This window comes from Helianthus annuus, chromosome 5, assembly GCF_002127325.2.
Source record: "Helianthus annuus cultivar XRQ/B chromosome 5, HanXRQr2.0-SUNRISE, whole genome shotgun sequence".
Classification (NCBI taxonomy): Eukaryota; Viridiplantae; Streptophyta; class Magnoliopsida; order Asterales; family Asteraceae; genus Helianthus; species Helianthus annuus.
Genome location: NC_035437.2, coordinates 148,535,139 through 148,607,227, shown reverse-complemented (window position 1 = coordinate 148,607,227; position 72,089 = coordinate 148,535,139). Strand labels below are relative to the sequence as shown.

At 36.8% G+C, this 72,089-nt stretch overlaps 2 protein-coding genes and 1 long non-coding RNA gene across 4 annotated transcripts; 1 reads left to right on the top strand and 2 right to left on the bottom strand.

Annotated features, from left to right (window-relative positions):
- Positions 1-42,740: 42,740 nt before the first annotated feature.
- Positions 42,741-43,571, bottom strand: LOC110939332. Its single transcript, XM_022181020.2, has 3 exons — positions 43,472-43,571; positions 43,108-43,383; positions 42,741-43,024 (listed from the first exon to the last, which is right to left on the bottom strand). The coding sequence occupies exons 1-3, from the start codon at positions 43,535-43,537 to the stop codon at positions 42,923-42,925; spliced, it is 444 nt and encodes a 147-aa protein (XP_022036712.1). The 5' UTR covers positions 43,538-43,571; the 3' UTR covers positions 42,741-42,922.
- Positions 43,572-43,589: 18 nt separating this feature from the next.
- Positions 43,590-51,713, bottom strand: LOC110943858. The gene is made up of 9 exons (XM_035990011.1): positions 51,664-51,713; positions 50,618-50,707; positions 48,719-48,963; positions 47,053-47,251; positions 46,841-46,975; positions 44,154-44,389; positions 43,850-44,074; positions 43,658-43,750; positions 43,590-43,616 (listed from the first exon to the last, which is right to left on the bottom strand). Exons 2-9 carry the CDS (start codon positions 50,700-50,702, stop codon positions 43,590-43,592), a joined length of 1,245 nt encoding a protein of 414 aa, XP_035845904.1. The 5' UTR covers positions 50,703-50,707; positions 51,664-51,713.
- A 3,068-nt stretch (positions 51,714-54,781) lies between these two features.
- Positions 54,782-59,847, top strand: LOC110941697. Of its 2 annotated transcripts, XR_002594357.1 has the most exons (7): positions 54,782-55,052; positions 55,140-55,245; positions 55,329-56,147; positions 56,254-56,377; positions 56,576-56,723; positions 57,404-57,498; positions 59,528-59,847. It is a non-coding gene; the product is annotated as an uncharacterized LOC110941697 (long non-coding RNA). The 2 variants fall into 2 exon arrangements; XR_004894559.1 differs by having other exon boundaries at positions 55,329-56,377.
- Positions 59,848-72,089: the final 12,242 nt, after the last annotated feature.

Below are 72,089 nucleotides of genomic sequence, written 5' to 3'. Positions count from 1 at the left end.
TGGTCTTCTGTAATCTTATTCAAATTTTAATGACTTGTAGTGAATTTTTATACAAAAGGCCAAAAACGCCAAAAAATTAACCAGAAAACGCTATAATGCCAAAAAGTTATATATGTGACACAAAACAATTAATTCAACGCCAAAAAGTTTAAAAAATACAATTAACGCCAAAAAAACTTAGACGCCATAAAATTTCATACCGCGTAGGGAAAATAAAAGAAGAATGAAAAGACAAAAAAGCCCCTCCGCCCTTCTCTATGCCGCGGGACACGTGTTGGGCCAGGATGCGTTCTCACATACTTTTGAGTGTTTTCTCCTGATCCCCTTTATATATATATATATATATATATATATATATATATATATTGCAATGCGTATATTATCCATATTATGGTCCTAGAGTATTTTTGTACATGCTATAATGAAATATAGCAGGAACATTTAGAATTTTATGAGAGTTCTATTAACATATGACATTTGGAATTTTATGAGAGTTTAGATGAATATGTAATAAACTAAATGTTGGGGTTGTAAATGAAAGAAATACAAAAGCATATCTTTTTTTTTTTTACCATAGCCTCCTGATCAAAACCATATACAATCTCTCTCCAACCCTAGCCCAAGCCTAAAACACCACCACCACCACAACACCTCCACTGGCTCCAATCGGCAATCGCAACCACCACAGCACCATCACGTAACCTTCTCCGTCACTCTTGCTCTTACACTCTCTCCCATCTCCCTCACCCCTCTATCTCTCCCTGTCTCTCTCTTCGAAACCACTAGCGACTTCTAACGGCCTCCTGTCATCTTTGTCGGAACCGCCGCTTGAAGCAAGAAGCAAGAACTGAAGAAGATCCAAAGTTGGTCTTCCCACCGATCATCAGATCTGGCTGCATTCCAGTAACCGGTGACAAGGACGGTTCCGGTCACATGTAGTGACAGATCTAGTGTTCCGGGCTTCCGGCATGTAATATACTCACCTCTTTTCGACTTAACTTTTTTTTTCCTAATAAATCGACGACTGATGATGTGTATGGGGCCTAGGTTTACCGCCGCCAGAGTTCCTCTTTCTTTTACTGTTTGCAACATAGTGGTGAAAAAAAGCTGAAACAAAGGAAAAATTTGTAATTTCTGACGTTCTGTAGCTAAGGTTACCACAACTGTACTGTCGTCTTAGGGATTGTGTTAGCCTTGGTGAAGTGGGTCTAACGGTTGCAACGCATTCCGACGACAATTTTGGCAGTGGCATAAGGTGATGGTGGTGGTGGTCTGGTGGACCAGTGCATGTACCCTGTGCCTCTATGTTTGTTCCTTGATTAAAAAAAGTTTTAAAAAGGACAAAGTGGCAATATTGTATGTTTTCATGTAGGGCACTTTCGTAAATTCCATATACAGCGCAAGTTAGCTCTAACTCATTGTTCCTAAGACCTACGACAATTGTTATTATATATATATATATATATATATATATATAATAATCTTATAAACAACAAAAAGAGTAAAATGATTTTTTTTCATTTTTATAGTTAATAATACACTAGTATTTTTTTAAATTTCGTGTATTTACATGTTAAGGTATCAGTTTCATATATGCATCATATACATACAATTCTAAATTTTATAAATACACAAATAGATTTTAACTTTATTATAACTACATACGAAAAAAAGAGATTTTATTTTGTAAAAGAAAGTAATACGTTGAGGTTGGATCTTCTACAAGACAATAATTTTATACGAAGTGTACGTTAGAATTAAAGGACAAATGTCACGGCAGGAATGGTATTCTTGTAATTTCACAAGTGAACAACTTTCCCCCTTGATTTTCAAACGGCTATAACTTTTTCATACGTTGATATTTAAAAAAATACATTGTATTAACGAGCATTTCATTCTCTTTAACTCGAGCAGCCTATTGCTATAGTTTTCTTAAAAAAATTACATGATTTTGAATACCCAATAGTCCATTACGTGATTACGTGATTTTAGATACTCAGCACATATGACTACGTGATTTTGAATACCCATTGCATGATTACACATTCAACATAAACCGTTACATGATTATACATTCAATATAAATCGATTACTTGATTACACATTCAATATGATTTGTTATAACTAATGTGATTACAATTATGCTTATCATGTAATCACTCGGTGTGGTTTCAGATAAAATAAACTATAATGAAATAACGTAATCACCAAATGGGTATTCAAAATCACATAGTCACGTAATAATACATAGTCAACTATTGTTACGTAATTATGTAATCACTTAATGATGAATGAAATTTATGGTTTATTACAATTATATACGAAAAAATGAGATTTTATTTTGTAAAGAAAGTAATATGTTGAGGTTGGATCTTCTACAAGACAGCAATTTAATACGAAGTGTACGTAAGAATTAGAGAAGGACAAGTGTCACTGGCAGGAAGGGTATTCTTGTCATTTCCCAAGTGAAAAGTTTCCCTTTTGATTTTCAAACGGCTATAACTTTTTATACGTTAATATTTAAAAAAAAATTACACCGTATTAACGAGCATTTCATTCTCTTTAATTCGAGTAGCCTATTGCTATAGTTTTCTTAAAAAAAATTACATGATTCTTTTGAATACCCAATAGTCCATTACGCGATTACGTGATTTTAAATACCCAACACATGACTACGTGATTTTGAATACCCATTACGTGATTAGACATTCAACATAAACCGTTATGTGATTACACATTAAATATAAATCCATTACTTGATTACACATTCAATATGATTTGTTATAACTAATGTTATTACAATTATGCTTATCATGTAATCACTCAGTGTGATTTCACATAAAATATACTATAATGAAATCACGTAATCACCAACCAAATGGGTATTCAAAATCATGTAGTCACATAATAATATATAGTCAACTATTATTACGTAATTATGTAATCACAATGAAATTTATGGTTTATGAACTATATGCCGATTGCCGAAGAGTAAACCCAGTATATTAGACCTCAGGGTTTAGGACATTTCAAAAACTTATATTTTATAATGAAAGTAAGAAAACTAATTTAAGGATTAAGATTTTTTAGTTTATTTTTGTTAAAAGGTGGTTTCAGTAAATGTTCCTCCCCTATTTTAGTAAGTTATTTTGTTTATTAAAATCCTAGGGGGTCATCGTTGTAGTTAGTTTACTAAAATCCTAGGAGGTCATCGTTGTGGTTAGGTTACTAAAATCCTAGGAGGTCATCGTTGTGGTTAAGTGGCGTACTCATCTTGTTTTTGGAAGAAAGAGCTCTCGTTAATTTTTTTAATAAGGGTGAGCATATAGAAATAACCAGACTGAGCCGGACAAGAGCTACCTAACCCCAACCCCAAAACCGAATTTGGGTACCAAAGAGGAACTAGGGACCAAACCAAGGACTGCATCCGGTTGTCGAGTACTTTTAGTGTAGACTTTTACATAAAAAGAGATCAAAATCAACGTTGAAGTTTCAGTCTCCCAATTGGTCCAGCAGGAAAATAATGATTTGAGCCTCAAAACTACGTGGAAATCCAAATTCATGTACCTTACAAGTATAAATGAGCAACATCTTTTACTGTTTCACCATGTGCATATATGCATTATACATGCATCTTTTATGTACTGCAGAGTCAGTTTGCAAAATCATCTTTACTTCTTATGTAAAGTCGCCGTTAAAAAATAGTACATACTTCATTTTTTATTAGTTTCTATCGGTCCATGATGGTGTATGACGAGACAGAACGCGTTACATTAAAAAATAGAACCAATGACATAACACACGCGTGTACACACGTGGTTCGGTACGCGGTGTATTGTTTAGGGTCGGTGTGTCTGTCCTATCGGTTAGACCACCCGTAGTGGAGTTTTTTGGCGTTTTTTCCTAAAAAAAAAAAAAAAAAAAAAAAAAAACACGCCCAAACATGCCCTTCAACCGCCCCCATGGGCGTTTTTCTTGAAAAAATTGGTTTGGACATTCCAAATAAAACGCCGGGTCAAGATATATTGGGCCAATCAGATGGTTTCAAATCAAATATCATTAGTTATTAATTAAAAAAACAAAAAATAAAAATTGGGTAATCATTGATGGGGGCATTATCCCACTACACTCATTTATGAAAAACGCCCCAACATGTCTCATTACTGACTGGACTGCCACATGGCGCAAAACGCCTAAGGACGGGGGCATTATTTGAGTCTTCCACTACAAAAAGTCTTACAAACAGTTTGTAAGACCCTTTGTAGTGGAAGACTCAAATAATGACCCCACCCTTGAGCGTTTTCTTCTATGTGGCGGTCCAGTCAGCATGTGTGCATTATGTGGCATTACCTTAAATGGGCGTAGTGGTATAATTCCTCATAATGCCCCAACCAATGATTATCCAATTATTATTTTTTTCAAATTAAAAGTAATAATATTTCATTAAACAAAAAAAATTTCATTGCCAAAAAATTTTAAAAAACCCTGAAAAATGCAAGAAAAAAACATAAAATCTAAGGTCCGTATTGTCACGGAAAACTTCTTAGAACTAATGACATTTCTGATTTCTATCAGTCCATTTGCTAGATATCGAATTTGTGTCTAGATACTAATCTTTACCCATCGCTTTAAAAAAGTTTGACGAATTTTATTCCAAAAAATTGGTGAAGTTTGATAGTTTGCTACAAAAAATATAAAAAATATAGTGCTATAAGTATTTTAGTGTTATGTAGTCTGTTTAAAGTGTAATAATTACATAAAGGGTTATAGTGTGTTATAAAGTGTTATATAGTGTGTCATAGTGTTATAGTGTTATAAAGTGTTATAGTGAATATAATGTGTTATAAAGTGTTATAGTGTTATAGTGTCTTATATTGTTATAAAGTGTTATAGTGTGTTATAAAGTGTGATAAGTACAACGACATACCAATATCCCGGCATTGCAAAACAGCCTCGCGGGGGTTCCCGGTGTCCTTAATCGCTCCTCGTAGTTAAGCACGGCAGACCAAGCTATTATAACCTCTGCATCTAAGCACATTTTCGGGAAGATTGACTCAAATGCCCCTCTCATGATTGAAACGCCCGGTGGGCACTCGAATAAGGTATCCCTATGTAGGCGCCAAAATATAATGAATAATCGGTAACCAGATTCGTTTAATTATGCAAATTTGGAGTGTTGTTGATACTTACCATTTGTTTGCTATTGCGCTGAATATACAGCTTGCCAAGGCATCCTCAACCTCATCCTTCTTTATCATTAAAGACACTACACGCTGCACGTATGGTGACCTCAGGGCATCCGGAAGATTTATGCTTCTCTTAGGCCTCGGGGTTTTATACTGCAAACATGCGTTTCCTGCGTCTTCTTTTTCATGAACAGTTGACGTTGTTGCGGCTACGTTTTCCAGTTGACTTTCTAAGTTTACTAGTTGTCTGCCGATAGTTTTTGACCGCGTTCCTGGTGTATCGTCGCAGTGACCTGCCGAAATCAGATCTTCTACTTCCGCATAAAACGACGAAGTCATGGGCAAGAAAGGAGTTAGATTACTTGGCGACAATACTCCACTGTCCTTGACAGGTGCGGGTGTTTTTTCCTTGACAACATCTATATCAGCAACCTCCACAACATTCTTCAGATGTTTGCGAACTATTCCAACCCATTCCATTTTCTTCTTGTTTATCAGGTCACTCTTGGGGTGCACCTTTAAAGCTTCCGATATGTTGTTTTTTACCTTCTCAATGCATTCTTCAAACTCTTTAAATGCAATATCCATATTTTGCGCATGAACCTGTTAAAACAATTATAATCACATATCAAATCCCGATTCAGATGTATATAATTCTAAAAAAATACGATATTAGAATAGAAGAACAAAAATTTATCCCATTCTGTACCTTTTCATTCCTTTCTACTTCCTCATATGAGAGGGGCGGTGTCCCATACTGTGATACCACTGAGACCCGAAACTCACCATCTGTCCTAACAAATACCGCTATCTCTTGTGTGCTAGTATGCGACAACAGATAATCCTTGCAATGTTTAAAACATTCGAGGTGGTCGTTGTCGCCCTCCACATTTTCTGCCACATGTTTTTCAGTTGTGGTATCTTCATTCTCTCGAACGACGGTGGCTGTTTTTTTTCTCATCAAGCTTCTTCTTAACCTTTTCTGGGTTTGGCTCGATTAGGTTTAGGTATCATCGGGACGTTATGATCTAGGTGTTGTTGGAAAAGTGGGTCATCAAGCTTTCCGAGCAGTTCATCCAACATGGCATCATCTATAACCTCAATCGTTCGTGATCCCTTTTTTTCACAGTTAACATCCTTGTGATCGTATGCATATGCAGCCTGCACATATAAGCAGTGTTATATTTGGTTATCGATAAACACAGTGCTGTAGTGTTATTCAAAGTGATGTAGTGTTTTAAACAGTGTTGTAGTAGTGTTTTATATAGTGTTGTAGTGCTATACATAGTGCTGTAGTATTATAAAAGGATTACATGGTGTTATATATAGTGTTGCAGTGTTATATAAGTGCTGTAGTGTTATATATATTGTTGTAGTGTTATAAAAGGAAATTCAAAGTAAAGTCGCATACCGCCAGTAACACAATCGGCCCTCTAAAACCATCATCCCTCTTCCGGTTCCACGCGATTGTTGTCCATTTTAAACATGTTATCGTGTAGGTGCACCAATCAAAGCTCGTGATATCAATATTTGGGTCGACGCATCCCAAGAATCGTTGACTAACTGTGTTATTATCGCTTGTTTCCCCCACCACACTATTAAACAATACTAACCAATCCAACTCGAATAACCGGTTACTTGAAGTGTCGTTAACCATCATGTCCTTCAGTCTAACTGGCGACACCTTAGTACAATCTTTGAATTGTGACCTCCATTCTTTTACAACAGGATTGCTGTCTCTCGCTCTGAGTTTTTCTACAATCTATATATCCCTAATTGGAATTCCGAATATCTTAAGTCCAACTCCGCTGTGATCCGTATACGGTGTTCGCCAACGTTCAACACCCCAGCGTCGTCGTCATAGTTGCTTGCCAACCAATATGCAAGCTGTGTCGGTACATGTCGTATATTGAATTTAAGTAATGAATCAAACCCCATTTCCACCACCTTCTTTTTTGCGCTGCATTTAGATTGTTAACCAATATCACCAGGTTATCCGCAGATGTCTTTAGTTTAATTTTTGGGCCAGTGAGCGGCTCATATCGTTTTGAAGGCAACAAAATCGGTGGCCTTGTCGATTTCCTCCTAGCTGCTGTTGATTTACGTCTTTTACCCTCTTATTGTTCGGGTACAATGTCAACATCCCCGCCAACGGGGTGTGATGAGGCAGCTGAAACTCGTATATACACGTTTGTTAGACTATAATCACAATTAAATGAAAAAACTGATATTTCATTCGAATTTTTGAATTCTTACCTGCTGGTTTTGTAATTGGTAGTGGGGACACGAAGTTGTCATCATCGTTGGCAGGGTGTGATGCTGCAGCTGGACACGGAATATATTTTGTTAATATAAAACAACATAATTTAATATTTTTAAGATACTTACCAGATGGTTTTGTCGTAATCGGTTGCGACACGAAGTCATCATCATCGGTAGGGTGTGTTATGGTAGCTGAAATCCCATATATACATGTTTGTTAGACTATAATCTTAATTAAATGAAAACACTGATATTTCATTCGAATTTTTAAATTGTTACCTGCTGGTTTTGTAATTGGCAGTGGGGACACGAAGTCGTCATCATTGTCGGCAGGGTGTGATGCTGCAGATGGACACGGAACATATATTGTTAATATAAAACAACATAATTTTATATTTTTTATCATATGCATTCCGACGAAAGGGGTATTCCATAACAGAACAATATTTCATCCATTTATTTTACTTTTATAGTTTTTACTTTATCTATACCTTCTTCCCCTATGTTTTAATTATCCGAATCACTCAACGGGATGCTTTGCTGAATCGCATTATGAAAGCCCTTTCCCATTTTGTAATTTGGTATTCGGCCGCTTCTCCTAACTAAAATTAGATGCTTTCACAATTAGTAAAAAAACTAGCGTTGAATAATTCCAAGCAATATTACACTATTCGTGATCAAACAGTTAAATTCATCTTAAAACTATACAAGACAATATATAAAACTATAATTTATTGTAAAACACTCTAGCAATTTATCAAGCAGTTATATTCATCTTAAAACTATACAAGACAGTATATAACACTATAATTTATGCAAAACACTAGAGCAAGTTATCTATAAAAGTGTAGGATCGTGCGACTGACCCAAATGAGTCGTTCAGAGGAGTTTTACTCTGTTTCAGGTGCGAAAACAAGAAACAAAGGTAGAAACAGCTTACAATTCACTAAACTCACTGATTGTATTGATTTGACAGCGATTACATTCAAACCTCACACCGGCAGCACTTCGGCATGGAATACAAGGCTCTGTTACCTGATTTCGCTCCTGAGGACCTATTTATAGGGTCCTGATTCCGCTCGTAATGACATACATACATTTGGAGCGGAATCACCATCTTACAATTCCGGGCGGAATTAGCCACTTGTGATTCCGGGCGGAATCACCTATATGTGTAGCTAGGAGCGAAATTAGCTTCTAATACCCTAAACTTTCCTATTTTCTCGTAAAACGTGCCTTGATCTATACAATCTAATCTAAGACTCGATACAAGACAAAGTCGACAGATGTATGCACCAACAGACTCCCCCTCAGATGTTGACGAGTCTGACTGTGTCGAGTCTTCACAAACTTCAGCCTTGATCAGCCTCTGGGCTTCACTCTCTCTTCTCATCTTCACATGTCTACAGACTCCCCTTTGCGATATGCTGGCATTCCTTTAGTTCTTCAGCATCATCTGTTTCAGGATCGTTGTCTGGCTTTCACAAGTACATGATCGTTAGCCTGGCTCTAACTTTGTCCACAGAAACAAAACCTGGCACATGCTCTATCTACAGAGATCTTCAGGAGTCGAAACTTGGCTCTTATAAGCTTCTCACAATCGAATGACCTGGCTCTTCAGAAGATTGTTTCAAGATGAAAACTTGACTCTAGTTCTGCTCAGGATTGATAACCTAGTTCAAACTTAAACCTGCATAAACTCTTCCTCACAGTAAATTTCTCATGATTCAACTATAGAGATATGCACCAACACTGACTGTCCCTCAGATCAAACAAAGATTTTAATGAACCAATTGAAAGATTATATTTTGAAAACATTTAGTTTCAAAGTACACAACCCCCTCACAACAATGTCATCATGTTTTTGAGACTTTGAAAATCAGCTTTCCAACATCAGTTGTCGAAAAATCTTTTTGAGTTTCTCAAAAGTTTATGCTAAAACACACCGAAAATCTTTTTGGATTTTGAAAAGTAAAGAAAATAAAGACATCAACTGTAGAAATAACAAAATGCAGAAATGAAATATTTACTAACAATATTTTTTGTGAGTTTGGGTAAGAGGATCATATCAGTTTTTGAGACAAGTCACTAATACCGTTAAGCTTGATTACATTTTAAGTTCTAAACAATTCACCTAGATTGTCAGTATATTTGTCAACTTAAATTTTCACACAAAGTTCAACTGTTCCGAGATACAATATTAATATCTTAATGACTTAAACTTATCCGTGTGTCCCACTACTTGAATATACTCCCGTATCCAGATCCTAATATTCAGTCTTACAGGTGAGTATACCACAGATGATATCTGTTCAGGGGTTAATTGCGAGGGCTATGAGAGCTCAGGTCGATACTTCCGTATACGCAAAGAGATAACGGCTTTGACTTTTGGTGTGTCCCCTTTAGAGGATCTTTTTGTTACAACAGCAGTGACTATCAATTTTATTGTTTCATCAAATTGCTGAGGGCGAACTTATATTTCAAAGCATTTGCAGAAAGTATTATCCGGGGCCTAGGTCAGTATTTCCATACAGCAGAAGTCCTTGGATAATACCCCAGATATCACTGAGCATAAAGACCTAGTATCTCAGAATAAGGGACCTTTCAAACAAGATTTCAGGGGTTACCTATATATCCAAGAAGTTGTTACCCACAGAATAAGCAAGTTTGAATTTTTAGGTTTATATCTCGTCACAATCTACTAAATGTGCAAAAACCTACTGGCATATCCATAGTGAGATTGTTTATCACATTTTTACATTTCAATTCTTTAGCATGTTGTGACAGTCTAATTGATGCACAATCATTTCCTCTTTTTCTCAACAAAACTCAATTTTTTATTTTATAATATTTTTTTCTTTTTCAAATTTTCTAATGTTTTTGGCTTTTTCAAATTTTCTAATGTTTTTGGCTTTTTCAAATTTTCTAATGTTTTTGGCTTTTTCAAATTTTCTAATGTTTTTGGATTTTCTGAAATTTTCTACTCCCCCTAAAATGCAAACACATTTAAAAGGAAATTTGAAACCTATCTAAGCTCTTGACCCAATAACAGAGAATTCAAAACAAACTGTACAATCAAAGTGGCAACCGATATCGAATCGCATCAAATCGCCATCCACTAGGCATAAACAATCAGAACTCCCCCTTTCAACAAACTATTTTCTCAATTAGATTTCAAAACACTTAAGTTTGTTTTAATCAAAATGATTTTTCCGAAAAATAAGTTTGTTTTTATCAATTGTAGAATCATCATTAATAAATTCAGGGATAAGGTTCATCATCTCGTTTATCAAACACTTGTAGTAAATCAAGTACAAATTAATGTCCCTGATTTACCATATGCAAGTATGCACCCTTTGTACCAATTGTAAAAACAATCACCATTGACCAGTATAGGAATAGAACATCTACACTAGATCATTTACCAATGGAAGATGCCGATTCCTGCTTCGCACTTACTAACCTGGAAGCTTCGGCGTAGTCCTTTAACCTGTAAAAATTTCAACAATTTTTCAAATCTATCACAAAAACATTTTACAAGAAGGATGCCGATTTCCTGATCCACGATTACAAACTTGGGATCTCCGGCATAGTCAGATGTTTCAAGGGAAAAGAATTTCCACCCAAGTCTGACCAACCTTGGGTGTTGTTAGCTCTTTCAGCTCTTGTTCAGTAGGGTTAAACGTTGCCTTTTTAGTTGCATAAAAATCTTTAACCCATTTTGCTTTCCCATCAAGCATTTTCCCAAAAATTTTCTTAACGTTTCCATTAAAAACTTTCTCGACATCAAACTCATTTTTCTCGGAGTAAAACTGATCCGAGATCTCAACCTTACCAACTTTCTGTTTAATATCTTCAAATGTCAGTGATGGAAATTCATCATCACTTACTGAAAACACAGAATTTTCCTCTTTTACCTCACCTTGTGGCTCCTCTGGCTTTGTGGAACCAGAATCATCGCCGATATTCTTACTAACCTTTTTCACAACCCACATTTGGTTGTCTTTTCCTTTCTTTTTGTAAAGATTTTTCTTAGAACATTCACCAACTTCATGAATGGAATTTTCAAAAATTTTGACTTGTTCAGTTGATTTTTCTTCTTTTTCAACAACTTTTTCTTTTAGCTTTTCAGAAACTCCCTGTTTTGTCTTGGCACTTTTCGGGCAGTTCCATGCAATGTGACCAGCTTCATTGCATTTGAAACAGGTTCGAGTCTCTCTTGGATGAAACACTCCAGTTCCATTCCTTTTCTTTTCAGCAAGAAACTCCTGGTTTGATTGTCTCCAGAATGGTTTCTTCTGTTCATCCTCAGCACTTCCACCTGAAACAAATTCTGTTTTTGTTTTAGAAATTTTGTCATTTTTAGGGTTTTCTGGTGGAATAAAACCTAAACCTTTCTTTTTGTAGCTACGATTTTGGTTTGGTTTCTTTTGAAACCAGGACCAGAATTGTAACCCTTTTTCTTGTTTAAACGTTGTTGAACTCTTGAAGTGTATTTTTTAGGTTTTTCAAGATTTTTCAAAACTTTCTATTCTGGAATATTAATTTCTATTAGTTTGAAAGTCTTGTTAACCAATTTCGTTTTAACACTTATTATAGGAAACTCTTTGTTATAATATAATTTGTCAGAATCATTCAAAGTATAAACTACTTCGAATGTTTCATCATTCAAATTCGATTTGGATATCAAAAACTCTTTACTATAAGCCTTTTTTATCAACGAATTTGGACCATTGACTGACGAACTTGACCCTCCAGATTTAGACTTTGACTCAGACTCCTCATCAGTATCTAACACCTGATCGACCACCTTTTTTATTAACTCAGACTCATGATCAGTGTCAGACGAGGTGAACGTGACATCAATATTTTCTGGTAATTCATCAGTTCTGTTGGTTTTTAGCTTTATATTGACTGCTTTTTCAAGTTGCTCCTCGTTTGGTTTTCTAGGAGAATACCCTTCCCAGATTGGAGGCGGACACCTGTTATAGCTAACAGTCGGTTTCTTACCAGTATCCTTCTTCTTTGTCTTTTCATCCTGAAATGCTTCGAAACCTGCAACAGTCGGATAAATTCGATCAATAAGATAATCAGAACTAGAATAACTCTGCAATAAACGTCTGATTCTCTCATTTTCAATCTTTTCAGTTTCCAACTCTTACTTCCACTTAGCACTTTCTTCGATGTAGAAGTTGATACCTTTCTGCTTCGACATCATCACATCATTCATCATTGTCAAAGCATCTTCTCTCTCTGAGTTTGTCTTTTGAAGACCAGTTACTGTTCCGTTCAAAACATCATAGGATTCCTTTACGTAATTGAGATTGAACAACAACTGCTCCTTCTTCTTTTCATGCTCAGCTATCATCTCATCTTTTGCTGCACATTCCTTGCATGGTTCAAAAACATTTTGTACAAGGTTTGATGACTTTAATAATCTTTTCAACTTCTATTATCTTCTCAACTTCAACAACTTTCTCTACTTCGGACACCTTTTCTTCTTCACCCTTTTGCTCAGTATCAGCAACTTTCTCAGCAACACTTTCAACTTTCTCATTTTGAACAACATCTTCAGATTTCGTTTGTTGTTGTTCTTTTGCAGCTCGTTTCTCTTTCAGTTTTTCCAAACGATCTGCAAAATAGAAATGAAAACTTTCAGGAGAGAGATGAGATTTTGCAATATTAATATGTTTTTCTTCTTCATCATCACTGCTGTCATCTGAAGGGGACTGATCAAACTCTACAGATTTTTCAAAACTATCATCCGATGAACCAGTATCAGATGGAGTTTTATCAAAGATAATTTCCTTTTCTGAACTATCATCACTTTGTACACTCTCATCTGAACTCTGTGAACTTTCATCAGCACTTTCTGAGCTTTCATCAGATGCAACAGACTCTTTCTCTACATTCTTCATAGTCTTACCAATAGACTTCATCCATGTGGCAAACATATCTGGTTCTTAAACAATCTTAGCAATGAATGCTTTGAACTCTCCTTTTTCATCAACAAACATATCCCAGCTGAAGCCTTCAGGTAATCTTTCATCATCCTGATTGACTAATCAGACTTTGCTTTCTGGTGATATGTAGTTGTTCCAGTTAAAATCCACCAAACACGCTCTCTTAGAATCCTCGATTTTTCTACCATGAGCCACCTGTGGTTCTTGTAGTTGTTGCTGACCCACTTGCTGATAAATGGCTTTCCAATAGTAATCGTCTTTTCCGAATGGATTCTGAGCTCCACTAGCTTCCCTATTCTTGCGCTCCCTCTTGAAATGACCTTTCTCCCTGCATCGAAAACAAGTAACTTTAGATTATCAAAACCTAAAGTAGAAACATGTGCATCAAGAAAATCATTTCTCCCAGTAATAAGCTTGAATTTTTCAGCTCGTCTAAGAACACTGGCTAGACACCATTTGATATCCACTAGTTCCATCTCTTCGGCGTCTATCTGATCGTAATCCTCCTTTGTGAGCATAGGATTCCCGATTCGACCTGCAACTAGACCTTCATAAGAGAGTAACACAGAACCAAGTAAAGCCATGTGGTCTTTAGCAGTTTCTTCAGAAAAACTTTGACCCTCTGGAAGATTCAAAGCGATATTGCACTGGATCACATAACCATTTCCAGTCTTTATGCTCTGAGAATGGAAACTTGTAGTTGACTCTTTTGGATTGACATTTGGAAATGAAGAGAAACCACTACTGCTTTTAGTTTCATTAAGTTCCTAACTCTTTCTGCGGTAACGCATCAACCAACTTGTCTACCCACTCTTCACGATCTTTTGTAATACTCAGCATCGACATGGATCGCACTAAGTGATAGTACCGCTCAATCAGCTTCTTCGTATCTTCTCCCGGTAAACTGCTAAACAGATGAAACTCTTTCTTGAGCAGTGCCTTCTTGCTTTTAATCATATTCTCACTACCCTCAAACTTCATACGAAGAGCATCCCATATTGATTTTGAAGTCTTGTCATGCTGAAGCAGAATGAAGATGTCTTCTTTAATGGCTTGTTGAAGCAGACTGATCATCATCTTCTCGGCTTTGTACATATTCCGTTCTTGATCAGTAAACTCTGATAGCTCTTTGATAACCTGCAAATCTGTGCATGGTAACACATACTTCTTCAGAATACATTCCCAAGACCTAAGATAATTTGCCTGGACCCAATTTTCGAATATGTCCTTCCACCCATAGTACTCTCCGGTACTCATCAGTTTCGGGGGCTTTTGTAACGTTCCAGTTTCGTTTCCCAAGTTCATATTCTGAGCTATGGATGCCGGAGTAGTCGGGGATGAAGCAAACGCGTTGTAGAACTCTTCACTCATGATGACGTATCACATTTTTCAAAACAGTTACTTTGGAGCGGAATTAACCCAGAGACAGTTTTCGAGCGAAATCCCAAAATAGCCTTTGGAGCGAAATCACTAAATGATGTTTGGAGCGAAATCACCACAAACAGTCTGGAGCGAAATCAGCAGTTTGTTGATTGGAGCGAAATCAAGACAAACTTTGGAGCGAAACCTCTGATTAGTTACATAGGAGCGGAATCAACGAAGAATTTTGGAGCGGAATCAAAAAACTTGTATCCCTGGAGCGAAATCAGACTGACCCTTTGGAGCGGAATCACACTAGTTCGAGCGAAATCATCAATAGTCCATTCGAGCGGAATCAGCTCGGAGTCCATTTTGATCCATTTTTAGTCCGAATTTTAATGTGAAACTTTCAAGGGTTTGTCTATATCCAATTTTAAACAGTCTGTGAAAATTTGATCCGATTTTAACCATTAAAACTTCCTGAAATGATGAAAGAAGGTGTAGAAGCTAGAAATTATCAATGAAATTCGGCTGTAAACTGCAGAACTCCTCCAACTGGCTCTGATACCAATTGTAGGATCATGCGACTGACCCAAATGAGTCGTTCAGAGGAGTTTTATTCTGTTTCAGGTGCGGAAAACAAGAAACAAAGGTAGAAACAGCTTACAATTCACTAAACTCACTGATTGTATTGATTTGACAGCGATTACATTCAAACCTCACACCGGCAGCACTTCGGCATGGAATACAAGGCTCTGTTACCTGATTTCGCTCCTGAGGACCTATTTCTAGGGTCCTGATTCCGCCCGTAATGACATACATACATTTGGAGCGGAATCACCATCTTACAATTTTGGGCGGAATTAGCCACTTGTGATTCCGGGCGAAATCACCTATATGTGTAGCTAGGAGAGAAATAAGCTTCTAATACCCTAAACTTTCCTATTTTCTCGTAAAACGTGCCCTGATCTATACAATCTAATCTAAGACTCGATACAAGACGAAGTCCACAGATGTATGCACCAACAAAAAGTTAAATTCATCTTGAATCTATACAAGACAATATATAACACTAAAAATCTTTATAAAACACTCCAACTTGATATATGTAGTTACAACCACCATCCAACAGTTCGTATCACTGAGATAGGTATATATCATTACAAAACATGATAAAACACTACAAATGACTATAAAACACTATGAATAACACTACAGGATTATATATAACACTACACCACCATTATGGTTCACACTGTAAAACACTTTATCCAGTATGTACCACTAACATCAGGCCACAACACAAAACCCTATAGCTATTACCCCATTTTTTAGAATAATACAAGCAACAACATACACCATAGATCACCATAAATTGACTTAAAATCAAAACCCTATTAAATACCAACCTAGTTTCGATATAGTTGTTTTTCGCTTCCTTTTCACACCCAAAATCTTTCTTGAAGTTTTCTATGAATCCATTAAACACTCTTTGTTGCTCGATTTTGATATTTTCCCTAAAAAAGAAGAACGCAGATGAATGTTATAGAAACCCTAGAAATTAAAGGAATATAGACGATGAACAATGTTTGTGAATTACGTTTATAACACTTCAAGGTTTTTAGATTTTGATTATCTTCCATTTTTTGCGGATTTGTAGAATGAGTATGAATCGCTGGATTTTAGGAGAATAATGGGGGGTTTTAGTTTGTGTAGGATATGGTTACCTTATTTGAAACATATAAAAAGACACTATTACCTCTACAATTTTCAAATCAGCCCAAACAATTAAAATACAATTTACAATTTGGTCCCCACTGATCTCAACCACTAGATCAAAGATCTGATGGTTTAAAACACTTCTTACACTTATCACACTTTAGGCCCTATTTACATTGTCCTTACCCTATAGATATATAGATATAGATATATACATCTACGTCGATGGCTACAGTAATTCATCCAGACGGTTTATTTTTTGATCTACGATGTAGACTTCCTCTCATAGTCTCATTCTCTTTCTTTATCTCCTGCTCTTTGTGTCGTCTTCTGTTTTTTTGGGTGGATCGCACAGGTCTGCGGCAGAGTTCAGGTGAATTAGATTGACTTTGAAGAAGATGAGCGACGAGTTGACGATGATTAGTGGTACAACAGCGGAATCAAGTGACGACGGTGGTTTTAATGCTTTATCGGGTCTTGATGTCTTTTTTCTGGCCGGCATGAAGGTTTCCTTCTCTTTTGGTAACTTATTGAACGTTGATTGACATTTACTTGTCCTCCGTCTCGTCTCTGTCTCCCTCTTCCGCCCGTGGCGAGTTTGCCCCTTCTGGAATTCGGCCTTCTCCTTCATCTCTACCACTTTAATTAGTGAAATCGACCAGATTCTCAACTCAGATGGTGCAATCTATTTCGATAGTTGAGCTGTCAAACGCCTTCGATCCAGGTTTGAACTTTTATTCGGTTATTGTTTTCTATTTTTAGTGTTTTCTCTTCTTAAAGTCATTGTGGAAATATGAATAAGAACAAGGGTTTATAGAATCATCATTGATGAAATATATACGCAAATTTTAATGGGTTTTTTTTCTGTCGTCATTGTTGAAATTGTATCTTATGCTTAATAAATTGTTAGAACATGGTACCATATGTGTTTTGTAAAGAACTAGGTGAGACACCCGCGCTTCGCAGCGGGGTGTCTCGTAAGTAGGTAGTAAGCGCTTTTTTTACTAAACTATCACACATACGACATAAAACAAAGAACCTACATTGTTTGTTTTATTTCTAATGAAAAATGTTATAACTCGAATACAATTCCGAGTTCAATAAACTTTATATCTGAGCGTTGAGAAAAAAAAATAAACTCGTAGATTTTTTTAATAGAAAGAAAATGAATACAAACTTTCCAAAGTTCCCATAATGCACTTAGTTGTAATTTGAGTTTTTTTTTCTTATCGAATAATAATTTTGATACTATTTAAATAAGAACATGGCAAGAATAATACTAAATTAACGAATAACTGTTATGTTGGATTATTGGTGCAAATGTCATTCGGTCAGAATCGATGCGGTATGTCAGGGTATCGGCACGGTCCCACCACTCGACAAAATACTCTATTTTTAATACAAGTCCATTGTTAACAAAATTTATACCAAACTAAACACACTACGTATTATTTTCTTTTAAATTAACTAATGCAACCTACAAAAAGAAAATCTAATTAAATGAACTAAAAATGTATATTATTTATAATATAAAGAGTAAATAAAGTAATTAGTAATATAACAGTTTGTTAAAACATATATAACAGATATAAACTTTTACTAAATATTTGAAAAGTGTAGAAATGAAACTACCAAAATTCTATTACACAAGTTTACAAGGCGACAATGAAAAAATTGTATAATAAAAAATGGATAAAAAGAAACATTCATTGAAACCGTTATGTAAGGTTTTGGGTTTGAGTGTATACGTGATAACCAATTGAGCTCCTGTATGTCTTTTAAATAGTTAAAATATGTTATTTGTCCAAATGTAATAATTAAAATATAACATTATTCATGTCCCTTGAAATGTAAACGAAAATCTATTCAAAAGGAATTATAATAACAAAAAATTACAATGATTATATTAAAAATAATTATAAAAATAAAAACGTTTGATGTACTCCATTTTAACAATTTATGAAAAAATTAATTAAAAAAGCAAAACTAAAAGCTAAATTATGTTATTTGTCTACATATGCAGTGTTAAACTCCTTTGAAAATGTATTTTAACAATTTATAAAAAAATTAGTTAAAAAAGCAAAACTAAAAGTTAAATTATGTTATTTGTCTAAATATAATAATTAAATTATAGCACTGTTCAACTCCTTTGAAAATGTAAGATATAAGAATCGTTTCCAGAAACATACTTGATTGTAAAAGGTGTATCGATGTGTGTTGTGTTTTTTTCTACAAAAGCTTAAGTACCATCTCTTTTTTATGTTTTCATTAACTTTTGAGTTAATTACACAAACGGGTCATGTGGTTTATACCTAATTTCGCCTTTGGGTACTAACTTTTTATTTTAACATATTTAGGTTCTATGGTTTCAATTTTGTAACATCTTTGGGTACTAACATCAAAATTAGTTAATTAATGACTAAAATACCCTTGCATTTTTTTAAGTTTATCAATGTAACACATTTGGGTACTAACACCTAATTTTATTTAAGCTTAAACCAATTTTACAAAATCTATTTATTTTTTTTATTTTCATCTTTTTATTATATCTCTTAATTAACATAAAGTCTATTTATTTTTTTATTTTCATATTTTTATTAAATTTCTTATTTATCATAAAATCTACTTGTTACACCAGTATTTTTTTAAATAGATTTTTTTAAATAAAATATACTAGCTATATAGTTTTATGTAAAGTAAATTTCTTACTAGTTTTAAATAATGTAAACCTTACTCGTTTTGAATTTTGGATATATATGATTGTTAATAATAATAATAATAATAATAATAATAATAATAATAATAATAATAATAATAATAATAATAATAATAAATATCTTTCATGTAAAAAAAATTAAGCCATTTTAACTCTTTTTTTGTTCATTTACATTTTACTATTTTAGAAAGATATTTAATTTACATAAAATCTACTAGTTGCACCAGTAAAATCTACTAGCTATATAGTTTTATGTAAATTAAAAATCTATTTTACAAAAAAAAACGAGCTAAAAAAAGGCTTAAATTTTTTAGTTTTATCTAAAATACCTAGCTATATAGTTTTATCTAAACTACCTAGCTATATAGTCTTATGTAAATTAAATATCTTTCTAAAATAGTAAAATGTAAATGAATAAAAAAACGAGTTAAAAAAAGGTTTAAATTTTTTTACATGAAAGATATTTATTATTATCAATCATTTCAATCCAAAATTGAAAACGAAAATTTAATTTACATAAAACTATATAGCTAGTAGATTTTATTTAAAAAATTTATTTAAAAAAATACTGGTGTAACAAGTAGATTTTATGTTAAATAACAAATTTAATAAAAATATGAAAATAAAAAAATAAATAGAATTTATGTTAGTTAAGAGATATAATAAAATAATGAAAATAAAAAAATAAATAGATTTAGTAAAATTGATTTAAACTTAAATAAAATTAGGTGTTAGTACCCAAATGTGTTACATTGATAAACTTAAAAAAATGCAAGGGTATTTTAGTCATTAATTAACTAATTTTGGTGTTAGTACCCAAATGTGTTACAAAATTGAAACCATAGAACCTAAACCTGTTAAAAAAAGAAGTTAGTACCCAAAGACGAAATTATGTATAAATCACAGAACCCATTTGTGTAATTAACTCTTAACTTTTTAATTTACTTTGTTGCTTACTTCCACACTCAACCTTGGATAATTACTTCTGGTACAGTACCAATTAACTTAGGTATATAATAAAGTCGGCACTCAAGACAATGAGTGGAGTGACCATTTACTCTCAGGCTGGAGTGTGGTTTAAAGCCCCTAGAGGCTTTATAGTGCTACGTTAGAGTCATATCAGCGCCATGTCACACAGGGGGTTTTAAAGCTCTTGCCTTTTAACTTACATGTAATGGTTTAAAGCCCTTTAAAGCCCCCTATTAAACAAAATAAAAAAAAACCAAAAAATAAAGAGAAAAAAATTTATTGGCTGAAAAGAATGGGTCCCACCAGCCCCTCCCTTTAGCGCTCGTTACTGGGCTGACGGAGGATCGATGGCGCCCCCCCCTTTGGCGAGCAGAGGATGGCTAGGGGCGCTAACGACACTTAGGTGGCTAGGGACGGTATACCATACCCGCTGGCCTCATAGCTATTTCGAATGGAAGAAGGTTTCTTTTTATTCCAACAGTATATTCTTAGTTTTGTAGGACTTTATAGATTATGAGTTGTACTATACATCATGGCAATTTTTGAAAATCAGACATGTTTTCTACATAGAATTTTATCCCAAATGAACAGAGCTAGGTAACAAAATACTTTAACATAAACCGCCCTATAAGCCCTGCATATTAATTTCACAAAAAAACGAGCATGGTTTCCTATAGAAGTTGAATAAAGAAGAAACACATTTGACACACGACTAAAGAAACAAAAAGGGAAGACAAAATAAGAAACAAAAAGCAGGTCCTTTATGTATCACATACATGAGAGAAAATCCTGATACAAATTTACGCCCAGATAATATGTACTTTCCATTTCCAGATATCATATAGAAGCAATTGACATAATAAGATGACCCAAAACAATCATAATTATTGTATAATTGACCCATACTTATTGACGACGCTGTTCAGTGCACCTTCGTTTTGATGGTCACAACATATGTACATTTCAAATAAATTATCCATATTACCAACAATAATATGAACTTGAAAGCACCAACAAATTATATACATATCTTAAGTATCAGTTCCACAATAACCACAACTAAAAGAGCCTTATTAGAAATAACATTTATTGATTATTTAGAATTTTTATCAAATAAATATAAAATTAACTAATAAACTAATTGTTATTAAAAAATAGTTAGCTCAAGTGGCCGGTGTCATAGAGTCGCGCAAAGAAACAAAATAACATGTACACCATTCAATAAAGTCTGTACCCTCTACTTATTGGAACTATATGTATATTGATATATGTATATATACTTGATCATGTGGTTTTTAATTGCTAGTTATAGAGGGTGAGCTCTGTTGGTTTAATCGGTTGTTTTACCGGTCACGGGTCGGCACGTTATCGGGTCACAGGTCCAACATACGGGTCACGGGTGTAATTGGTTATGGATCATCCTGCTTAGTCTTGGTTGTCCAAAAGAGTAGGAGCTATTGGTTGTGTTTTGACTTATTCATAAGCATATACGTTAGATCATGGATGGGTTCAAGTATATGTTGGGCAAAAGAATAGGTTAAGGTTTACCGGTTCTTTAGGTGGGCTAGAGAAAGTGAGTGATGAGCTGCTGGAAATAAGGAGAACCACACGTGTTATTTTCTCTTTTCATGTATTTGTCTTTAGTTATAAATAGGATAGAACTATGTTATTTTTGTAACCCCTTTCATTTTTATCGAATACACAGAAGTTTTCATTCTCTGCAAGTTTTCATGCGTGATTTGTGTGTATTTTGGGACCTGGTATCCAACAAGTTCTTGAGAACTTTGTTAGACGCAACAAATATAGCTACTTGATCATGTTGTTTATAGGGACAATTGCATATTTTCACTTAAAAAACTGCTTAATTGCTTATTTACCCAACTTAAAATTAAAATTGCATATATCCCCTTCCTTAACTATTAAAATTGCATATATATCCCATTACTTAACTAATATAATTGCAAATTTACCCATTTTGATTTATTTTACTAAAAACAAGGTATATAATGACTTTTTTTACCCTTGTTTTTACTAAAACTTAAAAAAAAACACAAATTTATTCATTTTTACTAGTCTTTGTGGATTTTTCACAATTCTTTAAAAAAAGTACATATTTATTCATTTTTACTATTTTCACTAAAACTTCAACACTAAAATAAACCGCTAAAGTAGTAAAAATCTACAAAAACTAGTAAAAATGAATAAATATGTATTTTTTAAGTTTTAGTAAAAATAAGGGTAAAAAAGTCATTATATAACTTGTTTTTAATGAAATAAATCAAAATGGGTAAATTTGCAATTTTATTAGTTAAGGAAGGTGATATATGCAATTTTAATTTTAAGTTGAGTAAATACGCAATTAAGCAGTTTTTTAAGGGAAAATATGCAATTGTTCCTTGTTTATAATTGCTAATTATATGTATCTACCTTTTTGAATACACAAATTGCACACACGTAGGTATATTGATATCTGAATACGTATTATGTGTTATTTATACGTACTTGATACGCGCAACTTATATATTTTGCATATCTAAATAAATATATGTATAATAAAAAACAACCGCCATTTCCTAATAATGTCGGAGAGAAGGTTTGCTTAAGGTAGTTTAAATACAAATTAGGACCAACAAGTCGAGTCCAAGGGCTGGACGGCATCACAAAGTGGTAAATAGCATTCCAGTGAGATACAGCAGGTAAATTAAATCCAAGAGTAAACTTTCGTTTTGCGTTTGGTCACTTTAACGGTTTTACCTAAAACCTTTAAAAATAGTCATTTTCCTCCAATAGTTTGCTATGCTTTTTCCATTTTGCTCCCTACAGAGAGCAAAAATAGAAAAACACACAATTTGGATGGAGTTAGAGGCGGGGAGCAAAATGGAAAAACCATAACAAACTATTGGAGGAAAATGGTTATTTTTAAAGGTTTGGGGCAAAACCGTTAAAGTAACGAGACCACAGGGAGCAAAACGAAAGTTTACTCTAAATCTAATTTACATTATTTCAAGCTGTGGAACCCTATATTCTTATGTCTGAAATTTATGATCTTTTGGGTGCAAAACATATGCCACTTGACCTATATGCAGCTTGATAATTAGAACTAATTGATCATGTGAGAACTTCTTGGACTTTTCAAACATTGCTACTGTAAATCTTCTAAATCATTCTCAAGGAAATCATTTCCAGGTATTACATGAGGCTACAAAATATCAAAAAGTGGTTAAGTGATAAGGAGGCTGCGCATTCCATTTTGGACCTTAGAAAGTATCAAAAACTCATCACACATGTATGCTATTTTATTATTTTTCAAGGGACAGCTCTTTGTCCTTTATTTTGTTACCTTCTTCGACTTACTAAAAAGGTTGTTGGAAGGATTTTTGTATTAAGGAAAATGACTAACTCAAGATGATCAAAGAGAAAATCAAGTCCATCACATTAATCAGTCAAAAACATTTGAGTGATTGTCTCCCACATTATAGCCTTGCATATATTTGTAATTAAATGTATTCCTTAGAATTAGCTTTCTCTTCTTGTATTTATATGTCATATTGTAATAGACAAAGCATGGTTGATCAATTTCGTATATGGTATCAGAGCACTTCTCCACCGAGAAGCTCTTGATCCTGCAACCATCATTTCTTTAGCCAACACTCCTAAACAAGTCTACCATTAGCAATGACTTCTCCTCCATTCCCACTTCAACATCCCGACCCTTCTCTTCTTCCGTAGATTTCAAAATCTCCTTTCTTCTTTCTATATTCAAGTAATATCTCTTACAATCACAATATTACTCCTCTCCACCACACACGACCATAACCATCAGAATAGAATACCTAACGCTACCTTCACTCTCGTTATTGCCATAACTATCTGTTCTCCTTAAACTCCACCACCCTCTGTCACCTACAATCCATTTTCCATCCATATGTTTCTCCAAAAAAAAAAAAAAAACAAAAACAAAACAAAAACAAAAAAAAGGTTAAAAAAAACCATCGACCTACATCACCATTACACATGGTTACATCTTCAAACACAACTTCTCCGTCAATATCAGTTAGTTAGGTTTTGCAAAACCTATAATCCTATCACTGCCGCAACCATCATTCTATCTTCTATCTTTTATTGCATTCATCATATAAAAAAACCACAAAATATATCTTCTTTTACTTTATCTACTTCATCTCCGTTTACATCTTCAACTTCATCAACTTCTTCTCTTTTTTAAATACCACACTCATCCACTGTTAACCAAGATTGGACTTATCCTACGGTCGTCCATCTTGTGGGAGCATATTAAGGAAAATGACTAATTCAAGATGATCAAAGAGAAAATCAAGTTCATCACATTAATCAGTCAAAACCGTTTGAGTGATTGTCTCCCACATTATAGACTTGCATATATTTGTAATTAAATGTATTGCTTAGAATTAGCTTTCTCTTTTGTATTCATATGTCTTATTGTAATAGACAAAGCATGATTGATCAATTTCTTATATCTTTAGTGGATGCTTGCATCGAGGCTGGTGGCTTTTTGGCTGTAAGAAGGAAGGAATGAAGGATGATCTATAAGGCAGTCTTCAAGCATGACATGAATGAATTTAAGCCAATTTGCTATTGTAACATATACGCCATTTGCTTGCCATATATCTCAATGTACATGTAGTCGATTGTTAACAGATTAATAAACCGGGAATTCAAAGTGCCAATGAACAGCGGATGATAATTTTTAGGTTTTTATTTTTTAGTTGTATTTGTAGGTCCCTTTTTGTCGGATGACGAACCTCAAACCTTGTTATACTAACCCACTAGCGAGTGCGGAATCCAAGCTAGTGAGCAAACCGGGATTAAGCAAGTATAAACACAAACACACACGGGTTCACCGATTAACACAACTTGTATTAATGCAAATGAAGGTTTCGGTTACAAGCACAATGTTTACAAATCTAACATGTAAACTCTCAAAGTGTGTGTGTGAGTTCCGGACAGAAAGCTCTCAAGAAGTCTCTCTCTCTTTCGGTGTGTGCACCTATGTGAACTCTCAGAACTAACTAACACAACACACTGCATGGGTATAAATACCCATACATAGCAGGTCATGTCCGAAGGATCCGATAGATGGTCCGAAGGATCATCTATCGAAGACAAAGTATTCGAAGGATAAGCAGGGACCTCGAAAGATCATCTTTCGAGGTCTAATCATTCGAAGCATATCTTTCGAGCACCTCGAAGGATCAACAGTATCCTTCGAGGCTATCCTTCGATTCAGACAAACATATCAAATATATTCCAACTGTTGGCCAAGTCAATCCGGAGGATGGTTGACTTGGTCAACTTACAGACTACCAAGGACATCGTTTACATACAGACCGAATACAGACAAAGTACAGACACAAGTGCACCAACAAACTCCCCCTTGGCTGTAGCTTTGTCTTTATCTTCTATAGTTGTAGACTCGTCTCGAACTTCGACGGTCTTTGGTCTTCGAGTTCTCAAAACTCTGATGTCCTTTCAAGTCTTCATTGTCGGAGGATCTTCAAAGTTTTCACGTCTTGAAAGCAGAGAGTGTATCGACAAACTACCCGTATCATGTAGGAAGTGTGTTGACAAACTCCCCCTTAACATAAGCTCCCCCTTGAGTTATGCTCGTGAAAAGACTTTATCTTTATGAAGTGAGATCCTTGTGGTGTTGATGATGGCCAGCGGCAACTCGATCATCTTCATCAGTTGAGTGCCTTCACGTCGTGTCTTCATTCCAATGCTTGTCATCGACCATGTTCTCCTAGCCTTTAGAATCTGCACATGCAAGAAATCTAAACGCATAATGAGAACAACTGCTTGGAATAGTATAAACAAATGACACACGAATGACCATGTCACAATCAAACACCGTCCGACAGTTTGAAAGTTTAATAAATTTATCAATTTTAAATTCTAACTTTCAAAATCTGCAAATTTTGACCGTTTATGAAGATTTAGTCAGTTCGGTTTTCAGTCAGGTTTCAGGTAACGAAGACTCGAGCTCCAACATCGTACGATCGAAAATAAAGCAGAAATAAAATCTTTTTGGCTTTTATAAAGTTTATATTAAAACACGGATTTTAGGCGTGTTTTTGAAATTAAAAAAAACAATAATTTAAAATCCTTTGAGTGTTATCAAACGACATCACCGCTAATGTCGTGCTGATATGCACCAAACGACGAAACTTGTTTAAAAGAAAAACAATAAAAGTTAAGCAGTAAATAAATATATACAGACATTCTTTTTGCGAGTTTCGAGGGTAAGAGAATCATATCAGTGTACGGTCATGCCAAAACACTCTTGTTGTTCAGTTAGTTATCATTAAGATAAGCATCCTGTAACAATTATCGGTATTGTTGTCCACTTAAGCTCAACTTATCAGATGTAATCATGGCGAGGGGATACGTTAAGGTATGATTTATACTTACCGACCGGTGTTCATCCACATCACGACACATTCCCGTATCAAGGTATGCACGAGAGTTCATCTTACCGGTGAGTATACCGATTATCATCTGTTTGACCGTATAAATTGTGAGATACTCACTTATTTTGATTTGAAAACAAGTCCTATGTGATATAATCACTTATTGATGAGGAACTTGATTTTCATATGCATGAGGGCACAGGTGCAAGTCCGTGAACAGGTCAGTACTTCCGTACAGCAGAGAGACGAACTTGACACCCGGATAAATGTGATATTTTATCACTTATTTGATTTGGACATGTGATTGTTTATCACTTATTGAGGTCGAATGCAGTATGCAGTATATACACGTATGTATAGTATCATGGAAGATCTAGACTTGCGTCCCCGTTATTTTTCGGTAAAAGATACAACCATGATACCCAGATGATAAGCAGCATAAAGACCAAATATCTCAGAACCTCGGCAATCTATCAAACGAAATTTCGGTACTAAGACCATATGCCAATGAATGGTTCCCACCTGGTCTTCAGCGATTTAAGATTTATATCACCCTGCACACTTTAAAATGATTGTGAGCCTACCGATACATCTTATATAGAGCTGCTTATCGTTTTTCATTTAAGGTTTAAAGAGGTTTGGATAGACCACTGATGTACTATCATTTTCTCTTTTGCTCGCCAGGAAACTCATTTTTGATTTTCTATTGTTTTTGTGTTTTGGAAATTTTTCGATGTTTTTGGATTTTCTGATTTTTGGATTTACTCCCCCTAAAATCAATAAACTAAGACAAATTTAAAACACACAAAGATATTTTCAAAAATGATTTTCCGATGTTGGTTTACTCTTGTGCTTGACCTTAATGCCGTTTACCAAAATTAAGTTTTATCAGAAAAGATTTAACAGATTTTGGAAAAATGAGTTGGCATGTCGGTAAGCGGTGCGGACCATGACAACATTGATGAGTTTCATATAGAAACAATCACGTGTGAGGTGATATTCGAGATCAATGTGTCAGGTCAAAGAGTGCTGTGCGAGATAATAACAATTCACAAAGCAGCTAAAATATCGACAAGTATAGGAGAGATTAAGAATTTAAAGGCGTATCCTGCAACTGTTCCGTGCATTGCAAGGAATCTAAGCACTCTCCCAACTGGATATCCACCCGGTGTGGACTTCAAGGTCGAATTTGTAACTACTGAAAAGTCTCTTGACAGCAATAAAATCATAAACCTCCGGGTCCGGCTGGTCTTCCACATTGTACCAGCGAAGGTCTTGACTTTCTCTTTCAGAAATGGTGTGCGGATGTTCAATCCATGCAAAGGCATCGGCACACATTTCACTTCATTCGTTCCTGAGGACCCGATCAAAAACCATAATGACCAAATTTTGACACGTTCTTCATTTGGTCGAATTTTGCAACTTCATTCATCCAAATTTTCTTTTTCTTTTCTCTCTCTCCATCTAAGGCAACAATTTCTTCTGTCGCCTATCTTGTGCAAGGACATTCCACTATCAACAATCCTAAGACTATCAATAGTTCCTCCTGGAACTTCCTGCACACTCATTCAGAGATTAGTTGGAGAGAGGGACCCAAGCCTTCACAGACTTGGGTCGTCCGTCATCATCGAGAATTGTAACATCCATTTCCCGATGATTCGGAATTGATGTAGCTCCCCCTGAAACAGTTACCGGTTTTGGTATCCAAATCTCTTTCTGTTTTTCATGTTTAACATCCAATTTAACAGATTTTGTTTGGATAATCTCCGGTTTTAAAATCTTTTCAACTTCTTTTCTTTGTTTCTTTTTCTGTTTCTTTGCTCGCTGTTTAACAAGACGAGGGTCCTGTTTTGATGAAACAGATCTTTTATGGTAATTGTTACCATGGGGGACATCAATTTTTGTCTTTCTCTTGGTGAGATATGGACAATTCTTAATGATGTGCCCATACTCACAGCATTCAAAGCATGATCTCCGCTCAACAAACCTCGGAGTATCATAACTGCAATAGCCGGATGACGAACTTCGTGATCTTGAGGTACTTGGTCCTACATCACAACCGTTTGTGTGTTGTGTATAGTTGTTTTGACTGTTTCTTTTCAAAATTTTACTTTGTTTAACAAAATCCTTATTGGATTTATTTTTGAAAGTATCAATTTTATCAGTTCCTCTTGATTTCACGAGGTTTATCTTCCGAACCTTTTTCTTGTTTTCGCCCTGTTTGCCTTTACTATTCTCTTGGGCGGCATGATTTTGTTCACGGGGATCATCAACCTTTGCTTTCAACTTATGAAGATATGGACAATTTCGAATGATATGTCCAATTGTTCCACACTCAAAACAATATCTTCGTTCAACAATCCCCGAAGCATCATGTGCTCGTCTTGACGATGATGATGAACTTTGTGATCCCGAGGTACTAGGTTTTGAACAGTTTGGATCATTTCTTTTCAAAACTGTTGCTTGTTTAACAAAATCTAAGTTAGATTTGTTCTCATAAGTTTCGATTTTGTCCGTTCCCTTAGATTTCACAAAGTTCACATTCTTGTTTTTCTTTTGGGTCTGTTTCTTCTGACCCTGAGTCGGTGCCTTTCCTTTAGGTTTGGCATGATTTTGCTGTTTTTGTACTGTTGGTAATTTCTTATTCCCAAATTGTTTTCGAATTTCAGCCTTTGGAATAGGAGGACACTGTGTAACTGTAACACGTGGTCCTGTCTTTCCCAAAAACTTACTTGTCGAATCTTCAAAGACTTTACTTATTAAAGATTGATTAACATTTTTAATAGGAAAATCTTTGTCAGAGTAGATTTTATCATCACCAACGAGAGTGTACAGCAAGTTCACACCCTCTGACTCTTTTGCAGACGAGGACTCGATTGCAACAGCCTTAGCGGGTTTTGCAGGAGGATCACATAGAATGTAATTCTCGAGAGGTATGTCCCCATCTTTGACTTCCGCATCAGACTTTGCTGGGATGGTATCATCAGATTCATCATCAGAAGAATCAGCATCCTCAATGATGACTGGAGGATCCTGATTCAGTTCAGCAGAAGACACACATGCATCCGCTGAAGTATCTGAGTCTGGTGATACATCTTTCTTGTATCCGAGTCCTGCTGCAAACTCCTTTACATCTAGAGGAACAGATGGTTCAAAGAACACTCTATCCTCCTCGTCAGGCATCGCATCATAATTGTGTCTCACAGGTGGTGGACATTTCTTATATCCTATGCATGTGACATCCCGTTTTTCTTTCTGAACGTCAATGATGTGATCCAACACATAGCTAGAACTCAAATAGCTATCTAGCTTGAGTTGGATTGCCTCACTTTCCGTTTTTACACAGACCATTTCTTTTTGCATTGTCTCAAGACGTGAGATATACAAATTAATGTCCGTTTGTTTTCTGGAAACCATTTTAGTCAATTCAGTTTTATCTTTCTTTAATGTCTCAATCATTGACTTAAATTCTTTTTCATGGTTTTCATAAAACATATTGGCTTCTGTGCATTTTGAAAGATCCACGGTCAACTTCTGGTTGTGGATAAATGTCACATCATATTTCTCTTGCAAAGCTTCGTGTTTGCTTTGCAATTCACACCACTTGGCATTCAATGAAACATGTTTGTCTTGCAAGTCAAACAAACTAGCTTGTAAAGCATCATGTTTGCCTTGCAACTCAGACATGTTTGCCTTTAATCTAGCACAATTATCACAATCTACAGCAGTTGGTTCATCAACACATACCTGACTGGAATTACTCTCAGGTGTTGGCCTTTCTGCATCAGAATCAACACCAGATCCATCCTCACTTGAACTTGAAGTTGTATCACCCTCCACTGAAGTTGAAACATCTTCACCTGAACTTCTAACATGTTCAGAACTGTCATCATTCCCCGAGGATCCACCATTGCTGACATCTTTGACAATTTCAGCATACAACGCCGTTTTTGTCTGACTACTGTTCTTGGGATTAAGAAATGACGATTCTACAGTAGAATAATGGTGTTGTACGGCAACTGGGGGTAATGGATTTCCATACATGTCTGTGGTGGGAGGCGGCTTTACAGGAACTTGTATTGGATTGCCAAAACAATCTGTTGTTGTTATTTTCGGTTCACTTTGCCTTTGATTGGTAACTGATGCCCACATTTCTGCAGTAATTCGAGGTGGTGTGGGAGGTTCGGCCCATGATGGAGATGACCTTGTATTCGTGTATTTTCCATCGTCTGGAGCCGGTGTACCCCACCATGAGGGAGTGACACCTGATCTTGTATATTCACCACTATCTTGAGCAGGATTCCACCAACTCGGATTCATGATTGGTGAGCAAAATAAATGCTAAGTGAATATTCCGAAAGATCACACAGCCGAAGAATCCTGATCGAAAGATCTGAGATCACAGAAACTTGTTAACAATAAACTGACCACAATCGAAAGACCAACTATTGTTCGAAGGATCAACAGTACTCGAAAGATTACTGTTGAATCTCGAACAATGATGTCGAAAGATTCAAGAACTCGAAGGATTCTCCTTTGAAAGATCCTTATCTTTCGAGTTAAATATCCTTATCTTTCGTATAGCTGACTTTCGAAAGATCACCCTTGTTCGAATGATCAACAGTGTTCGAAAGATCACTGTTGACTTTCGAGCAAAGGCTTCGAAAGATTCAAAATCTCGAAAGATTCACACTTGAAAGATCCTTATCTTTCGAGATAAATCCTTATCTTTCGAACAACTATCTTTCGAACAACTATCTTTCGAAAAGATTCCCTTATCGAAAGATATGTTTCGGACTCAGGAGGACTACTCGAAAGATATTTATCTATCGAGCTGTCTCTGAACGAAGGATGGTCTTTCGATGTTGAAAGATATCTTTCGATGTCGAAGGATATCTTTCGAATGCTCACTGACACACTGACACAGATGTGACGGGTAGGTGAAAAGGTGATGGGTTGGTAAGTCAACTTTCGGCAAAAGGGTATGGCAGACTGTACTATCTTACCAACCACGATTTTCAAACAAGAACTTACCCAAAATGGTAAAGTTAACCCAGAAACCGGTGACCGGAACCTTAACCGGAATATTGCCGGAATTCACCAAATCACTCAAAAACAAGTTTTCAAGTTACCCAACCCACTTTTGAACACTCCCGGTAAGTTTAAAACACGTTTTCCAGTTTAAAAGTGAAGAAAAACCAACAAAAACGGGTGTTAAACTAAGTGTTCAAACACACACCAAGAACTTGAAAAACCCGGTTTTAAACAAGGTAAAGAGCCAAGCTCTGATACCACTTGTAGGTCCCTTTTTGTCGGATGACGAACCTCAAACCTTGTTATACTAACCCACTAGCGAGTGCGGAATCCAAGCTAGTGAGCAAACCGGGATTAAGCAAGTATAAACACAAACACACACGGGTTCACCGATTAACACAACTTGTATTAATGCAAATGAAGGTTTCGGTTACAAGCACAATGTTTACAAATCTAACATGTAAACTCTCAAAGTGTGTGTGTGAGTTCCGGACAGAAAGCTCTCAAGAAGTCTCTCTCTCTTTCGGTGTGTGCACCTATGTGAACTCTCAGAACTAACTAACACAACACACTGCATGGGTATAAATACCCATACACAGCAGGTCATGTCCGAAGGATCCGATAGATGGTCCGAAGGATCATCTATCGAAGACAAAGTATTCGAAGGATAAGCAGGGACCTCGAAAGATCATCTTTCGAGGTCTAATCATTCGAAGCATATCTTTCGAGCACCTCGAAGGATCAACAGTATCCTTCGAGGCTATCCTTCGATTCAGACAAACATATCAAATATATTCCAACTGTTGGCCAAGTCAATCCGGAGGATGGTTGACTTGGTCAACTTACAGACTACCAAGGACATCGTTTACATACAGACCGAATACAGACAAAGTACAGACACAAGTGCACCAACAGTATTTTAATTATTATTCTTTTTGTAAGTATTTTTTAACTAGTGATTTTCTCCTGCACTTTGCGGAGGGAATTCGGTTGGTATTTGTTGGCTTTGTTACGGTATCGACACTCGCTATAGTAATCAAAAGAGAAAACCCTTCATCGAAAACAATAAAAACGAATATCGATATCGGTACCGATGTTCAGTTGATATCGATTTGGTTGGTTCGCGTTCTATGTTTATTTTTTTCAACATTGACATACAAACTTTATTGAAAACGGCCATTGTGTCACTATCATACAAAATCGAAATGTAACCGACCGAACATCTCTATCTGTACATGTATTTTTTATTGTTTTCGCTTTCGATAAGCTAAGATCATATTGCCACCATCTCGTACCGAACCAAACAACATCGGTGTTGGTATTTATTCATTTTTATAGTTTCTTATTTGATAACAGATATCGTGCCGCTACCGTAGTGAACCGAACCAAAACCGAATGAACAACATTGGTTCGCAACTGGTATTTATTTTTATTGTTTTTTTTCTTTCAATAAAATGACATCGTATCGTTAGCTACCATACTAAAAAAACATTTGTACCCATGCTTGTATTCGTTTTTATGGTTTCCTATTTTAAAAGTTTTTCATTTATATAATTGTCTATGACGATAAATGAATCTGTATCGGTACCAGTACCGTGAAAATTTGAACCGATTGATACCGTTTGTACAACATCGGTATCGGTACCGGTGTTCGTTTTATCTTTTTTGGTCGATGTAAAACACGTGTTTATTGATATACCAAGTGCATCAATCATACCTGTAATGAAACGAACCAAAGTGGTACGGATCCAACGCCCACAATAACGTACCATCACAACCCGCATGAATCGTACACATACTTTAATGAACCAAACCGCTACCGATCCAATGCCCGCAATAATGTACCATCAAATAAGAAAATAAATATAGACGCAGATTTTGAAACTTTTTTTAAGTTAATAAACGTATGTTATTACCAAAACTCCAAATGACCAATCTGAACGGTAAAAAATACTACTAATAAAAATATAAATACCTAAGAATTATCAATTACTATTATTACTAAAAAACAAAAACAATAATAAATAAAATATTAACAAAAGAATAAAAAACCAAATACTTTAAAATTATGCTTATTATGGTTACTGTTCATCACCACTTTATATTCATATAGATAATAGTAAATAGCAACTTATAGTTTTTTTAGCATTTGTTTTTTTTTTCTTTTTGTTATTAGCAATATTTTATCTATCATTCAATTTGATTTTAAATTCTAAATTCGTAATTATTTTTATTTCTTATTTTAACATTCCAAGTTATTTGCAAGTGTGTTGTGACGGTACGTTACTATATACATTGAATCGGTATCGATTTAGTTCGTTACAATACTCGTACCATACATGCATTCGGTATATAAATCAATACGTGTTTTATATCGATCGGAAAAAAGATATAAATGGACACCGGTACCGACACCAATGTTGTTCGAACAATATTTGTGGTTCAGATTTACATGGTAATTGTACCGATATTCATTCATTGTCACAAACAAAGTTGTATTAATGAAAAACTTTCAAAACCGACCCATGTTGATTGGTACGATACGGTAGCAATATGGTGTCGGCTTATCGAAGAAAAAACAACAAAAATAAATAGTGGTATCACAACTAATGTTGTTCATTTGGTTTCGGTTCGGTTCACAGCACCAGCGGCACAATATCTGTTATCAAACAAGAAACCATAAAAAATACATCACTAATTTTGTCAAATTTTGAAATTATGAATGTTGAAGGACTAAAGGTGTCAACATGCCAATTAATGGCCTCTAAGTGACCCTTTACGGATGGTAAGCCTTTGTGCTTAAGGACCGCAAGCATATATTATTTTTTTATTCTAAGTAGCGGATACGGACCGCAAATCTTTATAGCTTACGATCTGTAAGGGGTATGAAACCTGTGTGCGCCTACAAGCTTACGAACCGTAAGCCAAAAGTTCATACGGTCCGTAAGCGACTGCTAGTGGCAGTTTTGTTTGGAGGCCAAGTTTCTCTACAACATTGCCACCTATCTCGCACATTTCCACCCTTCCTCAATTTTTGCCATGACCATGGACACTAGGGGTGATCCTAGATCACTTCTAACAGGTGCCATGATCTCCATTTAAGCTCCTCAACTATAAATAGGCGCCTTTAACACTTGAACAACTTGTTCATTTCTTTCAAACTACTCCTCTACTCTAATATGGAAGTTCCTAATCTTAAAGGAGCATCCACTAAGTTCTATTTTCTCTAAGGATCACAAGAAAGTGCTCCTTTCCGGTTCTTTTCATTTTTTATAGGCTTTTATTAGCCGAAAGTCAAGCAAATTGGCTTTTGCTTTGACTTTCGGTTTAGAGCATTATGGTCGAGCCATTGTTCGAATCAAACATGGCTACGTGATCGTAACAAGGTAGGTGCTAATCCCTTAAAAGGGCACCTCCTAGAAATCATGTTAAGTTGGTCAAATGACGGGTCAAAGTTATGTTTAATAAAAAGTCAAACGACAGATTTTTGAAAAACTTATAAAATGAAGTTGTAATGGTTTTAACTCATGTTTTTAACATCATATCAGTTGGTAACTAATATTAGAACATGTATAAACATCTTCAACCCGTCATTTCCAATTTACATGTCAGTTCGCAACCGAAAGTCAAGCAGTTTGACTTCTTCTTTGACTTTCGATTCTGACCCGATTTAGCAACTTTAGCTACTGATTATTAGTTGCATTATGATCATATTATAGTGTAGAATAACTCTATGTGGTTATACTACTTGATCATAATCAGATTCTGAGTTTTTATACAAGTTTTTATAATATGCCTATTAATGACCAAAATGCCCTAATGGTGCATAAATTGGTTTTAAACCATAATGATCAAACAAAGTTTATAACCTACTGACGTTATAACATAATTAAAGTATTTTGGCATATTGAACTTGTTTACAGTGTAACACCCTTATTATTATTTAACGGTTTTCTATTAATTATAGACTTAAAATGTGCATTTACGATTACACATTCATAAGACTATACGGGTTTATTAAAATCTTGTACAACTTAGAAATAAAAACTTCATAATAAGATTAAATACATCGTTTAGAAATAAAGACGAAACAACGTGCGGAAGCTTGTATTTTGATCGTGTTCGGTTTCTCGATGAGCTTGATCGTCATCCGGTATCCAAGGATATACCTACATTTCATAAACCGTGAAATAAGTTAATCATTCGCAGTTTATAAGTGTTCAAATCAAGTCCAGATATTAAAACGAACAAGAAAAACAATTTTGTAGCTTTTAAGGTCTCTCACGGGGCGCGACCGAGAGCCCCTCATCTTTCGCGGGCCTCGACCATCTGTCGCGTGTCGCGACGGGATACAAGACATCTGTCGCGTGGTTCCAGCGAGTTCAGCTCTGAATCTGCATTTTTTTTTTCAGCCAAACAAGTTTTTACGAAAACTTGCATATCTTTCAAACTACACATCCGTTTTACACGTTTCTTTTTCCTTCGTGATCGTAATTTGATTCTCCATCAGATGGAGTCAAAATCCAACATCTAGAGTTACAATTTTATAGGTTTTAGGCCCTCGGCTAACTTTTAAGTATTAAACTTTTAACAAAGCTTTTGACCCGTTCATACAATCATCAGACCAACTTGTTTATTTCACCCTAATTCTCGTAGATATCATATTTTAAAGTGTTCCTATCACACGAGGTTCAAATCACGGGATATTATATGTCATTAACCCGTTTATGCTCATGCGCTTATTTTGACCCGTTAAGGGTATTTAAGCGCTTTTGACCATAAACTTCGCTCATTCATCTCATCTCTAGCATTATATTTTAACATTTCTTGTCAAATGGACTTCCACCACAATTATTCTTGTGCTGGTTTAATGGATATTAATTAATTATTCCGAGTTTACCCCTTTCGGTCATTAATTTATGACAAAGAACCATTTTGAGGCATTTGATCCCACAATGCTTTATGCCTATGCTTTAACACTTAACTAAACTTTACTTTTTCATAATACTTATTTCTAAGCTATCATGAAGACCGTTACCCGATTTAGCGTTCATGGGCATTTTGGCCAACTTTAGCCTCTTCATTTGCAACGAAGGACTATTAACAATACATTTGACCGACATCATGCCTTTTAACCAAAATCTTACTTATACGTACCTGGCTCGGGTCATAGTATCGACCCATTTAAATACCTTGCTTTAATAAATCACTACTTAATAGCGACGCAAATTTCCATACACTATTCATCCCTGTGAGCATAGAACTCGACAAACGATTGTTAGTCATTATTTTCAAATGGTGTTAACTTCACCATTTGACCCGTTTGGCCTAAATGACCAAACATATCATAATTACAAGAAAATGATATTTATTTACCATTTCACTCGATTGACCCTTCTCGGATTATCACCGTAGGGGCATATTTCTTTAAAACTTTTTCTTACATACTTAACCCATCTTGCCTTACGCCATAAGATATCTTTTGAACTTAAGCTTACATTTGTCAATCCGTGACTAATTTACCGTCCATTAAGGTTTCATCATTTTCACTTATCCTTTTCATAACCTTTGTAACCATTAAGCATTCTATTAAATAGGTGTAAGATTTACTTACCTTGCATCTGTTTTTGCTCTTCTCCGCACATTTGATCCGTTTGACCCGCTTCCTTTCCAAGCTTCCACCTAGCTTGTCAAGCATCAAACTATCATATAATTTCCACAAGGTGGTTAGATTAGTCATTGAAGATTATGACCTTCACACCTTATGAATCTTTTTACTACTTTTCTTATTGAACTCTATCATAGGTCTGTTTGACTTCTTAAAAGTCAAATCGCCAATTGACATATACAATTGAACTAACAAGTTCACAAGACTCACTTAGGCACATTATCAAATACCTTATTCATTAGACAACATCTACGAGTTTTCATCTATAAATGAAACCTCTTTTTATCATTTTATTAGGCATTCCTACGAATACCTAATCGAATCAAGTTCTACTTACAACCGAGTAGATGCACGATTTCACTTAGGCATTTTAACAAACACTTAGTGGGCATAATTTTTTTACACATTTACAAACTAGTTCTCAACTAGTTATTTCTACCAAGTTGAACGTCATCTTCAATTTAGTGTCTAATTACACTTCAATATCAAAACTAACTTCATAGAATTCTAATAACACTAGTTTGATACTCATGATTCTAATGTTCATGTTTCTACAAAACCCATTAAACACACAAATGGATGATTATGATTTCATAACTTTGAACACTAATTTACCAAATCATTGACTATGGTTTACTCCTAGACATGATTTCATCCCTAATTTCATTCAAACATTAGTCACGCAAAGCCTAATTTTTGATTTCACATTTTAACCAAAATTCGAGGCATAACCAAGAGATGAAATTTAACATACCTTGTGATCCCTTCACTTAGGTTTTCACTAATACGATCTTGGATTTCGATTTAGGACTGATTTGGCCTCTCAATTTCTTGGATTTAGACAAGTTAGGGTTGAACAAAGGAGTTCCTTTGCTCCTGTGGAAAATGTCGACCAGAACACACACTCAAGGTGTGTGTTTTGGTGTTGAGAGTTTTAGTTAATTAAAACTTGTTTCTAGTTTGTCTCTTATGGCCCCTCTAATTTACCCAAGTCACATTGAGTGTATTTTAACCAACTTCTTTATTACTACAAGACTTATATTTAACTAGGTTACTTACTTCCTAGTTATTTTATCTTGTTCATAACCGATATTTCATATATACAAAACCTATATATTTTTGGGGTGCTACCTAACCCGTTTTATTTTAAGTCCCATTAACTCGGTCCTTTCATATACTTTGTTTTCTCAAAGTATTTATCCTCCTTTTTATTAATACTAGATTTATTTATTTAAATCCTAATATTTACCGGGTAAATTTTCACCACTAACGGTATTTTACCCATCATTAATATTAACGTGTTTTGGTTACCAAATTCATTTTTGGGGTGTTACATACAACTCATCCGATCACCCGATATTTCCTATGCATGCACGGTTGAGCTTTTGTAACTAGTTTACGTAAGTTTACCGAAACGGGTCAATTCTTTCAAATTTATTTCAAATTCCAGAATGTAAACATGTTTACCCATATTATACAAGTCTTACTTGTGAGGGTTTAAACTACATTCTATCAAGTCATCGCCTAATCTAGCGTATCGTACCATTTTCGTTAATTTAAGTTAACCGGTCCAAGTCTATGACTTGAATAAGGCCCGTTAACATTCTAATTGGTTATTATACCATTCATTCCAGACTAAGGCATTCCAGTAGATTGCAACCAAGCTTAGTTAAATTGATAACGGCTGTGCTTATTATGCTCACCATCCAAGGAGATCTACACTATGGGTTGCCTGAGAAGGTGTCACTACTCAAGGCATCCAAATGCTTGAAAAGCGGATGTGTCATTTACATGGAACAAGTGACGATTGACGAGCCGAAGCCCAAGATAGAAGACATCTCAGTCATCTCTGAATATCCTGATGTTTTCCCTGAAGAATTACCCGGTCTACCTCCAGAGATACAAGTGGAGTTTAGGATCGATATTCTACCTAGAGCTGCTCCTGTGGCAAGGGCTTCATATTGGCTAGTACCAACGAAAATGGAGGAGTTAAAGACCCAACTGGATGAGCTTTTGGAGAAAGTCTTCGTATGGCCTAGTTCTTCACCTTGGGGAGCTCCTATCTTGTTCATCAAGAAGAAAGACAGATCAATGCCAATGTGCATTGATTACCGTAAACTAAACAAGATAATGATCAAGAATCGTTATCCTTTGCCTAGGATCGACGACTTATTCAATCAACTTCAAGGGGCTAGTTACTTTTGCAAGGTCGACTTGAGATCGGGATACCATCAACTGAAGGTTAAGAGTGAAGGCGTTCCAAAGACTGCCTTCAGAACAAGATATGGTCACTACGAGTTTTTAGTGATGCTTTTTGCGCTCACAAATGCACCTGCAGCATTCATGGACCTCATGAATAGAGTCTGCAAGCCGTATCTAGATAAGTTTGTCATTGTCTTTATATACGACCTACTATTCTATTCTTGTAATCGAGTTGATCACGCGAAACATCTTCGGTGCATTCTAGAGCTACTAAAGCAGGAGAAGCTTTATGCTAAGTTCTCCAAGTGCGAATTCTGGCTTAGAGAAGTCAAATTTCTTGGACACGTGATTAGTGAGTGTGGTAGGTGGATCCCGCCAAGATAGCAGCCATCATGAATTGGGAAGCACTGAAGACACCTTCTGAGATACGTGGCTTCTTAGGATTGGATGGATATTATAGAAGATTCAATGAGAACTTTTCAAGAATAGTCACTCCTTTAACTACCCTGACCAGCAAGAATGTTAAGTTTGACTGGGGTCCCAAACAGCAAGAATCCTTTGAAATTCTAAAGCACAAATTGAGCAATGCTCTAGTTTTAACTCTACCTGAAGGTATTGAGATTTTGTTGTATATTGTGACACCTCACATACAGGCATGGGCTGTGTGCTTATGCAGAGAGGCAAAGTGATTGCCTATGCATCACGACAACTAAAAGTGCATGAAAGGAATTAAACCACCCATGATTTGGAGATGGGTGCCATTGTATTTGCACTAAAGTTGTGGAGACATTACTTATATGGCACGAAGTTTATTATATACACTGACCATAAAAGTCTCCAGCATCAGTTTAACCAAAAAGATCTGAATATGCAACAACGCCATTGCATGGAAACTTTGAATGACTATGATTGCGAGATTCGCTATCATCCCGACAGGGCAAATATGGTTGCCGATGCACTAAGTCGCAAGGAAGGAGTTAAGTCAATTCGAATTAACGCCAAGAGTATTGAACTCAAGATTAGCTTAAATGAGAAGCTATTGGATGCTCAAAAGCAAGCTTTGTTAGAGGCTAATATTTCTAGTGAAGGATTGGGTGGAACTATTGATCAGTTGTCACTTGGGAAAGATGGAATCCTTAGATTGAATGATCTAATCTGGGTTCCAATCTTTTGAGGGATTAGAGATCTAATCCTCCAGGAAGCGCATAATTCTAAATATCCTGTTCACCCTGGAGATGATAAAATGTATCAAGATTTGAGAAAGAACTATTGGTGGATGGGCATGAAGAAATCCATAGCCACCTACGTAGCTAAGTGTCTGACGTGTTCACAAGTTAAAACTGAACATCAAAAACCGCCAGGACTTTTAAAACAGCTTGAGATTGCCACATCGAAATGGGAAACGGTAACTATGGATTTAATTACCAAGTTACCCAAGGCCAAATGTCGTAATGACACGATTTAGGTCATTGTAGATAGGCTGACTAAGTCAGCCCACTTTTTGCCAATCAAGGAGACGTATAACTCTGATAAATTGGCTAAATTAAACATGGATGATATAGTGTCCCTACATGGCGTGCCAGTATCTATTGTATCAGATAGAGATACTAGATATACATCTCACCCCTGGAAGAATTTCCAGCAATCCTTAGGCACGAGATTGAACTTCAGTACGACATACCATTCTCAGATTGATGGACAAAATGAGCGTATTATCCAAACTTTGGAAGACATGCTTAGGGCATGTGTGATTGATTTGGGTGGTAGTTGGGATGACCACCTACCCCTAATAGAATTCTCCTACAACAACAGTTATCATACTAGCATCAAGGTCGCTCCTTTTGAAGCCTTGTATGGGAGAAAATGTAGGACGCCCGTTTGTTGGGTTGAAGTTGGGGAAGCCCAACTATCTGGACCAGAGATTGTCCTAGAGACCACGGATAAGATTGTGCAAATCCGTGATTGTCTCAAAGCTGCCTGAGATAGGCAGAAAAGTTATGCAGACAAGAGGCGTAAACCTCTTAAGTTCCAAGTGGGGGACAAAGTCTTATTGAAGGTATCACCCTGGAAAGGCGTGATGCGTTTTGGAAAGAAGAGCAAGTTGAGCCCAAGATATATTTGACCATTCGAGATAATCGAATGTGTCGGATCAGTAGCTTATACGCTTAAGCTGCCGAAGGAGCTTAGTGGAATTCACAATGTGTTCCACATCTACAATTTAAAGAAATGTCTAGCCGATGAGGCGCTAGCAATGTCACATCACGATGTGCAAATTGATAAAAACCTGAGGTTTGTTGAGAAACTGATTTCGATCGAGGATCGACAGGTCAAAAAGCTTCGAAGGAAGTTAATACCTATTGTAAAGGTTAAATGGGATGCCTGTCGTTGCCCCGAGTATACATGGGAGGTTGAGTCCACTATGCGACAAAAGTACCCCCATCTTTTTAAATAAAATCTTGAGGTCGAGATTTCTTTTAAGGGGGTGAGGATGTAACACATCGTAAATTCATATCGAGTTATACAATGACACGTGTCCATAATCTCAATTATGTGTAATAATTTGGACGAGAGGGAATACTTTTGTCAAATATTGAAACTATGAATGTGGAGGGACTAAAGGTGTCAACATGCCAATTAATGGCCTCTGAGTGCCCCTTTACGGACCGTAAGCCTTTGTGCTTACGGACCGCAAGCATATATTACTTTTTGACTCTAAGTAGCGGATACAGACTGCAAAGCTTTATAGCTTACGGTCTGTAAGGGGTTTGAAATCTGTGTGCGCCTACAAGGCTTACAGACCGTAAGCCAGAAGGTCATACCACTACAAAAAAACTGTCATTTAGTGACACACAAAAAGTGCCACAAAAATCCATAAAAGTGCCACCAAAGACCCCTTAAGGAATGAGTGGCACACAAAAAAAGTGTCACTAGAAGCAGTGCCACTAAAAGGCTTTAGTGGCACTTTTTAGTGTGCCTCTATAATTCTTTTAGTTATTAGTGGCACTTTTCTTTTAGCCACAATATAAAAAAACAAACTTTTTGTGGCACAATTTTTATGCCAGTAAAAACTAATCCTAGTAATATATCTATACTACTTTTAGTGACACATAATTTTTGCCACGAAAATAAAATGCCACTATAAACATTTATCATATTAATTTCATTAATTTAGCTGTTATTTATTTACGATATAATATAGAAATAAAAATGAAAACATGTAGCAAAATAATAATGTCATAACTTCAACTAAAAGTTCGATCCAAAACATACTATAAGTGTTAGAAAACAAATTAATGTCTACAAAAGAAGTCAAAACGTTCTTTCGATACGAATCATACTCTAAAAAAACTTAGTGCCAAGCAATCCATTAATCTTGTTATCTCTATTCCTCCAAGGCTTCACATGTTTTCAGCTCTGTCATCAATATCGTCACTTCTTGAAGATGATAATTCGTTACTAGGTAAAGAGTTGCTAGGAGCCGAAGAACCGACGCGGGGGACCTAAAAAATTTTAATGAGAATAAATGCTAATACATAGATATATATATGTAAAAGACCACATAGTAGTACATGTATGTAAGTACCTGTATGTTCATATTGCTAAGAACTGTAGGCAAGTTTGCATCGGGGATACGTTCTTGGATAATGTTCATCATAACGTTCACAACACTCTGAAGCTGATGAATAGTATGTGAATTAGTCGAAGAATCACCTTTACTTTTTGTGGCTGGCATTCTTCCAACTAATCGAACATACCCTCTTTTCTCCGGGCCTTTAACTTTTGAGTATTCATCATTTGTAAAATCATGCGGATCTATATGTTTGCTTGCAGAGTCACTTGCAATAGCTTTTAGTGAAGCCTAAATACATAATAATATAGGTAAGCTTATAAAAAAGTGAACACGCACATGATATGTAAAAATATTTTAACGCATAAAAATACATTACCACAACATTAGCTGCTTTATCATCAACAAAACTTCCATCTTTACGAGTGCGAGTTGTTATATACATTTCTCCTCGGGTCGGGTATACACCATCATTCTTTGTTGCCTATAATTTTTGCTTAATGATTAGTAACAGAAATGAAAAACTAAATTTTACAATAATATGTCAAAATAACTAGAATAATACCACTTCATGAGCAAGTCTAGCAAACGACTTTGTCCCGGTTACATGAGGCTCCTTCATCTTTGAGCGACTCAATCTTTTTGCAGCGCATGTAGTCTATAGTAAATGGTAATTTAACACATGATAGGATTTCTTTCATCTAGTTTCAAAATTATATATATTGCATAAGAAATCAAATTTACATATCATTGTTACCTGAAATTTCGGAGTGAACCAACGAGTAACAAGTTCTTTAAATTGAGTTGGATTCACTCTATTGTCATTATTAGTTTGTTGCGTCACAATTTCGTCAATAGTAAGGCTTGGATCATATCCACGTGACTTTAATACACCTTTCCACGTTCTCCATTTTTTCCCCATGTTTTGGAATATCCATTCTTTAATCTCACTTGTTTCAACTGGATGAATAGCAAATTTGGACTACAAAAAGTTGCAATATGTTAGTGTATACCTCTTACCTTAATGAATGGATGCATATCATGTTTGATAAAAGACATACCTTAACAAGCGAATACATATCCTCTTTATTTTTCATAGGAACTTTTCTCCAGTCAGAATACTCAATTGATACATGATCAGCCATCCTCACAAGTGTCCCAAGATACTGAACAAGTTCTTTGCCTTCTTCCCCCACTGGTTGTCCATGGTCGTTAAATGTGACATCTATTCTTTCAGTAGTATTCATTTTCCATATTTCGGCCTTTTGGGTATGACCTCTAACCTTTTTGGGAGCACCTAAACAAGTTTCGATAAAATAAGACCTATAAAAAACATAGTCTATGTGTATTATCATCTTCACGAAGTCACAATAATAATGGTAATTTAGTTATATATAGATAACGAGTCGCTGAAGTAAAAGGTCAATATTTTTGCAAATTGCAAGATATTGTTGGTGTAGGCAACATAGTGAGCTTTTGTACTAACAATTGGACACCAAGTTCTAAAGCAAGTGAAGATAAACAAGTGAAGATGAGTTTGGGGGATGATGCGTGGAAGTGGAATAATTTTGCTTTATGTTTTACTAGGACCATCGGTGGAATGCATATACCATTAGATGTTCGAAAAAACTTATATGTACTATTGAAAGAGAACATAATTTTGTTAATAAGTTTAATCAGAACCTGTTGCTTTATTTTTTCCAGGGCCATGCAATTGTTCTTGATTATTGTTTTCATCTTCAGAGTAGTTGGGATCTGCCATGATTCCATGCTCATCATCTTCATCAGCACCATCTACTTCCATATCCACTTTATTACCTTCTTAAAGCATAGAAGAGTATATCAATATAAAAGGTACTTTTAATTGAATAAACTTTATGATTAACAAAATAATACCTTGAAATATTTCCTCTTCCTCGTCATCAATCATCCTTCTCTTTGCTACTTCTTTATTCGGTTTTGTTGCATTTGAAGTAGACAGAACGTTTTGGGAGACATTTGGAGCAAGCACCCGACGTAGTTTCGTTAGATTAGCAGTTCTACTCATGGACATTGGTGGAATATATTGTGAATGGTGTCGCTAAAACATATTTATTTTCATTAGATGTCAATCTAAATAAAATAAAATAAACAAAGTTTGAATAATCATATTACCTTTTTGGGTACTACAATACTTCTACCAACTTGTTGGTTATCTTCCTCACAATCATCACCTGAATCTTCACCTGGATCTGGAATATAATCTACATCCCCCGCACGAGTGTTCCGTTTCACTGGTTTTTTCTTCATTTTGTTACTGTCTACCAAACTTGTCATAGAGTCCACAACGTTTTTAACTCCTAATTCTCGTAGTCTTTTTTGGTTCTCCTGAATCCTCGCTAGTCTAGCTTCCATGTACACATTACCTAGTCAAAGTCAAAAACTAACCAATGAGGAGAGAAAAAAAAATACATCAGAGAATTCGGATAATTTGCATTAGTTCCTTGTGCATCAGAATTTGAATTTGCTGGATAATCTTGTATTTTACTGATGTCGGTAGAAGTGATATGTAGTTGTTTGCGCCTACCCATATTGTCTATTCAAAAACATACAATACAATAACAATATTTAGTATATAATATTATAATAACATGCAAGAAACAAAGTGCGTTCGAAGAAGAAACGAGGGCTGCGCATATCAGGTATCAACATCAAGGAACTGAATATGGGTCTAATCTCCAACCGATGGTGCCGTATCAAGGCCTTCGGCTCCCAACTTTTGGCCTTAGTAGTTAAGGCGAGGTAACATTGGCTGCATTAAAATGATTCCGAGTAGGGGTGCAAACGAGCCGAGCTACTCGAGCTCGGCTTGAAAAAAAGCTCGAACAAGCCAAACTTTAACGAGCTCGAGCCCGAGTCTAAAAAGAAGCTCGTTTAGTAAACGAGCCCGAGCCCGAGCTTTGCTTACCGAGCTCGAGCCGGCTCGCGAGCCTAAATGAGCTTTCTGTTTATATATTTTATATTAAACATATATTTATATAATAATAATTACCATTTATATAAATAGAAAAAAATAACTAAATTATATGTATAATAATTATTAATTAATATAAATTATTTAATAAATACTAAACGAGTCTAGCACGAGCCAAGTTCGAGCTTGAAAAATTATCGAGTCGAACTCGAGTTTAATTAGAAACAAAGCCCGAATCGAGCCGAGCTCGAGCTTTCATATGTTAAACGAGCTCGAGCTTTCATATGTTAAACGAGCTCGAGCTCGAGCCTGGTTGAGCTCGGGATCGGCTCGACTCGTTTGCACCCCTAATTCCGAGCAGCAATGACGGGGTTTAGACTATACCACAGCAGTTAACAAGGAGCTTGGGAAAGTTAATTTGGATCTCAATAAATACATCAAGTGGGATTGGAAAGGGCGATTCAGCCTTGTTTTGGTATGACAATTGGACCTAGGGAGATGCGCTAAAGGTCCGGTTCTTGTGCCTATTTCAACCGCTTAAAGACAAAGCAGCTTACGTTTCTCATTACTCTAAGGAGATGGGATGGGGGTAGTATAATATCAATGTACTGGTGAGTCAAGGGTGGTTTTATGGGTCATGCTGGTTGCTGGTGCCTTGTTAGCATCTTGCTAATGGGTACTGTTGTAATTCTTTTGACGTGGTGTGGAATAAAAGTTGTGTTTGGCTGTTAAAAATAAGAAATACAAGTATCCTAAATATAATACATACACATGTATACTAAGTTTAATCAGAACCTGTTGCTTTATCTTTTTCAGGGCCATGCAATTGTTCTTGATCATTGTTTTCATCTTCAGAAAAGTTATGATCTGCCATGTCTCCATGCTCATCATCTTCATCAACACCATCTACTTCCTTATCCACTTTATTACCTTCTTAAAGCATAGAAGAGTAAATCAATATAAAGGTACTTTTAACTGAATAAACTTTAAGATTAACAAAATAATACCTTGGAATATTTCCACGTCCTCATCATCATCCTCATCAACAAGAATCATCCTTCTCTTTGCTCCTTCTTTATTCGGTTTTGTTGCATTTGAAGTAGACGGAACCTTTTGGGAGACATTTGGAGCAAGCACCCGACCTAGTTTCGTTAGATTAGCAGCTCTACTCATGGACATTGGTGGAATATATTGTGAATGGTGTCGCTAAAACAAATTTATTTTCATTAGATCACATTTCTATATAAAATAAAAGAGTAAATTGCTAAAATCCCTGACGTTTGTTCACATTTGCTAGATCCATCTAAAAAAGGTTTTTTTTCTCATAGGAACCACTGAGGTTTCAAAAAAGTTGCTAAATCCATCCAAAAAGACTAACACCCTAACAAAACTAACTTGATAGAGGGTTAATTTAGTCATTGTCTTAATATATTTAATTTCCCCTTAATGGAAAATGCAGCGAAAACATCAAAGCTATTAAAGCTATTGTTAGTGGACTTGAATCAAATCAAAACTTATATCAAATCAGTGGACTGAAATTAAATCAATCCTTCGATTGTTGATTTCAAGCAGAAGGCAATGTGCTAGCTAGACATTGTGATTTTTTTAGTTTTATGGTGTTTATAAGATTGCACATCCAAAGGACTTGCTAGCACCAACTTCAATCTTTTCAACAACGAATAAATATTTTTCAATCATCTATTTGGGTGTGCATTATATATTTTCATCAATCATCTATATGGGTCAAACAAACAGGTCTTGAAACAACTTACAGGTCTGTTAGTTGAAGGCCAGCTAGATAGATTACAGGTATGTTAGTTACAGGCCAGCTGATATGGGTCAAACAAACAGGTCTTGAAACAACTTATGATCAGCTGTAATGCAGGTGTTTAACACACCACTGTCGCATCATGCGTTGTTGTAAACGGATACATCGTTGTTTCAAAGAATTTCTATTGACATAATTGAACGAACACAAATGAACAACGATGTATCCGTTTTACATTTATTTGTAAGTTGTAACCACTCATTGCGTTTTGAACGAACATTCGAAGTTACAATGTATCCACCACTGCATTTTCAGTACCTATTCGACTCACAGAAAGACACTATTGTCATGAAATGTGGACACACAATGCGCTCTCAATGTTGTAACGAGATGATAAGCCATAATAAGTAAGTATTTATATGATTCTTTGGTTCATGTATTTATCTTTTTGCATTTTTACTAAAATTTAATTCTTTTTTTTTTTCAACAGATTCTCCTGTCCTATATGCTCCAAGTCAGTAATGGATATGTCTATGATTTGGAGAAGACTAGATGAGGAGGCAAGTCTAGTTAATCATTTTTATCTTCGTTGTAAACGGATACATCGTGAGGTCGTAGCTTCAAAAATTGGGTTTTAGGGTTTTGTTTATAAAAGGGTGGGGGGCAAGATATAACTCTTAAAAAAGGGTAAATTATATATTAAGACAATGACTAAATTACCCCTCTATCAAGTTAGTTTTGTTAGGGTGTTAGTCATTTTGGATGAATTTAGTAACTTTTTTGAAACCTTAGTGGTTCCTATGAGAAAAAAACCTTTTTTGGATGGATCTAGCAAATGTGAATAAACGTCAGGGACGATTTTAGCAATTTACTCAAAATAAACAAAGTTTGAATAATCATATTACCTTTTTGGATACTACAATACTTCTACCAACTTGTTGGTTATCTTCCTCAGAATCATCACCTGGATCTGGATTTGGAATATAATCTACATCCCCCGCACGAGTGTTCCTTTTCACTGTTTTTTTCTTCATTTTGTTACTGTCTACCAAACTTGTCATAGAGTCCACAACGTTTTTAACTCCTAATTCTCGTAGTCTTTTTTTGTTCTCCTGAATCCTCGCTGGTCTAGCTTCCATGTACACATTACCTAGTCAAAGTCAAAAACTAACCAATGAGAAGAAGAAAAAAAAAAAACAATACGGATCGGTCGGGTCGGGTCATGGGTCAAAACAGGTTCGGGTCGAAACGGGTTCGTGTCCAAACGGGTCAATTAAAAAAAGGGTTGTTTTGGTTCGGGTCGAAACGGGTTCGGGTCAAACAGGTTCGGGTTGGAACAGGTTCGGGTCGGAACGGGTTCGGGTCGGAACGGGTTCGGGTCGGAACGGGTTTCGGGTTGGTTAAAAAAATGATTTTTTTAAAGTGATTGTACATCAAGGGGCAATTTTGTCGGGTTAAAACGGGTCCGGGTTGGTAACCTTCGAAAAAGTTTCTGTGAGATACAGTCCCGCATAACTCCCTTTCACTCTAAATGATAACCGGCTGCAAACACTTGTATCGATCCTAATCACTAATCTTTTCACCCGTTTATTTCAGATTCAGCCGTGAATTCTTTTTTGTTTTCTAATCACAGACGCAAGCTGCAACTATCAAACTAAATCAGTCTTTTTCTACGTTCGAAAACCCGACTGCAGAAATCGAGTTAGCTGTCGCAGACGCCATTAACATTGAAAAGTCAGCTGATAGATCAGCAGTAAACCCGTAAAATCCAATATAATATGTCGAGTATTGAACCCAAATCAAATCCAGATTAACTTTGTAAATAACAGCAACAACACGACTCAGATTCATAACTAAAATAAGCCGTGATATGCGTGTATAACTAGATTTTCTTTGATTTAGTTCCTTCTTTGAACCAAACTCAGATCTTAATCATCAAACTGATCTGATTTCGATTCAAAATATTCTTTCAGCCAATTTAAACATACAAGAAACAGATCTAATATCGATGTTCTGATTTTGTTCTTAAAAAAAACTAAAACTAATCGAAACAATCAACTGAATTCACAATCACTGAAACTGATTTCACTAAAATCAACAGAAACTAATCGAAACAAACTGAATTCACTATGTACTCAATTCAGACTTAAATTTTTTCTGTTATCATTTCGATCAACGACAACAAAATTTAACTTTTCAGTCGTTAATTAGATTCAGTGTATAACAATTTCAGTCGTTACTCATAGAATACTGAGATGTGAATCAGTTTCAGATGTAATAACGCTTATACAGGTCTGCATGTATTAGGGATACGGGTCGAAACGGTTCGCGTCGAAAATGGTTCGCGTCGAAACGTACGAAACTCGTCCCGACCCGAAACTCGTCTCGTGCGGAAACTCATGTCGGCCCAAAACCCGTTGTGATCCGAAACCCGTCCCATGCAGAAACTCGTGTCGGCCCGAAACCCGACCCGAACCGACCCCGTTCCAATCCAAAACCTACGTCGTGCCGAAACCGTCTCGGCCAGAAACTCAATTTGAACTGAACCCACTCCGATCCGAAACCTGCCCGTTTATTTAAGACACTAACCCACATCGACCCATTTCTTTAATGTTGTCGACCCGCTTTGACCCGAAAATAACAAGATGGAATTTCAAGTGACCCATTGTGACCCATTTAATTAAAATATCTTAGCCAAACCAACTCACATAATTTTAAAAGCAACCCAAACTGACCCACTTGGAAGGCTTTGGGTCAAGAATGCCCCCTCTACATCAAAGAATTCGGATAATTTGCATTAGTACCTTGTGCATCATGAGAATTTGATGGATAATGTTGCATTTTACTGTTGTCCGTAGAAGTGATATGTAGTTGTTTGCGCCTACCCATACTGTCTATTCAAAAACATACAATACAATAACAATATTTAGTATATAATATTATAAGGTTCGAAGAAGAAACGAGGGTTGCGCATATTAGGTATCAACATCAAGGAACTGAATATGGGCCTGATCTCCAACTGGTGGTGGCGTATCAAGGCCTTTGGCTCCCAACTTTGGGCCCTAGTAGTTAAGGCGACGGTAACATTGGCTGCACTAATGTGATTCCGAGTAGGGGTGCAAACGAGCTGAGCTACTCGAGCTCGGCTTGAAAAAAAGTTCAAACGAGCCGAGCTTAAACGAGCTCGAGCTCGAGCCTAAAAGTAGATTGTTTAGTAAACGAGCCCGAGCTTTGCTTATGGAGCTCGAGCCGGCTCGCGAGCCTAAACGAGCTTTCTATTTATATATTTTATATTAAACATATATTTATATAATAATAATTACCATTTATATAAATAGAAAAAAATAACTAAATTATATGTATAATAATAGTTATAATTAATATAAATTAATTAATAAATACTAAACGAGTCTAGCACAAGCTGATTTCGAGCTTCAAAATTACCTTCGAGTTGAGCTCAAGTTTAATTAGAAATAAAGCTCGAATCAAGCCGAGCTCGAGCCTGGTTGAGCTCGGACTCGGCTCGACTCGTTTGCACCCCTTGTTCCGAGCAGCAATGACGGGGTTTAGACTATACCACAGCAGTTAACAAGGAGTTTGGGAAAGTTAATTTGGATCTCAATAAATACATCAAGTGTGATTGGAAAGGGCGATTCAGCCTTGTTTTGGCATGACAATTGGACCTGATGTAAACCAAAAGAATATGTATATGTATGAACTTATCTACTCATAATGAACACAACAATTGTGTACAGCTCTTTTCAAAATCTACATGGCCGAATTCAGCAAGATTGTTTCTTTGAACATATTTAAATAGAACATAATCATCTATCTTTTACAATTTACTGACCTAAAATTGAAGGTGGTTGAGGTTGCGATTGAACCAATGGTAACCCTTCGATCACTCACTGGCAGTTGACTCCTTCCAGCGAATGAACAAGTTCGTCAAGTTCTAATTTCCCCCGGATCACTGAACTAGGTTGAGAAATGCGGTTTCATAGCGGTTTTAATGAGAAAGAGGGAAAACAAAAGCTTTTAATTCTAATTGCCGCCTAATCTCTTTAATAACCTGTATCCCAGTTAAAAAGATAAGTATTAAAATTTAAATAAACTTTTTTACTCATCTCTATCTCTATCTATTAATAAACCAAATCAAATAAATAGTGTTTATATTACTATTTGGGGGCGGTCACACCACGCGTCATATTATTATTATTATTATTATTATTATTATTATTATTATTATTATTATTATTATTAGGGTAAATTACTTTTTAAGTCCAGATATTAATCTTATTCTAAATATCAAATATATGTATTCATTTTTCTTTTATTTAGTATCCTGAGTATTATATAAAAAGATTCTAATATATCACTATACATATAATTTACAAACAACGATTGTGTTAGTAATAATACTATTTTAGTTTCCATCCTTCTACTATATGTTATAACTAGTAATAAGACACGCGTGCTTTGCGGCACGGGTACCTCGCAAATATCGAATGGATTAATCCAAGCATTATGTGATGTGTTAACGATATGGAAACGCACGTTTTGAAGTATCCGATTGAACTCAATCTATCCTATAGTTGCATTGCGATTGAATCAAACGCAATAGAGTATTACTAAACCTGGAAATAGAGTACTAAAAACTCGGAAATAAGGTATAGGAAAACCCAAAAATAGGTTATTTTAATACTCGGTTTCTTAAGAACCGAAAGTGAACCCTACCCGGAACCATGCACATAGAGTATAGTTTTTTGGTTAAATAACCGGAACTAGAACCCGTTCCAACCCTTAAAACGTGAAACCGAAACTGGTTATTAAAATTACCCAGTTTATGCTCCTCTATGTGTCACTGGCCACAACGAATTTCTATATGAGCACAAAACAATGGTTTTAGACGATTAATCTAGAGTTAATTGCCATTTTAGTCCCTGTGGTTTAGGTCATTTTGCCAGTTTAGTCCAAAGGTTTCATTTTTAACATCTGGATCCAAAAAGGTTTCGTCGTTGCCATTTTGGTCCAACTAACTTAACCCCATCCAATGAACTCTGTTACTCAGGGGGCAATTTTGTCATTTCATATTTTTTTTTAAATTTCACTTTATTTTTATGATTGTTAAAACCATTTCTTTGTTATAATATATAACATATGATTATATACATACAAAGCTATCCCTGATACACTCACCTCCACCTCCGGATTCCCTCTCCACCACCGCCTCCCTCTCCACCACTGCCTGGTCACTATGCCACTCACTGCCACCCATCTCCACCTCCGATTGGCTTTGATACTTGTAGGTTGCAACAGATTCTATGGGCCAATTGGGTTAAACACCTGCGGCTAGGGTTCCACCACCACCGTTGACGGTGGTTCGTGTTTCTGGCAATAAACTTAGGGTTCCGGTGAGTTTGCACTGTGCCTTCTTCAGCGACTGGGGTTGTTCTGGTGAGTTCCGAGAAACGATCTAGCCAGTGGTAACAGACTAAGAACCCTAAGGCTCCGATAGTTTTCCGACGACTAAGGGAATCCAAGAGCATCGGTGGTTTGATTTTGGGTCTGATTTTGATATTTGGTTTGAATTTGGGTTTGATTTTGATTTTGGTGAACCGTTCAACGGTGGTCTAAGATGTTGGTGAATGGTGGTGTTATGAGATGGTGGTTAACGATGGGTGAACGGTGGTGTTATGAGATGGTGTCGGATCGGACGCCGAAGGGTTCGTCGGAGTTCCCAAAGTGGCAGGCAGTGATGGTTTTTCATCAAGAATGATGGGTTTTTTCATCCAACCTGAGGAAGACGATGTGTTGGATGTAAGATATTCAACAGGATTTGGCTCGTCGATGAAAAGGGGTTTCACTAGAAGGGGGATGGGGCGATGGTTTCAGGCGGCGGTTGGAGTGGGTGGTGGTGCCGGTGTGGAGTGGGTCTTGGATCTGAGCAACCATCAACATCTACATCTTCTAGTTTTTCCGGTGGGCCAACGGTTGTGGATGGTGGTGGTTTGTCTTGTAATACAACGAAATGGGTGACCGGAAAATCTATGTGACCTGGGTTTGGAGGGTACCGCAGGGAAGAAGATTTAGTGGAAGATGAGGCTGAGTTGAGGGTTTTTGTTAAATTTGTTTGATTGTTTTAAATAAATTAAAAAGGAAATGACAAAATTGCCCCCTGAGTAACAGAGTTCATTGGATGGGGTTAAGTCAGTTGGACCAAAATGGCAACAACGAAACCTTTTTGGATCCAGATGTTAAAAATGAAACCTTTGAACTAAACTGGCAAAATGGCCCAAACCACAGGGACTAAAATGGCAATCAACTCATTAATCTATGTTACATAACATGTAGGGATAAATTCGGTACCAGAACCAAAAGTACTAAATTCAAGGTCATGGATGTCCCATTATGGTCAATTAGGATTAATGGTAGTCGATTAGAGTCATTGGTGGTGGATTAGTCAATGGTAACCAATTAAGATAAACTTGGTCAACCACAATCAATGTTGGTTAAAATGATATTCTAGTGGTACATTATTATCAAACACAGTGGCTTATAGTCATATGCGGGTGTATATGACCCATTGTGACTTCTTTATGGAGTGTTATTGACTTATAATGGATCCATTACAACCCATCATGCTGATATATCATGATTATAAATAACAGTCAACTAAAAATATTGATGATAATTTAAGGCAAATGATGGTGAATTAGGGCGGTTGATGTTCTATTATCACCAATAAAGGTAAATCAAGGTCATAGATGGCCAATTGTGGTCAATTAGGATTAATGTTGGTTGACTATGGTTATTGATGATGGATTAGAGTTGGTGGTGACCAGTTAAGGTCAATTAAGTAAAATTTGGTCAACCATAATCAATGTTGGTTAAAATGACAGGCAACAGTGGTAAATTATTATCAAACATAGTAACTCGTAGTCATATACGAGTGTATATAGGGTATTTAGCTGAGGAAAGTATAACATTTTGCTCTAGATATCTATCCAAAGTAGAAACTGTTTTTACTAGAGCAGTTAGGAACGATGATGAGGGTCACCAAAATCACATTGAAGAATCCAACAATCTTTGCCCTGGTCGTGCCTTAGGTCGTAAATTGGATTTGGGAGTACCTATTCGCAAAAGAAGGAGATCTTCAAATTCAGACATTGATGAGAAGTCTCTCACTCAAGCACATCGCTATGTATTATTCAATGTTGAGTCAGTTACACCTTTTCGAGAGTAAGATAATTTGTGTTTGCTCTTAGTTACTCTTGCTCTTCATTCATCTATCACAAAAATATATAGTAATATCAATTTTCTTTTAAGGGAACACAAACGGATAGTCAAGGGACAATACGGTTCTCGTCGGATACCAGATTATGAAATGAACAAGATTCATGGCCAACAGTTTGCTTACTCGTTCAAGAAAAGGGTAATTCAAAATAAATACTATGGATACGTTATAATTTATTGTTTGGGATCTTAATAAAATGACTATTAACAACTCTGTTGTAGGTTGCACGTATGGAAGAGCAAGGTGATGATGTAACTGAAGATCTAAAATGGCTTGCTCGTGGTCCGCTTAGAAGTGTGAATCGATACTCTGGATACCTTGTTAAGGGTTATCGTTTTCATACAAAAAGTCGAGAGAAGTCACTAAAAACCCAAAACAGTGGTGTTGTTGTTACCGTAGAAGGTGAAAATTACGCTAGTAGTCGAGATAGAAGGCCTGTTCAAGGCGTGGTTAACTACTATGGTAAATTGAATGACATTATTGAGTTAAACTACTCAGGTCAAATACGAGTAGTTTTATTCAAATGTGAATGGGTTGATATCAATAGGGGCTACAAGATAGATAATGGTGTAACATTGGTAAATTTCTCATACAAGGCACATACAGGGGCTAGTTTAACTGATGATCCATTTGTATTGGCAGCACAAGTTGATAAGGTGTTCTATGTCACAGATCCCAAGCATAAAGACTGGGAGGTTGTCAGATTTGTAAAAGTAAGAGATGTATTTGACATGGGAGTTCTTGATGATTGCACATTTAATGTGCCTAATTTGCATAGGATTGGGGATGATGGTGAAGATGGCATTGACATTACACCTGATATGGAACATGAAGTAGATGTTGAAGAAAACGACGATGAGTCTTTTTTTTTAATTAGTTACAAATATTATGTTGTAAACCTTTGATGTAACTTTGTTTTCGGAATTTAGTATTATGTGGTGAGTATGTTGACTTTAGGATGTTAACCTATGAGGTCGACTTTCTGATTTAGTTCACTTAGAATGCTGACTTTCTGTTTGAATATGATACTACTAGATATGGTACATTTGACCATAGTTAGATCAGTTGACTTTCTAACCTATCATATACCGACCATAATTATACACTGAACTGGTTTTTAATTCTTAATGCTATTGGTTTTTTTAGGTTAGTGAACTTATAGTTGCAGTTAAGGGAGAAAAGGAGGTACTTGTGCATGGTGGGATGATTAAACCCACAAAAACTCTTGTGGATATATCGGAGTCAGTGGCTGGAGTTGTGTTTGTGGATGGTGAGTTCCTCTGCCCCTATGAGTTTCTTTGAATTTGATTTATGTGTTTAATAGGAAACTTAGAGGGTTAGTCAAGGTTTTGATTAATGGGTTTGATATGAAACTTAGGGTGAGTCAAAGTTATGATTAACGGGTTTAATATGAAACTTAGTGGGTGAGTCAAGGTTATGATTAATGGGTTTGATATGATCTATTCAGGTATACAGATGCATACATGCCTGCCTGAACCAGTAGTGGTGCTTAATGTCATTTGGGCTCAACCGCAACCTGTTTCAGCACTATATAGCACTATATGAGGCGTCCAAAAAAGATGAGAAGCAGGTTGATATACGTTACTGGTGAGATGGTAAATCTCTCTCTCATCATTCATTAAATGGCCATCAAAATATGTGAATCGGGTTGGATTAGGTGTCAAATCATGATCATGCTCTGTTAATGTTTGAATGTAAACGGGTTTAAGTCAAAATGGGTCAATTTAAAAAAGGCATCATTTTGCCATTTGGTCAAATTGGTTCTCAGACTTTCACATTCGGTGAGCATGCAGCCATAGCTCGTATTTTTAGCCCTGATTGTTTTTTAGGGGAGGGTGGGTTTGGATCAGTGTACAGAGGGCAAATTCAGGGAAGTGGTCAGGTATTTTTAGCCCTGATGGCAGGTTACAATTTCTTTAAAAGTGCTAGTTACACAACTGAAATCCTTTCTACGGCTTCTTTTGCTAACGAAAAGGACAATCTGCGTAGGAAACCTTTAAATTTGAAACTGAAATAGACAGGTTTGGTTTAGACTTTAGAGAATCCTATAGCTATATCTTCTTCTAATTTCCCTCTAAACTTTGTGGATGTATTTCTCAGGTTCTTGCACTACATCTATTTAACCAGTTACCCATTTGACCCATATTGATTATAGATAAACCCTAAGTCAAAATTTCCACCTCTAAATTATATACAAATTCAAGACCAACTAAAAATCTTTAGACATGCTTAATAATTTCAAGATGTCAATATAGTTTGTTGATGATGCATGCAGGACTTGCAGAAAAAAAGGTGAATAATGCGGCACAGAGTCACCCTTTGGTGGCTCACTTACATCTGAATCAAGCATTTACATTGTGGACACATTAGGTTGCAAAGTCATGCTTTCACTATTTTTTTTAGTAAATTGCGGTTTTGGTCCCTGTGGTTTATTAGCCATTGCAATATTTTACAATTCTGAAAAGTCTTGCAATTTTGATACTAATGTTTTCATTTCATTGCAATTTCAATCCTCCTTATTAACCCCATCCCTATGTTGTCAAAAGCGCAAAAAGCGCGCGCCTAGGCGCCCGGGCGCAGCGAGGCGCACCTATAGCGCTTGGTGGTATGATACTGATCTTTTTTGTTTTCTTGCCTAGGCGCAAAAATGGGTTTTTTGGAAAAAAAACGCTGCTGAGGCGCAAAAAGGCGCGCGCCTAGGCGCAAGAACGGTGCTCAGGCGCAGTGGATAAGCAGGAAAACTGAAAAAAATGAAACCGAGTGCGTGCAAAAACTATTATATATGATCTTAAATGGCATATATAATAGTTTTTTTAATTTTATGTGGAATCTTATTTATTTTCAAAGCATAGCATATTTTTTATATTTTTTTTCTCTATGTGCGCTTTTCTTAAAAAAGCCCACGCTTTTTTTGCGCCTTGCGCCTAGGCTCCGGACGAGGCCGATGCGCCTCGCCTGCGCCTTGCGTCTTTGACAACATAACCCCATCCATAACCTAGTTAAAACAAGTCATATGACTATCATGTGCAAGGGCATTATCGTAAATAACCATAAAATGAAACAAACAAATAGAACAAAAATCATCTTTTTGAATCATACGACGTTCTGAGTGATATTGTCCTAGGGTTTCCCATGAGCGACACAAATCTCCATTTTCTTCAAAATCGGATGTGGTTCTCGATCATAACTGGGTGTTTCGGAAGCATAACTGGGTGTTAAATTTATGCATGGCTGAAGCAGGTTATAAACACACAGCAGCATCCGCTGCACGCAAATTTATGGACGCTGCAGCGTCGCCCGCATGCTGCAGCGTCGCCCGCACGCTGCATCGTCGCCCGCACGCTGCAGCGTCGCCCGCACACTGAATAACTGATTTTTTTTAAACCGATCCAAAAAACCGGTCAATAAAACTTACAGAAAAAACCGCTTCGCTGGAGTGTCGAAAAACCTGCAGAACGCTCCCGAACGCTGCACTTTTTTTGATGTTTTTTGCTGAAAAATCTGCATTTTTTGGGGTTTTTTTGCTGAAAAAAACCTGCAGTTTTTAGCCGTTTTTTTGCTGAATGAACCTGCACTTTTTTGACATTTTTTGAGGATAAAACCCTGTATTTTTTTGGGTTTTTTTTTTGCTGAAAAAACCTGCAGGTTTTTGGCTTTTTTTGCTGAACAAACCTTCACCTTTTTGATGATAAAAACCTGCATTTTTAGAGTTTTTTTTTGCTGAAAAAAGCCTGCAGTTTTTAGGCTTTTTTTGTGGAAATAACTTGATTTTTTTACTTTTTTTTGCTGATAAAAACCTGCTGTTTTTTTGGTATTTTTTCGCTGAAATAAACCTACAGTTTTTTGCCGATTTTTTGTTCAAAAAACCTTATACGCAACGTACACGTCGTTAACTGACAACATCAAACATGTTATAAGCACACGCAGCAGCAGTTATAGTTAGTCGTATAAATCGTTACCTGAATGTGCACGCAGCGTACACATCGTTAACTAATAACTCAGCTGAATCGTTACAGCGTACACGTTGTTAGTCATTTAAATAGTTTCAATTATTCGTTTACATCAGCTGATGTATTAGGGTTTGGGATGTGAAGAAGAAAGAAACAGAAGTTAAGTAGTAACATTATTTCCTTCATATTTATGGTTATTTACGATAATGCCCCTGCACATGATAGTCATGTGACTTGGTTTTAACTAAGTTATGGATGAGGTTAGTAATGTGGACTGGAATTGCAATGAAATGAAAACATTAGTATCAAAATTGCAATACTTTTCAAAATTGTAAAATATTGCAATGGCTAATAAACCATAGGGACCAAAACCGCAATTTACTCTTTTTTTTTCTCCGAGTTAGTTTTGCGATTTATACTGAAATAATATATGTTTTTAATATATGTAGGTGCAGAGGTTATTTTGCCAGGGAAACAACACATCTTCGACTGTGTACTGACTACACTATTGCCTGCTTACATAAGCAGCGCAACGGATTACCTTTGAAAAACTTGTAACTAATGGTAAACCGTATGCTAATGACAGGAAGTTGTACGCATAAGCGTCTCAAATTTTGTTCGGTGCACTATAAACAACGCCATGATAGATTAATGACAAACTGTTATTAACATGAGGAATGCTTGTAACCGTACCTAATTGAATCTAAATTGTGATGTTGCGCAACGACTGAAAAGGAATACCCCTAGTTACTTTATATTTGAAAAAGCACGGCTGGAAACAATACCCTTCTTACTTTGGGTCGTCTGATTGTCAATCCACGGTTATAGTTTTAGATTAGCTTTCTTGTAATATGTATATTGGATGATGGTGAAGGTAAAAGGTTGTAGAGAGAGAGAGAAAGGAGAGCAGAGAAAACTTCACGCAGTGCCATTAGTTTGTTACCATGACTTGCAAATTATAACTAAACCGAATGTTGAAAGAAACAAAGTCTAGAAAATGAAAAGTTGAAACAAAATGGAGATTAGGTGTGTAGATACCGAATTTAACAGACTAATGGTCTAAAACCATTGTTTTGTCTTCATATAGAAATACGTTGTGGCCAATGACACATAGAGGAGCACAAACTGGGTAATTTTAATAACCGGTTTCGGTTTCACGTAGGGGTGCAAACGAGCCGAGTGGCTCGCGAGCTACTCGAGATCGGCTCGAGAAAAAGCTCAAAACAAGCCGAGCCTTATCAAGCCCGAGCCGAGCTTGAGCCTAAAAATAAAGCTCGTTTATTTATCGACCTTGAGCTCGAGCCTCACATGTGAAGTTCGTCAGGCTCGTTGAACCTTACGAGCCATAGTGTAAACGAGCCGAGTCGAGCCGAGCTTATTTAAACTTGTTTATAAGCCGACCTCGAACCTAAAAATAAGCTTATTTAGTAAACGAGCCCGAGCTTCATTTATCGAGCTCGCGAGCCTAAAAAGTCTATTTATATTATTTTTATTTAATATATTAATTTATAGATAATAAACGAGCCGAGCTCGAGCTTAAGAAAATACCAACAAGCTGAGCTCGAGCCCGAGCTCTCATAAGTTAATCTAGCTCGAGCTCGAGCCTGGTCGAGCTCGGACTCGCCTTTGCTCGTTTGCACCCCTATTTGAAACTAATATAATCACTCCTTTTTATTTTTTTTAATATATCATTTTTAATGTTTATGTGTTTAAATTATGAGTTTAAAAAATGAAAAAAGTAGTATAACTTATTTGCATGGATCAGGTTGTCACAAATTGTCATGAATTATGGCTTATCATATCTATTTTTTTGGATATTGATGGATTCATTAGTTACAGTGGTTCTTAACTAACTATGATGAAATTTTGTTTGTTTTTTATATATTCTTTTTGTTAGTATTGTTTTACATTTTGGAATTACAGATCAGATATGGGTTTCAATAAAGGAAATTAGAGTTGCTTGAAATTATCAATGATATACGCAAAGTGTCATTATAAACATAAATTAGTGGTATAAAAGGTAAATGCCAGTAAAAGTATGTGTTAAATAAATGTGGCATGCACAAAGTGCCATTAAAAATCTATATTAGCGGCATAAAAACTATATGCCACCAAAAGTGTGTGTTAATCAAACGTGGCATACTCAAAGTGCCACTATAAACCTAAATTAGTGGCACAAAGGCTAAATGTCACTAAAAGTGTGTGCCACTAAATGGCATTTTTTTTGTAGTGTACGATCCATAAGCGACTGCCAGTGACAGTTTTATTTGGAGGCCAAGTTTCTCTACAACATTGCTGCCTATCTCGCACTTTGCGACCCTTCCTCAGCTTTTGCCACAACCATGGATGCTTAGGGTGATCCTAGATCACCTCTAACACCTGTCTTGATCTCCATTCAAGCTCCTCAACTATAAATAGGGTCCTTGATCACTTGAACAACTTGCTCATTTCTTTCAAACTTCTCCTCTACTCTAATCTGGAAGTTCCTAATCTTAAAGGAGCATCCACTGAGTTCTATTTTCTCTAAGGATCACAAGTAAGTGCTTCTTTCCAGTTCTTTTCATTTTTATAGGCTTTTATTAGCTCAAAGTCAAGCAAATTGACTTTTGCTTTGACTTTCGATTTAGATTATGTTCCATCCATTGTTCAAATCGAACATGGCTACATGATCGTAATAAGGTAGGTGTTAATCCATTAAAAGGGCACCTCTTGGAAATCACGTTAAGCTGGTCAAATGACGGGTCAAAGTTATGTTTAATAAAAAGTAAACGGTAGATTTTTAGAAAACTTTTAAAATGAAGTTGTAATGGTTTTAACTCATGTTTTTAACATCATATCAGTTGGTAACTAATATTAGAATATGTATGAACATGTTCAGCGCATCATTTCCAGTTTACATGTCGGTTCGCAACCGAAAGTCAAGCAGTTTGACTTTTGCTTTGACTTTCCATTCTGACCCGATTTAGCAACTTTAGCTACTGATTATTAGTTGCATTATGATCATATTATAGTTTAGAATAACCCTCTGTGGTTATACTAATTGATCATAATCAAATTCTATGTTTTTATACAAGTTCTTATAGTATGCCTATTAATGACCAAAATGCCCTTATGGTGCATAAATTGGTTTTAAACCATAATGATCAAACAAAGTTTATAACTTACTAATGTTATAACATAATTAAAGTATTTTGGCATGTTGAACTTTTTATAGCTCATCCGATCACCCGATATCGCCTATGCACGTACGGTTGAGCATATATAACTAGTTTACGTAAGTTTACCGAAACGGGTCAATTCTTTCAAATTTATTTCAAATTCCAGAATGTAAACATGTGTTCCCATATTATACAAGTCCTAGTACTTGTGAGGGTTTAAACTACATTCTATCCGGTCATCGCCTAATCAAGCGTATGGTACCGTTTTCGTTAATTTAAGTTAATCGGTCCAAGTCTATAACTTGAATAAGACCCATTAACATTCTAATTGGTTATTATACCATCCATTCCAGACTTAGGCAATCCATTTGATTGCAACCAAGCTTAGTTAAATTGATATCGGCTGTGTTTATTATATTATCGGATTATGACTAGAAAATCCGCTTAACCCATTTTAATGAGTTTTGCTTGAGAACTTAAACATTGGGGGTTAATGCGACCGTGTCCTGGATATCCTCAGCTCATTTAATTGCAAATGGCCATGACTTAAGCACGGGGTGTAGGCATACACCCGACAGATGTTAATGCTATTATAAAATATTTTTCTACCCATATTGGGGATACCCTTTATGGTTAAAGTGGCGTGTCGGTTAATCATGTTATCGGTTTCTGTACCGGGCCCCATATGTATTGACAAGCATGTAGAACTGTATACAAGATTATATTATTGTCCCAAGTTATTTATAAAATTACATGTGCCTTGTGCACTTAAAACAATTTTGAAGTATTTTCAAAATGTGTCGGTTATTTGTATTTACTTGTGTAAACTGAAGTATCTTCAAAAGACTAAGTGATAGGTTGCAAGGTTACGAAATAGGCTGGAAGTGTCCGGTAATGCTTAAGAGGAATTTGCAACTCCTTGCATAGAAGCCTAATAGTCTGTTATCTCATTTTGTAAATTTATGATCCGCCTATGCATCTTTTGATACATTATCCGTCTGTATTATATTTTTGAACATTCGGACATTTACATTTGTAATAGTATTTTAAATCCAAGACTTCCGATTTGCTGTTTGTGTATTTGATATTAATCTAGTCACGTATATCCCATCCGGGCCCACCGGGTGATATGAAATATCGGGGTGTCACACTTGCTTAATTAAATGATTGATGAAAACAAAGAACTACTAGAACAAACAACTGTTGAAGCTAAAGAAAAAAAGTTGATTTGAAGAACTGTTGTTGTAGGAACAATTGTTATTGTAGATAGAAGTTGTTTACTAGGACAATTGGTTTATTGTTTTGTAACACTCATTGTAGCAAAAAGTTGTTTGTAAAACGATCAGTTATTCTATAACAACTGGGAATCATTAAGTTAGTTTGATTGCTAGAGGTTGCTTATAATGACTTTGTCATGATCTATTAATTAATTGTTCTAAGATTTCATAGAGAATGTTAATGTTGAGATACGATTTCGGGGGATAAATTATTGTAAACACTTGACTTAATGAAACACAATCTGTGATGAGTTATTATCTATCATTGTGTTATTGATCATGTTCATTTTTTGCCATATTTATGATGAAACTGTTCAATAGTTAATGTTTAGTTGATCAACTACAACTCTCTGATGCCTACATTTGGTATCTGATGTGTCTGAAAGACAACACGATTTTCAATGTAAAATGACTTGTATTTAATGTTGTCCGTATGCAAATCTTTATTGAATTGGTTAACTTACACTGTTTTGAGGATTTGCAGATTAAACCCTAAAAAGAAGCGATTACAAGTGAAATCTGAAGATTGATCTATGGACAAGAAGAAGAATAAGAAATTTTGGAAGAGTATGATGCGTACAATTTATCAAGTACGGCTTGTACCACTAGTCGAAAAAAAAGTTAGTAACCCTAATGTTGGCCCATTATTGTTAGGTATAACCTGTACTCACTAAAGGGTTACGGATCAGAACGTAGTCGTGGAAACCCTAACATTGAGTATAAATAGAATGTGACGACTGCTAGTTAGAAAAGAGCTGTAGAAGATGACTGAGAACTTGATTGGAGGTGCTTCCAACCCATTATAACGTGATACATGGATAAAACGCACGAAGATCGAGTGCGTCAATTGCTCTAGAATCGTTACAAACCGATGTATTTGTTCTTTTAACTTGTGTTCTTGGACCTTTAATCATGTTTTGAATATGTTTTGTGATGTTGAACTTTAAGATGTTTGGGTAACTACTTTATATATTGTTAGGTGTGAGGAATCTTAGTTGATTGGTTTGTTTTAAATGATAAAACTTATGTTTGTGTGATTTCTAATTGTTGGTTATCATGAACATATGATGTATACGGTCACATGTTAGAAATTAATCTTGTAATTGGTTTGTATGGATTAAGCTGATCTTTTAATGATATGCTAGTTATGTATGGTTTATTCTATCACTAGGTTATATACCGATCATTAATTTGGGAGTTAATTACACCATTAGTCCTTGTGGTTTCTTAAATTTAGGTATTAAGACTTTCAAGTTGCAAGTTTGAGTACTAACTTTCTGTTTTTTTACTTGTTTGGGTACTAACTTTGACATTTGTTAAACATACACATGTGTAACTTATTGGTTAAATTAAAAATCTTCTCTCACTAAGCTAGGCTTTACATTAAGTTATTTTAAATTACGTTTTTTTTTTTGAAAATTGACAAACTAAAAGTCAAAGAAAAAGACGACTTTCATATTCAACAGCAAAGTAAGTCCTAACAAACATAACACAAACCTTCGAGAAGATAAATCAAAACTTATGCGAAAAAGGGTATCAATTTTCTAGTCGTAGACAATCTCTCGCTCTTTATGTGTAAAGTAACTAACATGAATTTAAAACTTCCTTTGTAAAGAGAGTGAAAAATTAATTGTAGTCCAAATTTATTTAATAGAGTATCTATTTGGTCAATGTGTAGCATTTTACAGTTTAATTATAGTTAAACCTCACCAACATTGACCAAGGTTTTTTGGTCTTTTTTAGTTAAAGTTGTATAAAATTTAGCTCCAATAAATTAATGTTGAAAACAAATTATATGAAACTAAGTCAAACTTTATTTAATACAGTGTCTATTTTGTGACACTTCGGATTTTCCCGGACAACCATTCCTGTATTCAACCTACTTGTATATATATATATATGACTTATATATTAAATGAAAAAAAAAAGTTGTGTATTGTTTTGATGTTCTATGTGATCCTTGCATTGTGTGTATGTATGATATGTATATACATATATAGGCATGAGTGTGTATATATGTGAGCCGAGACCCGCAAACCCGACTCGAGACCACCCGGTCTCGAGTGAACCGTGAACAACAAAAGGGGCCGGTTGTTTGGTTTGGGCCGGTTAAGGCCTTGTGACCGAGAACCCAACCCGGAACACCCCTAAGCCCACTCGAGATCCTATATAAACCAACCCTCCCCTCCCTTAACCATTTTTACAACACTCCTCTCACAACACTCTCATACTCTCCTCTCATCTCTCTCACTAAAAACCCTAAGAATTCTAGCAACCAAGATCACTTCCTCACCATCTCATCTCTCTCGGGTCCAACCATAGCATCAAGGCTCGCGGATTCAAGCTCAAGGTCATCTTTCGGAGCTTAGTTTATCGAATTCTTGGACCACTACTTCTAACCGGTTAGCATGAATATTTCTACAAGTTGTTTGTCTTGTTACTAAAATGCTTGTTAGTGCTTGATTATTGATGTTGTTGCTATAAAAGGCTTGTTTGATGATAAAAGTGATTGCTTGAAATGATTTTGTGTCTTAATGAAAATAATCCGGTTTTGTGTTAAATGGTTTTGTTATTCGGTTAATGCTAGATGCTTGTTAGGATGATTTTGACCAAGTGGTATGCATGATTTGCTTGATCTCATGGATTTTGGTTAATGATGAATCATGCTAGGCTAGGAACCGAGAATAATAATGCCGATTATGCTCATTAATGTTAAAACGGATTGTGTTAAATATGTGTTCTTTGACCTTATGGTTTCATGCTTAAATGATGAATGTGGTTCGAATATTGTTTGATTATATGATGAACAGTTTGAAGATGGTTTGTATATTCAAAAATATGTGTGTTTGATCCATTTTAGACAAGGGTTAGACAAGAAAACATGTTTTAGTGGCATAGTACAATCTGATTTCATGAAATTGCAATTCTATTGGCCAGTACTGTTTGCAGGTTCTAGAAGGATTTCTGTGCACGTAATCACGGTTGCGAGTCGGAACCTTTGGTTGCGACTCGAGACCACAGCAGGATTTGTCGAGACCTCCCGGTTGCGAGTCGTAATCAACGTGTATCGAACCCGGTTGCGAGTCGTAACCACTGCTACTGAGTCGGAACTGCTGGTTGCGAGTCGTAACCTCTGGTTGCGACTCGTAATCAAAACGTGACGGACCGAGACCTCAGTTACGAGTCGCAACCTCGGTTGCGAGTCACTCTTGTCTCGACTGGACTGTTTTAGGGTCATTGGACTTTTGACTGTTGGGCTTACTGTTGACTGGACTGCATGTTTGTCACTGTTGGTTATATGTTAGGGCTGACCCAATGACCCAACTGTTTGTTTGTTCGTGTGTTATACGTGTTTGCTATATGTATTTGCCATACGTGTTCACTATGTGTTTACTAGTACCCGACTTGACCCATATTTGGTAACCATGTTAGGACGTGGTGACCAACATACTTGACCGGGTAAAAATATCTACCGAGCAACCCAAGGTGAGTTCACAACTTAAAAGCATGCGTCCCGGTGGTTTGGGACACGAGACTAAAGCAACCCTATCCCCTTGAAAAGGGGATACCATTTACATTCCTTCCCTAGTTATTGGGAACAAACTTACTTTTCCTTCCCTTGTCATTGGGAAACCTTTTAGTTAATTACTGTTTATACGGAATGCAACCAACGGCACTAAACGCAACTCTATCACTCAAGTCCCTACTACATAATACCGATTAGTCGCCGGGGCCAGGCGAACGGGTTATTAGTTGATAGCGCTATTTAGGTTTTACCAGCCTCACACCGTGCCATGGTATGGGATCGGTCGTGAACTAATGTAGTCAGGCATCCGTCAATGATGATAGAACATTGACATCGGGGCATCCTGCGGAAACGCAAACGGTTACCTAGTGTTCGGTATTGGAAAAACGGTTTAGTCGCTAACTTTTGGGGTAGCTCCCCATGGCATGTATAAACGGATAAATTAACTGGTGAAACGAGTTTTTGGTAATTAAAACTGGACAACTAGTGAACTCACTCAGCATTATTGTTGACTCCCTTACTGCATGCTTTGCAGGTGGCCAGTGACTGGAGCAGCTACTTGGGATGTGTAGTGGTCGTCTGCCCGTGTGTTGGGCATTTATCATGACTTACCTTATGAACGTTGTTTAAAACTGTTATTTATGCTTCCGCTACTTGTTACTGTCTGAACTTGAAACCTTAAACTCTGAACTTGATATTTGCTAATCTTATGGTTAGTAAGTATTACTTTTTATTATCAACTTAATTAGTCAGTATAATTGGTGGCTGGATCCTGGTCAGTCACGCCCTCGAAGCGGGTGTTATCCGCAGGTGGATTTTGGGGGTGTGACAGATTGGTATCAGAGCCATTGGTTATAGTGAACTTGGTTTTAAAAAGGGGAAAATCTTTTTGAGAAAAAAACCAGACTATAACCCGTGACTCGTGACGACACTACACTCCAAGTGCAAGGCTCGACTTATCTGACCTCATAGCTCGGACCCATATTTGCTTGCTTGTTTGTCTTACGCTTCTGCGTTTCTACACATGCTAGTTTGCCTGATTAGATAGATACACCTTCTCTCTTCTATCTCATTCTCGCTATGTTACGACACCACACTCATACTATGTTTTCTGGTTATGAAGACAATGAGTGGACGCGGACGAGGAAACGTCAACATGACACAGGCTCAGTTCACTAACCTGCTCAACACAGTGGCTGCAGCTTTCGCAGCTCACCCTATAGGTCAGCCTGCGCCTGTGCAACCACGTGTTTGTACCTTCAAGACCTTCATGGATTGCAAGCCTCTTCCGTTCAGTGGCACTGAGGGTGCCATAGGTCTCCTACACTGGATCGAGAAGGTCGAAGCTGTCTTCGCTGTCTGCGAGTGTCCCCCTGCTAATTGGGTGAAGTTTGCTACTGGTACTCTAGAGGGAAGCGCACTTTCATGGTGGAAGGCGCAAATTCAAATGCTTGGCTTGGAGACTGCAAATGCTACTGCATGGGAAGATTTCGAAGATATGATCAAGGAAGAGTACTGTCACAGGGATGACATCCACAAACTCGAGGACGAGTACTATGAACTCAAGATGGTTGGGTCAGAGATTGAGACCTACACCAAGCTGTCCAACGACTATGCTGCTCTTTGTCCAAACATGTCACGACCCATGTACCGAAGGATCGAATTGTACATCAAGGGCTTAGTCCCGGAAATCAGGAGCCATGTAACCTCGGCCAACCTCACTGCCATACAGCCCGTGGTTCGTCTTGCCCACAAACTCACCAATCAGGCTGTGGAGGAGGGCAGGTTGCCCAAGAGGATCAGTGCTGCGGAAGGAAGTTCTAGTGATGGTAAACGAAAGTGGGATGGAAATCCGGGCAAAGATGCTAACCCTACTCAAGCCCCAGCTCAGCAAAGGAAAACTGACAACAACAAAGGCACTCAGCAACAGGGTGGCTACCGGGGAAGCTACCCTAAGTGCAACAAGTGTAACAGGCACCACAATGGGGCATGCAACAAGGGTCAGTGTCAGCGATGCCACAAGATGGGGCACGAAGCCAAGGATTGTAGAAGTCAGTTCCCAGCAAGGCAGAATCAGCAACAACCCCAACAGCAACAGCAGCAGGGAAACAACCGGGCATGTTTTAAATGTGGGGCAACAGGGCACATGCGAAAGGATTGCCCTGAACTGAATCAGAACCGCAACAACAATCAGGGAGCTGGGAACAATGAGCAAAACAACAACGCTGGGAATGGTGCGAGGGGAAGAGCTTTCGTGATTGGAGCTGGTGAAGCAAGGAACGACCCCAACGTCGTGGCGGGTAAGTTCCTACTTGATGATCGTTATGTTTCTGTGTTATTTGATTCCGGTGCCGATGCCAGTTATGTATCCCTTCGCATTAGTAAGAAACTTAAACACCTGCCTGCACTACTAAGTACTAAGCACATCGTCGAGATAGCTGATGGTAAGAACATCGAGGCCACGCACATGATCCACGACTGCACACTAGAGTTGTCTGGCCACACGTTTAGTATCGATCTTTTCCCCGTCAAACTTGGAAGCTTCGACGTCGTCATTGGTATGGATTGGTTATCCAAACATCGCGCTGAGATCCTCTGTCAAGAGAAAGCAGTTTGCATACCTCGCCGTTCTGGCCAACCCCTCATCGTTCGAGGCAACAAAGGTGGAGAAGTCACAGGCATTATCTCGCTCCTGAAAGCCCAGAAGTGTTTACAAAAAGGGCACACCGCTATCCTAGCACTTGTCACCGACACCCACGAAAAGGAAAAGAGGATTGAAGATTTTCCTGTAGTACGTGACTATCCCGAAGTATTTCCTGAGGAACTACCTGGACTCCCTCCTCACCGTCAGGTCGAATTTCAAATCGAGCTAGCTCCCGGAGCAGCACCCATAGCTCGTGCACCGTACCGTTTAGCCCCTGCAGAACTGAAGGAACTCTCTACGCAACTATAGGAACTATTGGATAAAGGATTTATCCGTCCTAGTTCATCACCCTGGGGAGCCCCAGTACTCTTTGTCAAGAAGAAGGATGGCACATTCCGAATGTGCATTGACTATCGTGAGTTGAACAAGGTTACCATCAAGAATCGTTTCCCTCTCCCGCGCATCGACGACCTATTCGATCAGTTGCAAGGGTCGAGCTACTATTCCAAGATTGACCTGCGATCAGGCTATCATCAGCTGAGAGTTCGCAATGAAGACATCTCTAAGACTGCGTTCAGGACTCGTTACGGTCATTACGAGTTTCTCGTTATGCCTTTTGGAATGACTAACGCACCTGTGGTTTTCATGGATCTCATGAACCGAGTGTGCAAGCCTTACCTCGACAAATTCGTGATTGTGTTTATCGACGACATCCTGATTTACTCGAAAGGTCAAGAGGAGCATGAACAACACCTACGCCTTATTCTGGAACTCCTTCGCAACGAGCAGCTGTACGCCAAATCCTCTAAATGTGACTTCTGGCTTCGAGAAGTCCATTTCCTCGGCCATGTGGTTAATAAGAACGGAATTCATGTTGACCCAGCCAAGATCGAATCGATAAAGAACTGGCCTACACCTAAGACTCCCACTGAAGTTCGCCAATTCTTGGGATTGGCAGGTTACTACCGCAGATTCATTCAGGGATTCTCAAAGATTGCCCAACCCCTCACGACTCTTACTCAGAAAGGCATCGCCTACAAGTGGAATGAAGCACTGGAATCTGCTTTTCAGAGGCTTAAGGATAACCTCTGCAGCGCTCCTATTCTCTCGTTGCCGGAAGGTACTAACGACTTTGTGGTTTACTGCGATGCATCTATTCATGGGCTCGGTTGCGTGTTGATGCAACGCGAGAAAGTTATTGCCTACGCCTCTCGACAACTCAAGACGCACGAAAAGAACTACACGACACATGACTTGGAACTGGGAGCAGTGATCTTTGCTCTTAAGATATGGAGACATTACCTGTACGGTACCAAGTGCACTATTTACACCGATCACAGGAGTCTCGAGCATATCTTTAGGCAAAAGGAATTGAACATGCGACAACGTCGATGGGTCGAACTCTTGAATGACTACGAATGCGCCATCAAATACCATCCGGGCAAGGCCAATGTCGTGGCAGACGCCCTCAGCCGAAAGGACACTATACCAAAGCGCGTGCGAGCATTGCAACTTACCATCCAGTCTAACCTCCCTACCCAGATCCGAAATGCTCAAATTGAGGCATTGAAGCCGGAAGGGCTGAGTCCCTGCGAGGATCGAGACAGCAACTAGAACAGAAAGGAGATGGTGCTTACTATGTAACAGGGCGCATTTGGATTCCACTCTATGGAGATTTACGTGAACTCGTGATGGATGAAGCCCACAAGTCCCGCTACTCAGTACATCCTGGTTCGGACAAGATGTACCACGACTTGAAGACTACGTATTGGTGGCCTGGTATGAAGGCCCACATAGCAGCATACGTCAGCAAATGTTTGACTTGCGCAAGAGTCAAGACGGAATACCAGAAGCCAGCAGGTCTACTCCAACAACCAGAAATCCCGAAATGGAAATGGGAGCAGATTTCCATGGATTTTGTTACAGGGCTACCTAGGTCTCAACACGGAAATGATGCTATTTGGGTAATAATAGATCGATTGACCAAGTCCGCGCACTTTCTGGCTATTAAGGAAACAGACAAGTTTTCTACCTTGGCGGAGATTTACTTAAAGGAAGTAGTTTCGAGGCACGGAGTGCCAACCTCAATTATTTCCGACTGCGACGCTCGTTTTACTTCGGAATTGTGGCAAGCCATGCACAAATCCTTTGGCTCACGCTTGGACATGAGCACCGCATATCACCCGCAAACGGATGGACAGTCCGAGCGCACCATCCAAACTCTAGAAGACATGCTTAGAGCGTGTGTGATCGATTTTGGCAAAAACTGGGAGAAGCATCTACCGCTAGTAGAGTTCTCCTACAACAACAGTTACCACACTAGTATTCAGGCAGCACCTTTTGAGGCATTGTATGGTCGTAAATGCCGGTCACCTCTCTGCTGGGCGGAAATCGGTGATAGTCAAA

Excerpts from the sequence above, each read along its gene's own strand:
- LOC110939332 (XM_022181020.2), bottom strand. The coding sequence starts at position 43,537 with ATGTATATAACAACTCGCACTCGTAAAGATGGAAGTTTTGTTGATGAT. Across the intron at positions 43,384-43,471 it reads ATAAAGCAGCTAATGTTGTG|GCTTCACTAAAAGCTATTGC; the intron begins GTAATGTATTTT and ends TTATGTATTTAG. Across the intron at positions 43,025-43,107 it reads TTAGCAATATGAACATACAG|GTCCCCCGCGTCGGTTCTTC; the intron begins GTACTTACATAC and ends AAAATTTTTTAG.
- LOC110943858 (XM_035990011.1), bottom strand. The coding sequence starts at position 50,702 with ATGGGTAGGCGCAAACAACTACATATCACTTCTACGGACAACAGTAAA. Across the intron at positions 46,976-47,052 it reads GGACGTGGAAATATTCCAAG|GTAATAAAGTGGATAAGGAA; the intron begins GTATTATTTTGT and ends TGCTTTAAGAAG. Across the intron at positions 44,075-44,153 it reads ATATGTATTCGCTTGTTAAG|TCCAAATTTGCTATTCATCC; the intron begins GTATGTCTTTTA and ends AACTTTTTGTAG.